At 48.2% G+C, this 72,089-nt stretch overlaps 1 protein-coding gene and 2 pseudogenes across 1 annotated transcript; 1 reads left to right on the top strand and 2 right to left on the bottom strand.

The window, feature by feature from the left end:
* Positions 1-14,224: 14,224 nt before the first annotated feature.
* Positions 14,225-15,255, bottom strand: LOC123081836 (cytochrome b561 domain-containing protein At2g30890-like; annotated as a pseudogene).
* Positions 15,256-39,559: 24,304 nt separating this feature from the next.
* LOC123146098 (uncharacterized) lies at positions 39,560-41,386 on the top strand (annotated as a pseudogene).
* A 397-nt stretch (positions 41,387-41,783) lies between these two features.
* LOC123146110 (cytochrome b561 domain-containing protein At2g30890) lies at positions 41,784-43,756 on the bottom strand. The gene is made up of 3 exons (XM_044565695.1): positions 42,878-43,756; positions 42,451-42,761; positions 41,784-42,342 (listed from the first exon to the last, which is right to left on the bottom strand). The coding sequence occupies exons 1-3, from the start codon at positions 43,013-43,015 to the stop codon at positions 42,021-42,023; spliced, it is 771 nt and encodes a 256-aa protein (XP_044421630.1). The 5' UTR covers positions 43,016-43,756; the 3' UTR covers positions 41,784-42,020.
* Between the last annotated feature and the right edge of the window lie 28,333 nt (positions 43,757-72,089).

Genomic DNA, 72,089 nt, shown 5'->3' with positions numbered 1-72,089 from the left:
CTACACAAAAGGAGATCGAGATTTGTTTCCAGTGTTCCTGTCGAGTTGTTTCAAATCTTGATCTCTACCACATGACATCTATTCAACTTGTTGCTATTGCGACATTTTGCTTCGCTACGTGAAACATTTTGCTTGATTTCAGTGCATTGTTTTAGGAATGGTACTTTTCTGCTTTGTCGTTCTTTATACATGTTGAACCAAGGCATTGTTAAGATAATGTCTCAGTCAATATGAATGAATCACACTGATGGAGAATTGCTCCTCTCCTGCTTTGTTTCCCATTAAGACAAGTCATCAACCGTTATTTATCAGTAATTATTTCCCTTATACCTATTCTTGCTGTTTCCCTTATACCTATTCTTGCTTACAGGGATATCAAAATTAAAGCTCGGTTTTATTCCGACTTCGATTTTAGTTGAACTGCACAAAAGGAGCCAATGTGTCCAAGGCAAACTGCTGCGTTACTGGGTCTAGTTGGTCGTTCCACTTTGCAGAAAGAAGCAGTCACTGGATGCGGTACATTACAGAAGGAATGACCGAGAAGCTTTATAGAGTATTATTAGACACCGGTGACATGACTAGTCTGCAGAGACCATTGGCAATTTAACAACACGTGGAGTGCCCTGGGCAAAAAGTGCCCAAACAAGTACAAGAAGCTAAGACAGGACACGATCATAGGCATTACATATTTTGAAGGGGAGGAGCTTGTCAAAGTTTAATCATTGATGTTAGCAAGAAGACGTTAGTTTAATATATTGGAATTGGAAAACCTTGTCAAAATTTGCTCATTGATGTTAGCAAGAAGACGTTAGTTTAATATATTGGAATTGGAAAACCTTGTCAAAATTTGCTCATTGATGTTAGCCAGAAGACATGCATTTGATATTTTTGAGTGGGACGCCCTTGCTGTGAGCAGCGTCGAGTGTTTTTTCCTATTCCTGTGTTCAGTTTAGAAGTAAATAGTTACTCTGCTGAGATATTCCTGTGTTAAGAGTTTGTTCTGAATATTGTCTATGTAATGTCAGGCCTTGTGTTTGATTGCAAAGTTGAGCTTGGAATGTTGTGGCATGCGGCATCACGAGCTATTCACCGTGCCTCCTGAGAATAATGCTTCGTATTGTTTTGCATGTCGATCTAATGCCAGTGATTTGCTTGTTAAGAAGATCATCCTCTTCTGTTGTTTCCGTGCGTAAGAAGTTCATCGTCTGATGTTTCATTCATAGCCTATACGACATGTCGGGTAGGTTAGACGTGAAACCATATGATCTTCCGACCAACTCATGATATTAGGCCGTGATTGGATCGTCGTTTTCCAACCAAAACCGCTTGTAAAACTGACGCTTGTAAATTAAAGCAGATGGTCTCGGGCGAAGCGCTTGGTTGGTCGATTTCGACTGGTAAAATATTGGAACTACTTCACACACGATAAAAACGCTGAACGACACTCGGACGATTGCTAATCCAGCCGTTAGCTGCTGTTTCAGCCTTGCCCATGGATGGCATGATACGCACGTCGTGCATGTATCATCTGGTAATGTCGTCCATATAGCAATGCTCGTAAAATATACACTGGTCTCTCAAATTACACGCGTAACCCGCCGGTTTTACTTACAGACCTCGGGCCTTCCGATGACGAGTAAATTACACTTGTATGTTAATACAGGTTTGAAATAAACCAGAGCTCCCAAGCGCGGCCTTACCGTTTCATGTCGTCTCAGTTTCTCGAAGGTGCTCATAGGTGTCCGATGATCCTGGCTTCCTGAATGAGCAGCGGGCGCTGTATCAGACCTCCGTAGGGCCCGCGAGGCCCTCTCCGTTGTCCTTCGAGTTGTTGCGCTCGCCGTGGCGCCGAGCATTGTTAACATGGTCAACGAACATGAGGATTCAGGAGATGACTTTATTTTGACTGGATGACACTAGGGACCCACTAGGGCCATAGCCGTACGTACGCAAGTGCCTCCTTATTATGTACAACTATATTTTTTTTGCTTTCTCCTGGTTTCCTGACATCACGGTCCCACACCATTGTCAACCTATGTAGTCAATATAAACGAGAGAATTGCACAAGGTGCGGCCGACAGCTGGGACCAAGCAGCTCGAGCAGTATTTGTGTTTTTGAGGCGTGAGCACTGCAGAGTTTTTCTTGGCGATGATTTCGTTGTTGTTCAGAGGAGAGCAGGGTATTAACTGGGCGGGCTGTGGCCCGTCTAGCCCAGGCCAGATATCCAGCCCAGATACTACTTTTTTCAAGATGAAAATGGCTAGCCCAGCTATACGTCTTTTTGAGGAATACCCAGGCAAGGTCAACTTGTTATTCTCCGCCCCGCTGTGCTGCAAATCTTTCCTAGGAGGGATGCATTAGGCTTAACAGGAAAATGGGCTTTAAAAATAATAAATGGGATGTAATTATAAAAACTGGGCAGTAACTATAAAAAAATGCACCAAACACGAAATTAGTTTATAAAATATTATTTATGGATTTTGAAAATCTTAAATTTTCATTGTTGCGCGCGCAATGTTTCGTTGGATTTTTACGTAATACAAATTTATATTTAATCTGAATAGAAATTTCGGGATAAAAATATTTCGGATCCCATCAAAATGTGGGAAATTTTATTGAATTCTGTCTTCAACGGTTGGTTGAAATTATTAATCGTTGTCCTAGCTAGAAAATGGGCTGTACTTTTAACAAACTGTAAATGGGCTGTTGTAAATTCCATTAGAATTCAAAAATGGGTTGTACATTCTTACAAAACGCAAATGGGCTATAAGTTCTCTGCCACACACTTGTGGGCCTACTAAGTGACGCGTCCCCTAAAAAAATAAGTTGACGCGTATGCAAGGCTTTGTCAACTTATTATAGTCAACACACGGTTCTAGCAGCAGTGGCCGTTGGATGTCTATCCAACGGATGTCGTGCTTCTCTTCAATCTCGGATATTCTTAGCTTCGGCCGCCCAAAAAATGATTCCTCCCCCTGACATCTGGGGCGCACCGTTTCGGAGGCTGACCTGTGGGTCTACTAAGTTGGAGCGTACCAAGGGCTTTGTCAACTTAGTCAATATAAACGATTCTAGCTTCAGTGACCGTACGATGTCCATCCAACGGCCGTAGTGCTTCTTCAACCTCTGGTCTTCTTGGTCCAGCCGCCCAAAGCAGCGCCGGTCGTGCCGCCTGCTCCTGCCTCCCGTGGCCGGCTGTGCTGCCGCGGAGGCCCACCGCCCCCATACTACTCCCACCGCTGGCCAGGCCATCCCTCCACTCACCCACACCCCCTGTTATTCTGCGGCGACGGCAGCCTCACACCGCAGCCGAACCAGTGAACCCTCGTACTCCTCTTCGCACGGGCTTCCACTGCTGCGTCTTCCCCAGCTCTGTGTCGTCCCCTTCCTAGGCGTCGCCGTCGTCCATCGCCCTGGTGCTCTCGGCGCGGCGTGGTCAACGTGGTCAATGACCGACTTCCATCGGAAGAGTACTGTACGTGGAGAGGCTGACAGCTGGGTCCACGGCGGCCGCAAGGAAGTGCCTCCTTATTACGCGCAAAATAATTATTCCTCCACCTGACAGCAGGGACCCACCGGACGGGCCACCTTATTTCGCGAAAAAAACGTTTCCCCCCTGACTGCTGGTACCCACCGGACGGGCCACCGTATTTCGCGAAAAAAACGTTCCCCCCGCTGTCAGCTCGGACCCACCGGAAGTGCCTCTTTATTACGCACAAAAAAATGAATACTCCCCCTGCTAGCTGGGACTCACCTTGGTGGGAAGCTGACTTGTGGGCCTACTAAGTTGACGGGGACGGAGGGCTTTGTCAACTTAGTCAATATGAACGATTCTAGCTCTAGTGACCGTACGATGTCCATCCAACGGCCATAGTGCTTCTTCAACCTCTGGTCTTCTTGCTCCAGCCGCCCAAAGCAGCGCCGGTCGTGCCGCCTGCTCCTGCCTCCCGTGGCCGGCTGTGCTGCCGCGGAGGCCTCACCGCCTCCATACTACTCCCACCATTGGCCAGGCCATCCCTCCACTCCACTCACCCACACCCCCTGTTATTCTGCAGCGACGGTAGCGCAGCCGAACCAGTGAACCCTCGTACTCCTCTCCGCGTGGGCATCCACTGCCGCATCTTCCCCGGCTCCGCGTTGTCCCCTTCCTAGGCCTTGCCGTTGTCCACCGCCGTGGTGCTCTCGGCGCGGCGTGGTCAATGTGGTCAACGACCGAATTCCATCGGAAGAATACTGTACATGAAGAGGCTGACAGCTGGGTCCACGGCAGCCGCAAGGAAGTGCCTCCTTATTATGCAAAAAATAATTATTCCTCCACCTGACAGCAGGGACCCACCGGACGGACCACCAGTATTTAGCGAAAAAAACGTTCCCCCCGTTGTCAGCTCGGACCCACCAGAAGTGCCTCCTTATTACGCACAAAAAAATGAATACTCCCCCGCTAGCTGGGACCCACCTTGGTGGGAGGTTGTCTTGTGGGCCTACTAAGTTGACGGGGCCGAAGGGCTTTGTCAACTTAGTCAATATGAACGATTCTAGCTCCAGTGACCATACGATGTCCATCCAACGGTCATAGTGCTCTTCTTCAACCTCTGGTCTTCTTGCTCCAGCCGCCCAAAGCAGCGCCGGTCGCGCCGCATGCTCCTGCCTCTCGTGGCCGGTTGTGCTGCCGCGGAGGCCTCACCGCCCCCCTACTATTCCCACCGCTGGCCAGGCCCTGCGGCGACGGCAGCCTCACACCGCAGCCGAACCAGTGAACCCTCGTACTCCTCTCCGCGCGGGCTTCCACTGTCGCGTCTTCCCCGGCTCCGCGTCGTCCCCTTCCTAGGCCTCGTCGGCGTCCACCGCCGTGGTGCTCTCCACGCGGCGTGGTCAACGTGGTCAAGGAACGACTTCCATCGGAAGAGTACTGTACGTGGAGAGGCTGACAGCTGGGTCCACGTCCATAGCCCAGTTTTTTTGTGATTTGCCAATTAAGTCGCTTTGTCAGGCCTGTTGGGCTGCAAATCTTTCAAGATGAGGAGAGCTTTCATTCGGCTGGCCGAGAAAATGGCCCATCAGTAATGAGAAATGAGTTGTACATTTTTAAAACACATCCAATCGGCAATTAGTTTCAAATATATTTTTTTCAGTTCAAGATTTTAAATTACATTAATTTTTATGCGTGGAGAATTTGTTGCATTTTATGTTGATATACATTTATTTTTAAAATCAGTTTGAATGTGAATCGAAATTTCAGGATTAAAAATAGTTCGGACCGCACTGAAATATGCAAAATTTCGTATAATTTTTTATCCGTGGCCACAATATGGGCTGTAATGCTAACAAAAAGAATATGGGCTCCAAAGAAAACCTTAAGAATTAGCAAATGGGCTATAAATTATTAGAAATAATGGCAGATGGGTTGTATGCTGTTTTCCACAGATTTGAGGCTTTTCTAAAAAAAAGGTTGACGTCACAAGCAGTGACGGTTGGATATCCATCCAACGGCCGTCGTGCTTCTTCAATTTCTGCTCTTCCTGCTTCAGCCGCTCAAACAAGCGCCGGCGGGACTGCCTGCTCCCTCCTCCCGCGGCCGGCTGTGCTGCCGCGCAGGCCTCACCGCCCCACCGTACTCCCATCGCTGGCCTAGCCATCCCTCTACTCACCCACACCTGCTGTTATTCTCCGGCGACGGCAGACGAACCAGTAAACCCTCGTTCAGTCATACTCCCCTCCGCGTGGGAAACAACTGCTGAGTCTTCCCTGCCTCCGTGTCGTTCCCTTCCTAGGCCTCGCCGTCGTCCACCGCCCTGGTGCTCTCGGCGCGGCCTGGTCAACGTGGTCAACGACCGACATGCATCTGAAGTGGACTGTACGTGGAGAGGCCGACAGCTGGGTCCACGGCCGCACGCAAGGAAATGCCTCCTTATTACGCGCAAAATAATGATTCGTCCACCTGACATCAGGGACCCACCGACAGGGCCTCAGTATTTCGCGAAAAAAATGTTACCGCCGCTGACAGCTCGGACCCACCAGCTATATCTTCGCACGCAAGGAAGTGCCTCCTTATTACGCACAAAAAAAATGAATACTCCCCCTGTTAGCTGGGACCCAGTATAGTGGCAGGCTGACTTGTGGGCCTACTAAGTTGAGGGGGACGGAGGGCTTTGTCAACTTAGTCAATATGCACGATCCTAGATCCATTGACCGTACGATGTCCATCCAACGGCCGTAGTGCTTCTTCAACCTCTGGTCTTCTTGCTCCAGCCGCCCAAACCAGCCCCGATCGTGCCTCGTGCTCCTGCCTCCCGTGGCCGGCTGCGATGCGGCGGAGGCCTCACCGCCCCCTACTACTCCCACCGCTGGCCAGGCCATCCCTTTACTCACCCACACCCCCTGTTATTTTGCAGCAACGGTAGCCTCACACCGCAGTGAACCAGTGAACCCTCGTACTCCTCTACGCGTGGGCATCCACTGCCGCGTCTTCCCCGGCTCCGCGTCGTCCCCTTCCTAGGCCTCGCCGTCGTCCACCGCCCTGGTGCTCTCGGCACGGCGTGGTCAACGTGGTCAAGGAATGGCTTCCATCGGACGTGGACTGTACATGGAGAGGCTGACAACTGGGTCCACGGGCGCAGCAAGGAAGTGCCTCCTTATTACGCGCAAAATAATTATTTCTCCACCTAACAGCGGGGACACACCGGACGGGCCATCATATTTCGCGAAAAAAACGTTTCCCCTCTGACTGCTGGGACCCATCAACTACACCTTCGCACGCAAGGAAGTGCTTCCGGGCAAAAAAAAATGATTCGCCCCCCTGACTGCTGGGACCCACCAGCTACATCTTCGCACGCAAGGAAGTGCGTCTGGGCAAAAAAAACAAAAGATTCGCCCCCCTGACTGCTGGGACCCACCAGCTACATCTTCACACGCAAGGAAGTGCCTGACAGTTGGGACCCACCTGGTCGAAGCGTACGTAGCATTGTCATTCTGGTCGCGAACGTGTACGTACATACTGGTCGATGTAGAGGCGCGCACGTATCGTAGATGTAGAGGCACGCAGGTGTCATAGTAGAGGCGCGCACGTAGCATGTACACATACGTACAGCGGCGAGGGTGCAAGAAAGAAAATACGGCCACGTACGTACATACGGGCAGGGTCTCTAACGCCTATCGTGCAAACGTACATGCCTGGGTCGGAACGGAGAAACAGCGTCGTCGTCGTGTTCATGGGGAGCCAACCGGCTGGGTCGGAACGGAATGCATGGTCGTGTTCATCGGGGGGGCTTGGACGGAACAGGCAATGGAAACGAGGCCTGGCGTACCGCACAACGGAGGAAACGGCCTTGTGTTCGACCGGCCACGTTCGAAACGGGTCATGTTGATTGGGAGGGCTCTGGTATACCGCAAAACGGAGGAAACGGACCTCCTATGGTCGAAACGGGGGTCCTGTTGATCGGCGGGGGTGTGGCATACCACAAAACGGAGGAAACGGACCTCCTACGATCGAAACGGGGGTCCTGTTCATCAGGAGGGGTGTGGCGTACCGCAAAACGGACGAAACGGACTTGTGTTGGAGTGCTACGGTCGAAACGGGAGGGGGGGGGTGGCGTACCGCAAAACGGGACTCCACGGGATACTGTTCATCTCCACCGTCGACCTCCTCCAGCCTCCATGGGCTACCGTCGACCTCCTCCAGCCTCCACGGGCTCTTGTTCATCCAGCCTCCATCGCGCGCTACTCCATCGGCTACTGTTCAACCACCCCTCCACGGGCACCCCTCCACCGTCTACTATTCATCCAGCCCTCCACACCACGGGGTCCTGTTCAACCACCCCTCCACGGCCACCGCTTCACTGTCTACTGTTCATCCAGCCCTCCACACCACGGGGTCCTGTTCAACCACCCCTCCATGGCCACCCCTCCACCGTCTACTGTTCATCCTGCCCTCCACACCACGGGTTCCTGTTCATCCAGAGGCAACGCCGCCGCTCACTGTTCATCCAACCCCCCCCCCCCCCGCAACGCTCACTGTTCATCCAATTGATCGGCTTCAGTTAGCAGCAGTAGCGAAGGAATCGTTCCATTGGGTTCAGTTAACAGCCATCGATCGATCCCTCGGGTTCAGTAACGCGTAGCCTGCAGTGCAATCGCTCGGGTTCAGTTAGAGCCCAACGCCTCACTCGGCTTCAGTTAGAGCCAATGCCTCGCACACACGCGCGTACGTATGAGAGAAATGCGCATCGCTCTCCCACCGTAACCGGCAACTCCCCGAAATTTTCCTCCCCCTCGCTTCTACCACGGTTTTTTCCGTCATGAACGGCCCAAAGAATGTCATGCAGCTGCGTCTCCGGCCCGCCCAGGACGAAAAGCCCATTTTCTGTCATGATTTTTTGTCATAGAAGTAGGAGCCCACCACATCTATGATGATACCGGATTTTGTCACAATTATCGTCATAGAAGTGTCATATGTATGACAGAAAAAAAATTCGTTCGGCCCAAAATGTCACGGATGTGTCTTTTTTTGTAGTGTATGGGATTGACTAGTTTTTACATTGGCTCACCAAGCCTATCACAACCCTCCTTCTTTACCCGGGCTTGGGACCGGCTATGCCTAGAAGACATAGGCGGAGTTATATCCATTCCAAATTAAGAAGAAATGTAAAATGGCAACCCTTGCTTATGTATAATGCTTTCTAAAATTTCATATAGAATCCTTTCTTTGTGTTCTTGCTCAAGTAAAAGGAGCTAGTATCCGTATAAACATAACTGATTTGGTTCAGCTAGAAACACAATAGGGAACATACAAGAAAGACATATATTGGTGAAATTCATATCTTAGACAGAATATTTGACACAAATAAGAGGAGCAACTCGTGCAGGAAACACCTAAGCAAGAGAATCCTACTGCCTCAAAACCAATATCTCAACAACAACAGCGAACATTGTAAATTCGTATCAATAAAGCTTACAAACTAACTTCGGTGGAATTAAAATAGGCCATGTGTGCTTACTTTCGCTTGCTAAATGTCGACAAGGTTGAAGATACTCCATATTGCGAGCTTTTATCAGTTTGATGGCTGGGATGATAGGAATATGCATCACCACATGATCCATTGACAGGGACTCAAGACAATCATGAGTGATTTTCAAAGTATACCTATATCGGATCTTACCTGCTTCAAACATACAACAAAAAACTTCATAAAACTTCTTGTAGCAATTCATGACAATCGTGTAGTCTTTTGCGCTTTGGCAATGTAGTTCTCTTTACTCGAGTTTCTGGATCTATGCCATAAGAAGGACAAGTGAGAAATATGTGATGCCACACCCACACGATCATAAAAATGTGATGCCACTAGAACATGGGAGCTCGCTCGTTCGCGTCCGGCTATTGCGTTCTGTGGTTTTGCTCTGTTTTTTTTTCTATGCCTTTTCTTTTCATAGGTTTCTTTATATTTTTTCCTTCGTTATAACGTCTGTTTCTTTGTTTTCACTTTTTTTAGTTGTTTTCCCTTGGTTTTCACTATTTTTTTCATTTTCTTTGGTTTTCACAATTTATTTATCTTCTTTCTTTGTTTCTTCAGTTTTTTGGTTTTCTTTCTTTCTTTGCTTTCATTGATTTTGTTCGGTTTTCTTCATTACTCTTTCTTTTTCACAGTTTTCTTCGCGTTTTTCTTTCTTTCCTTTTATGTGTTTTTCTTTATGGTTCTCATTGGTTTTAGAACCTTATTCTTATTGTTTCTTTGTTTTTTGCGTGTTGTTCGTATCGCTTTCCTTGGTTTTCTATGTATAGTTTTTAATACATGATTTGCATTATTAAATACAACGATTAACATTTCCTTCAAAGACACATTGAATGTCTACTTTTTTGACAAGAATTTTAATTTTTTCATATACAACTGAAACATTTATTTGATATACGTTTGACATTTTCCATAGAAATGATTAAAAATGTATAAATTCAAATAATTTTTTGTAAACGCGGGGATATTTTTAAAATGTCACAAACATTTTTCTACATTATGAACATTTATCATATACATTTGAAACATTTATTTTATATACATTTCATATTTTGTTTCAGCTATTTTGTAATGTCACCTACATTTTTTGAAACACGTGATTTTTTTTAATGTCACAAAGATATTTTTTTAATATGGTATCAACATTTTGTTTTTATCAATCTAACAATTGGTTAACACTGTGTTAGCATTTTTTTTTCAAATTCACAATTTATTTAAAGTTTTCAAGTATTTACTTTTACAACATTTTCGAAGATAAGAATAAAAGAAAAAAATTAGGAGAAAAAAGGAACTTACCTGGAACCTATACATGAGACGCCCTGACGCGAGGTGTCGCTCCAAGTCACGTTAGGCGCGCACCCGAAACGTTGGCGGGAGAACATCTCCAATTGCGTGCGCGAAATTTCCCTGGGCCGCGCCCCTTTTTCTACTAGCTGCTCTGCTCGCCACTCCCCATTCCCCAACCCCAAATCCCTAGTCTCACGCCTCCCGTGCCGCCGCGTCGGTTTGTAGCTACTATGTAGTGCTACTCTGGAAGTTTTGGTTGTTTCATTGTGTGATCAACCCAGGAAAATGAAATATCAGGGAAAAAATGTTATGCAGTTCTGAGCTAGTTGCCCCACAAATTCGGCCCAGCTAGCTCCACTGCAAAGCTCCCGCCATTTGAGCTCGGCGAGAGAAAGGCTTAGCCGGTCGCTATTTACGCTGGCCTGTAATGCTGAAAACTAGCGAGGTGGGACCAAATAGAATAAGTCCCTTTTCGCATACAAAATCTCAAGACCTCCTATGCGCCGCTCGCTGCGGCAAATTGTCGAGCGGACGCACAGGCGCGTCTCCAGCTGGGCCGGCCCATTCGCGCAACGCATTGTAAAAATCCCAAAAAATCCCAAAAACTCTGCTCGAGAGAGGGATCAAGCCAGGGACCTCCATCTTTGTATGCACGAGCATAGCCATCGCGATAGACAAGCTTTCTTGGTTTGCTTCGGCGGGCGGAGCTAAATGTAATGGAGACCCGAACATTTTCTCAAATTCCTAACACGAAAATTATTTTGAAAAGGTGTTTCTTAAAAAGAGAACATTTTCCAAATTTTAGAAGAAAAACTAAAAGGCTTGAACAAATTTTTGATAAACTGAACACTTTTTAAAATGCCGAACATTTCTTGAATTTAGAGAACAAAATTTTGAAATCGAGAAGAAAATTTGAACATTTTTTTAAAACATGAACATTTTTTTAATCTTGAGAACAAATTTTGAAACAGAGAACAAATTTGTAAGCGCGGAAGTTTGAGAGCAAAATTTGAACATGATCATTTTTTAAAGCACGAACATTTTTTTAATCTTGAGAAAATTTTTTTGAAACAGAGAACAAATTTGGAAGCGCGGATTTTTTTTAAAAGCATGAACATTTTTTTTAATCTTGATAACAAATTTTGAAACGTAGAACAAATTTGAAAGCGCGAACAATTTCTTAAAGCACGAAATTTTTTTGAATATTGAGAACAAATTTTGAAACAGAGACCAAATTTGAAAAATCCCGAATATATTTGGAAGCGCAAACATTTTTTGAAAACCTGAACAAAAAAGTTCAAGTTTGATACATTATATTAAGTTCGAAAGTTTTGCACTTTTTTGTGTAACGACAACAATTATTGAATTTTGAGAACAAATTTTTAAAAAACTGAACATTTTATGGAAAGGCAAACAAAATTTGAATATTTTGAAAAAAGAGAAAAGAAAAAGGAAATGAAATAAGAAACCAAAGGAAGAAAACAAACAGAAAAAACGAAAAAGAAGAAAAGAAAAAGGAAACAGAAAGGAATTTGAAAATCTGAAGAACAAAAAGGAAATAGAAAGAGAAGAAAAGGAATTGAAAAAATGAAATAAAGAAACAAAAAAACAAAGAAAGAAGAAAAAAAGAAGAAGAAGAAAAGAAACAGAAAAAGAAAAAGAAAAAAACGGAAAAACCAATGAAAGCAACGAAAACCCGGTTCAGGGAACCTTCTAGAAGGTTCACAAAACCGGATTGGGCAGTTGGTAACGTATCTAAGTGAGCCGGCCCAGGCAACGTCGCTCGGTTGTTCCCCCTGTGCGAAGCGCCCGTATTTTGCCGCATTGAGCGGCCAATAGGAAATTCCCAAAATCTCAGCAGCACCAGCAGCTCCGCAGTAGATGGGCCGAGCCGGTTTCTTTGTTTTTCACCGGTTTCTTTGTTTCTTCCTTCGGTATAACTTATGTTTCTTTGTTTTTCCCCTCGGTTTTCACTGGGTTTTTCTTTATTTTCTTTGGTTTTCACTAGTTTTTGTTCGTTTGTTCATTTTTTGGTTTTCTTTCTTACTTTCATTTGTTTCGTTGATTTTGTTCGGTTTCCTTCATTAATCTTTCTTTTTTTACGGTTTTCTTTGGGGTTATTTCTTTCTTTCCTTTTATGTCTTTTTCTTTATGGTTTTCATCGGTGTTAGAACCTTTTTTTATTGATCTTTCTATTTTCTATGTGTTGTTTTTGTCGCCTTCCTCGGTTTTCTATGTACAATTTCTAATACATGATTTGCATTTTAAAATACAATGATTAAAATTTCCTTCAAATACATATTGGATGTCTACTTTTTTCACAAACATTGTAAATGCGGGAATTTTTGTAAATTTTCAGAAACAATTTTTTTACATGTTATGAACCTTTATCATATACATTTGAAACATTTATTTTATATACGTTTCATATTTTGTTTCAAATAATTTTTTAATGTCACCTACATTTTTTGAAACACATGATTTTTTTAATGTCACAAAGATAATTTTTTAATATGGTATCAACGATGTTTTTAATCAATCTACCAATTGTTTAACACTGTGTTAGCATTTTTTTTTCAAATTCACAATTTTTTAAAAGTTTTGAAGTATTTACTTTCACAACATTTTTGAAGATAAAAATAAAAGGAAAAAAAACAGGAGAAAAAAGGAACTTACCTGGAACCTATACATGAGACGCCCTGACGCGAGCGGTCGCTCCAAGTCAAGTTAGGCGCGCACCCGAAACGTTGGCGGGAGAACATCTCCAATTGCGCGCGAAATTTCCCTGGGCCAGTGGGCCTGCTAGCTGCTCTGCTTGCCACTCCCCATTCCCCAACCCCAAATCCCTAGTCTCACACCTCCCGCGCCGCCGCCGTAGACCACTCCCTTCACAGCTTCCACCTCGCCGTCGACCGCTCCCTTGCCCAGCTCTCCCCAGCGCCACCCTCTCCTTCCCACGTTCTCCCCTCGCGCAGTGACCCCTGCTGCTCCACTCCACATCGCCCACAAGATCGCAGGAATAATCATGTCCTTCGCCGGTGTATCCGTAGTTGCTGCCGGCACGCTGCGCGCAGCCGTCAGCCAAGATCTACGCCGGCTCCAGCGCAGCCGGCAGCGGCAGCTGGTATCACCTGCTTGTGGTGGATGGTTTCTCCCGCATCAAACACCTGCCCAACGGACAGTGCATCAAGGGTTGCTCCTTCACAGCTGGAGGCTATCAATGGGCTCTCGAGCTCTATCACAATGGTGATTACCCAGATGATGCCGGTTTCGTGTCCGTTTGCACTGAGCATGGCGAAAAGCGCCTGTCTGGGCGCATAGATCTGAGCTGGGTGCTTTCTATCATCAATCTAGCAGCACAGCACCATTGCCGTGGACTCAAGGAGGCCTGCCTGGAGTTCCTCAAAGTCCAGTCCGCTCAAGACTTGCGAGGAATCATGGAGACCAGTGAGTGGAAGCACATAGGTGCAACTGATATCTCCATCGTGAACGAGCTCATCACCAAGCTCGCTTCCAAAGCGTAGTTTGTTGTTTGTTATGCTGTGTTTTCACTTAGACTAAAATGCGTCGTTAGGTAGCTGAACTTGTGCAAGGAAATCACTTTGGGCACTTTGTCATTGTATTTTGGAAAGTGCAGACGTACTGTCATTGTGGTTCCTGGAATTGTCTCACTGTATGGGTACCGCGCGCCAGCTGAATGCTTGTCTAGTTGGCATATATAAGAAGTTAACCAGAGTGTAGTGTTGTATGATATAAATCTCTTGTCGATCATGCATTCTGCGTAGTGTTTTAGTGTTGATCTACGCTTGAAAAGCTATATCTAGTATGCAGCTTCAGTTAACCAGAGTCTCTTACTATTTTTATTCGAGCTCACGAACTGTGCAGATCGGTGTTGCATTTGCCCAAGCGAGCTCCCATCGATAATCATGCTTCAACATGACGTCTCCATCTCCGACTGTCGCTCATCACCGGCGGCCACTTCTTGCGGCATGACGTGGTTCCACCTGCCCTGGAGGAGGTTGACGAGCGCCACTGCGGAGACCTTGGTAGCGAGGAGCGACGTCCAGAGCCCAATGCTCCTGCTGGTCCTCTCCCGGTACTTGTGGATGCCACACCGCCATCCCCGGCAGCCAGTGCACCAGCTACCACACGCTCCTCGCCTTCATCACATACTTTCATCTCAAGAACAAGAGATCACAAACCATCACACACTTTCATCAAGAACATTTACAGGAAATCAATGTATTTGTTGATGTGTCTAACTAACCTGTCAGGTCTAAGGAATCCGATGAGCGGCTGGAGCCAGACAAGCCATAGAGGGCGAGCCCGATCTGCTGGTGGGTGTTGTTGAACGTGTTCTCAAAGTTGGTGATCGACAGCGCCGCCGCGACCGACCTGTGGCGACGTGGCAGTAGAAGAGGACCCTGACGGCCTTGGCGATCTTCAGTTGCTCGAGAACCTGATCAACAGCACGCCAGCTGGCATCAGGAAGCCGACCGACGACCAGAGGAGGAAGGTGTGGAGCTTTAGCTGCAGCGACAGCTTGGGCGTCAGCTGCAAAAATAACAGTTCCAATGTTCAACCGAGTATCAATGATAGCAGTTCTGCAGTGACACATTCAGATTCTTGCATCCAAAGTTGGATAGGGACATGGAAAGAATCTCTGAAACTTATTTATAGGTGAGAAAAGGAAAACTTCACAACCATTTTACCTCCAATGGCTGAACGCTCTCGAAGCTTTGGTTCGATCTTTCCAGGCTATCTGAAGAACCATGGATTGAGCTTGCGAGCGAGAGAATCGCACACCCTGACACTGCAGGGAGCAGTCCTTTTCTTACAAACAGTAGCATTGATGCTACCGATTCAGTCTCATTCGGACCTCGCTCGGCAGGAACAAACACCTCCAAAAGATAGTCAAGATCAACGCCTCTTAATAGGCAGCCCAAACAGCTGGAAGACCTGCGGGAGTGCAAGCGGTAAGTTTGGCCAAACATTGCCAAGTGATCTGATAATGCACGGTGTTGTTTCTACTTGAACATGCAGTTTCAGATCTTCAGTGTGTGGCATGATGAATATTTGGTATTTGCAACCTGTCTACCTGGATAATGTGGCAATACTGTATTCTTATATGATATCTTAAATAATTTGTTGAGGATTCTTGCATTTTTTTATTTTTTATTTTTTTTGCGGGTGAAAAATGTATTACTCAACTTGAGAAGTTCATACAGTCAATCGTAGCTAATTCCGTAGCAACCAAAGGCCCAGAACCAATCCAAGTCATGGTTCTACCTTCTAAACGAGCAAACTTAGCTAAACTATCACTAACCTTATTTTGGCTACGAACGATATGAGTAATACATGAATCTGGTCATGTAGTCAAAGATGATGAATTAAAAAAGAACGCTTTTGTGATCAACAAGCAGCTAAAAGCAGGAAGCAATTTATCGTTGGTATTTAATTTTATTGTTGTACTCTGTTAGGACATGGATAGTCAACCTCTCCACAAAACACATGCACCCCGAACATACTGTGAGTTTTTTTCCCCCAGTTTTGTTGTGTTGCCTTAGACACTAATCCCAACCTTTTTTCTTCTTTTACATATTCTTTGACTTTGGGGCTGCAATTGAGGATACAATTCTGTTTTCCTCAACTTAATTAAATATATCTGCACTGTTAAACATCATGTCACGATGGCATAGGTCACGTAGGCTTCGACAGAAGATTGTTAGGAGATAGTTTAGATTCTCTCTAAACCGAATGTATTAATCTCTATCTCTTATTCTTTCCTTGCCTTCCAAGATGTAATCTCTCCAACTACTTGTATGCATATCCAGGGATAAGCCCCTGCTATATAACACGAAGGCGCAGCCCCGAACAGGGTACGACGCTTCCAGCCTATCGCACATGGTATACAGAGCCCCTCTTTTCCATTACATCTAGTTCGCTAGGTTGTTCCTTCCACCAAAGCTCGCCGCCATGTCCTCCTCTGCCGCAGCCAACTCCAACCTCTCGGGCCAGGTCACCGAGAGGCTATACCGCACAAACTACGTCCTCTAGCGCATCCAAATCACCCCGCAGATCAGAGGAGCCGGCTTCTTCGGATACGTGGATGGAACCACGCCAGAGCCGGCCAAGCACGTCGTCACCAAGGACAAGGATGGGAAAGAAGAAACAATTCCCAATCCTCTCCACTCGGTTTGGATCCGAGAAGATCAACAGGTATTGGGCTATCTGTTGAACAATCTGACCAAAGAAGCACTAGTGCAGGTCACCTCCATTGATCATGCGCATGAGCTCTGGGCAGCACTAGCAGGGATGTTTTCCTCACAGTCGCTGTCTAGGGTAAACAATATCCGCATCGCGCTCTCTCATGCACATAAGGGAACGCAGTCCGTGGCGACGTACTTTGCATACATGCGGTCGCTTGCGGATGAGCTTGCTGCTGCGGGCAAGCCTCTTCAAGACGGCGAGCTGGTCTCCTACATCCTTGCCGGCCTCGACATGGAGTACCAGCCCCTCGTCTCCGCCCTCGATGCACGCACACAGCCGGTCACCATCGACGAACTCTTCTCCCAGATGAGCAACTTCGACCAGCGTGTTGCACTCTTCCAGGGGAACGGCGGCTTCAAGTCGTCGGCCAATGCCGCCACTCCCGGCCGTGGTGGTGGCGGCGGCGGATCACGCTACCGCGGGCCACCGCGGAAGAGAAGACCGGCAACAGCGCCAACGCCAACAACAGCAACTTCCGCGGTCCCGGCAACAACAACGGCAGCGGGCGGCCCTCCTACACCAACTCCAAGGGCCGTCGCAACTCCCCCAAGACACTCCCTGATACCATCCGGTGCCAAATTTGTGGCAAACCGGGGCACTCAGCGAAGGATTGCTGGTATCGCTTCGAAGAGGATGACGACTCCTCTCAAGATGAAAAAGTTGCTGGCGGGGCAGAGGCCTCGTATGGAGTCGACACCAACTGGTATGTTGACAGTGGTGCTACAAACCACATCACCGGCGAGTTAGAGAAGGTCACCATGAGGGAGAAATACCGCGGCCCGGAGCAAGTCCATGTCGCAAACGGAGAAGGTATGAGAATAAGTCATATTGGTCACTCAATTATTAAAACCCCTCATCGAAAAATTCATCTTAGAAAAATATTGCATGTCCCTAGAGCTTCCATGAATCTCCTTTCAGTTCATCGCATTGCCATTGATAACCATGTCTTCTTGAGTTTCACCCCTATTTCTTTTTGATTCGAGATCAGGTCACGAAGAAAATCCTCTATCGAGGTAGATGCGTTCGAGGGCTATATCCGTTGATTCCCGTGCTTAGGAGATTCAATAAAACAGCATGTGCGGTCACCAAGTTATCTTCAACCATGAAACAGCATTGTGGCATGATCGTCTAGGGCATGCATCTTTTTCTTTAGTAGAACGAGTGCTTAGGAAAAATAAGCTCCCATATGTTGGAGAGCGTAATGTTGAAACAGTTTGTGATTCTTGCCAAAGAGCTAAAAGTCATCAGTTGCCATATCCTATTTCTATGAGTGTTTCTACTAAACCACTTCAACTTATTTTCTCTGATGTTTGGGGTCCTGCCCCCTCCTCCGTGGGTAGACACACTTATTACGTAAGTTTCATTGATGACTATAGCAAATTCTCTTGGATCTATCTTCTTAAAAAGCGATCCGACGTTTTTCAAGTATTTCAAAATTTCCAAGCACTCGTTGAAAGAAAATTTGATAGCAAGATCATTGTTGTCCAATCCGACTGGGGAGGGGAATACGAAAAGTTGAATTCCTTCTTCCAAAAACTTGGTATTTCTCACCACGTGTCATGCCCTCATGCTCATCAACAGAACGGGTCTGCCGAACGCAAACACCGTCATATAGTAGAGGTTGGTCTCTCTCTTTTAGCCGGCGCATCTATGCCCTTGAAATTCTGGGATGAGGCTTTTCTCACAGCCATGCATATCATAAACATGTTACCTAGTCGTGTCATTAATAATGAAACGCCTATGGAACGTCTCCTTCACACCAAACCTGACTATACCATGCTTCGTGTGTTTGGTTGTGCCTGTTGGCCAAATTTGCGCCCATACAACAAGCATAAACTCATGTTTCGGTCCAAACAGTGTGTGTTCATAGGGTATAGTGCTTAACACAAAGGTGTCAAATGCCTTGATGTCTCTACTGGTCGAGTATATATTTCTCGCGATGTAGTTTTTGATGAGACAAATTCCCCTTCTCTGATCTACATCCAAACGACGGCGCCATCCTACGTCAAGAAATTCTTCTTCTCCCATCTCATCTAACCGGCACTGATCAATGGGGAAATAATTGTGATGATGCAATATTGACTAACCCTCATAACAATAGTTTGGCTGAGCTTTGTGGTGAAACAGGGCAAGAAAACAGTGAAGAAATCATGCAAAATGGTGAAGAAATCACCCTCAATGCGCGACATTTTATGTGTCCAGCTCCAGGGAGCATATCCTCCTCGGGATCATCACCGCCACAGTCTGCCCGCCATCTTCTACGGGATCCGTGCAGCAGCAGGGAACCTGCGCCTCGGGTCCAACGCCAGGAGACAGCAGCGACCGCGCGGGCGCGCCAGGCGACAACCGCGCCTGCAGCGGCGGCAGCCCCGCCTCTGCCACGCGGCCCCCTCCCATTTGCCACCCAGTGGACTCCGACCCGCGCCAATCAGTGCCTGCCGCTGGGCCGCCCCCGAGCCGGTGGCCCACGGGAGTGGACCGCTGCTACGCGCGCCGTTCCACGAATGAGCCGACCGGTCGGTCTGCTACCGGCTCGGGATCCAGCGCAGATCCGTGTCGGCCGGCGCCATCACCACGTCGTGACGAACCGCTGGCAGGGACTGGGTCCAGATTGTGTGCGCCGCCTCACGTCTCTTCTTCATCAGCTGAAGCCACAGAAGATCCCGAGTTGCCATCATCTCCTGCAGGAAGATCTAGCGTAGGATCCCAGGCAGCTGATGGATCTTCTGTGCATTCGGCGGCTGTACCTGTTGCACAAACACGTACACATCTTCAAAAAGGGGTAATTAAACCTGTCAATTACAAGAATATTACCAAGTTTGGCATGGCATGTACCACAGGTGAACCGACCTCCCTGCAAGAAGCATTTGGTGATTTGAAGTGGAGAAGGGCTATGGAAGAAGAATACATGGCTCTTCAGAAGAACAAAACATGGCATCTGGTTCCCCCAAAGCAAGGTAAAAATTTGATAGATTGCAAATGGGTATTCAAAATCAAGAGGAAATCTGATGGAACAATAGATCGCTATAAAGCCAGATTGGTTGCAAAAGGCTTTAAACAAAGGTATGGCATAGACTATGAGGATACCTTTAGTCCAGTTGTAAAATTGCTACCATTCGTCTTGTTCTGTCTATTGTTGTTTCAAGGGGATGGAGTCTCAGACAACTAGATGTACATAACGCGTTTCTTCATGGTGTTCTGGAAGAAGAGGTTTACATGAAACAACCTCCTGGGTTTGAAAACAGAAAATTTCCATCTCATGTCTGCAAGCTTGATAAGGCCATCTATGGGTTGAAGCAAGCCCCTAGAGCATGGTATTCCAGACTCAGTCACAAGCTACAAGCTCTTGGTTTCATTCCTTCCAAGTCTGACACTTCCTTGTTTATATACAATAAGTCAAATACATATATATTTGTACTTATTTATGTGGATGATATAATTGTTACAAGCTCATCTGATCAGGCAGTGACAGGACTATTAAAGGATTTGAGTGCTGAGTTTGCTTTGGAGGATCTTGGAGACTTGCACTTCTTCTTAGGGATCGAGGTAAAGAAACATGGTAATGATCTTCATCTCTCTCAAGAAAAGTATGCTACTGACTTAGTCAAACGAGTAGGGTTGCAAGGTTGTAAACCATCACCTACTCCTTTATCTAGTTCAGAAAAGTTGTCACTTATTGAAGGAGATCCCTTGAATCAAGAGGATAGCACAAACTACAGAAGTCTGGTAGGTGCACTTCAATATTTGATGCTTACAAGACCAGATATTTCATTTGCTGTTAATAAAGTATGCCAGTTCCTTCATGCTCCTACAATAGTTCATTGGACTGCAGCTAAACGCATAGTCAGATATATCAAAAACACTCTGAACACTGGTCTTACTTTCAGCAAGTCTCCATCAACTCTGGTTAGTGCTTTTTCTGACTCTGACTGGGCAGGATGTCTGGATGATAGACGGTCTACAGGTGGGTTTGCAATCTTCTTTGGACCCAATCTCATATCTTGGTGTGCCAAGAAACAAGCCACAGTATCCAGATCCAGTACAGAAGCAGAGTATAAAGCATTAGCAAATGCAACTGCAGAAATCATATGGGTTCAGTCTTTGCTCAAAGAGCTTGGTATAAGAAGAATCCCAGCACCATGCTTCTGGTGTGACAATCTTGGTGCCACGTATCTTTCTGCGAATCCAGTCTTTCATGCTAGAACAAAACATATTGAGATTGATTTCCACTTTTTCAGAGAACGTGTTGCTAATAAGTAGTTGGAAATTCGGTTTATTCATTCAAGCGATCAGCTTGCAGATGGCTTTACCAAGGCGTTACCTACACGGAGTTTTGAAGAGTTTAAGCGTAATCTCAACTTGTCCAAGTTGTGATTAAGGGAGGGTGTTAAACATCATGTCACGATGGCATAGGTCACGTAGGCTTCGACAGAAGATAGTTAGGAGATAGTTTAGATTCTCTCTAAACCGAATGTATTTATCTCTATCTCTTATTCTTTCCTTGCCTTCCAAGATGTAATCTCTCCAACTACTTGTATGCATATCCAGGGATAAGCCCCTGCTATATAACACGAAGGCGCAGCCCCGAACAGGGTACGACGCTTCCAGCCTATCGCACATGCACATCAATGAGGTGGGTGCAGCTAGCAATTAAATATGTACAATGTTCTCTTGTGAGGTACTCCTCTGTATCAAAATGTAAGGCGTTTTTCCAATTCGAATTGAACTGCAAAAATGTCTTATGTTTTGGTACAGAGGTAGTAATAGATATTGATACTGCAGCTGAGTTTTATTATGCAAATTGTTGCACCATGCTTTTATAGCAAATTCTAACATAACCACCCATAGAATGATACAGACGTTATCCGCAAGCACTAGACTGAATTTCAGCTTTACTACTTCTATCATATTTTTCACATTTGTTCCTCTTGTATTCAACTGCAACAAAATAACCGACACTTCTTTGAGGTCGTGTTTTAATCCTCAAAAGGAATTCACGGTCATGGTATTTTCTGTTTTTTTTTCCTCACTGAATCACCTTGAGCATTGAAAGGGCATGCAAAGAAGCTGGTGTCGATATAACTCTGACATGGTGCCATGTTGAGGTTGCAGATCTAGCTTTTCAGGAAAATTTATTCTCACAAATATTGACTTTCCACAACCAGATTATTCTTACCAAGTTAAAAACAATTTGATTTTTTTTACTATAAGTTAAGGTGCAAAATGAAGATGTGTATTGTCCTGAACTTAACATGATATTATTCTTCAGCTTCCACTGCTCTCTCATGCATATGCCTTCCCATCAGATTACTATGATGGGAATCAAAACAATTTCATAAGCTTTTGATTATTCTTTCTTTTTGAACTGTTACAAGTGAGTTGTGGGGTCATTTGTATCTTTTTGGTTCAATATAAGGCGCACTCCAGATTTCTGGTTATGCCAATTCTTACTCTTTTCTTTTCACCTCTCTTCTTATATTTCCTGTTACTATATTGCTTACGGTGTAAACTGTAATTGCGCTTCAACATGATCTATATATTGAATCATGTTATTAGATTTGCAATTCTCTCTTTTTTAAGCAAGCCCCCCCCCCCCCCCCTCCTCCTATTTTGCCATATTTTTGTACTCATCAGATATTTCTTATACTTTTGTCATTTTATTACTTTCTATTTAATATTTCCTATACTTTTTTCATTGGTTATATATTATTACTGTGATTTATATATTGAACTATTACTTTTTTCATTTTATTTTTATTCATTTTTACTTTCTTTTTAATATTTTCTTATACTTTTGTATTTTGTATGTTCTTTATGTTTCTTATTGGATAGTCCTCTAGTCTTTGTTTTATTTTCCTTTATGTTTTTGTTAAGATTAAGACATACAATTGTTTGAAAATATATTAATAAAATATGAATAAATTATTTACTTATAAATATTTTTATTTTCATAGTATTTATTTATTATTTTATATGGATGTGAAATAGGTTTTTTACATGTTGAATATTTTTATTTGTGTACTTTTTACTAGCAGAATAATGCATTTGTTCATGTATGCCAAACAAACTATTCACATAACTCCTATAAATGTTTCCAATAGATAAAACATGGTTCGTACAATTTTTAAAATGTGTTCCATAATCCATGATACTAGTTCATTATGTAATGAAAATGTTCATGTAACTCGTTAAAAAAATAATTCTTCATTCCATGGTTTATTGTTCATTCTTTTTATTTTAATTTATTGTCTTCATGAGACCAAACGACACTGAGATATGATCTCGAGCTTACACCAGTATAATTGGTATTGGAATCTAAACAAAAAAAATTGAAAATAATCTTTGCTTCTTTTGCTCGGTTGAAGATGGCCACGTAAAAACTTTGAATCAAATTGGATATAAATAAACGCATTATTTTGAATTGTTTGCTAACTTTTGTTAGGGCGAAGACGTCCATGCCTAGTATAGATTTTGAATCAAATTAATTTGAATTATTCTTTCACTTTTTGAAGTATACCAAGTTCGAACTTAGTCACACCAAACTGCAACTATGCTCTCTATTTGCGAAAAGGACCCAACTCTGCTATAAAGATTCGCCATAAGTACAAAGCACCTCAAACATAATAAAAATTACATTGATGTCTATGGACCATCGCCGCAACACGAACGAGGAGCCAACGCGTCGATGTCGCTGCTCCCATACTGGAGTCGGCCTGACCTGGTCACTACTAGGAAAAGGCCTACTAATGGCGTACTAGTTTTGCCTACTAATGGCGCATTACCAGTGCGCCATTAGTATCACGCCACTAGAGTTTTTTTACTAATGGCGCATCACTGGTGCGTCATTAGTATATGGTATACTAATGGCGCACCTGGCAGTGCGCCATTAGTTTTGCCCACAGTGCGCCATTAGTGTCTTATATACTAATGGCGCATGACATGGTAGTGCGCCATTAGTAACAATTTTTTTATTTTTTTTCCTTAATCTCAAGTCACTATTTCACCTATGAGATATCCAACACATATATATACAACAAGCATTCATATAACAATCATAGCCAACACACAAGTTCCATCATATATACATACATAGCCAACACACAATTTCCATCATATATACATACATAGCCAACACACAAGTTCCATCATATATACATACATAGCCAACACATAGTTCCATCGTTACATATTACAAAAGTTTCACATTGTTCATCCAACACCGTTATCCATCAAATCACAAAAGTTTCACATTGATACAAAATAAAAACACAAATGGAAAAGAAGCACTCCATCCACGCAAGCTTCCGTCAATTAAATCAAATCTGCAAAATGATAAACAAGAAGTTAGAAGAAGAAAAAGAAGAAGACTAGAAGAATACTAGAAGAAGAACACTAGAAGAAGAATAAGAAGAGTTTTGGAAAAGAAGAAGAATAAGAAGAAGACTATAAGCTTATTATGTAAACTTGATCATTTTGTGCTAACATAAGTTATTTTGGAGCTAACCTATAGGAAACTAAGCATATAAGCTCTAAGTTAGTATATTAGAGCCAACTTAGGTAAAATGAAGCTAACCTATGTCATTTTGGAAAAGAAGAAGAATAAGAAAAAGACTATAAGCTTATTATGTAAACTTGATCATTTTGTGCTAACATAAGTTATTTTGGAGCTAACCTATAGGAAACTAAGCATATAAGCTCTAAGTTAGTATATTAGAGCCAACTTAGGTAAAAATGAAGCTAACCTATAGGAAACTAAGCATATTAGAGATAACATAGGTAACTAAGTATATATATATCATTTTGGATAACTAACCTATTGGAGACCTGACATACCTGACAAAGTTCAGTTCTCATGCATTGTTTTTCTCCTTCTTCTCCTTCCTCTCCCTGATGCGCTTAGAGCGGCGAGGCGGTGGAGGCAGTGGAGGCAGTGGGATGTAGTCTTCTACCACAATTGGCATGGTCATGTCGCCCAGCTGTGGGATCGCCGGCGCCACCACCGGTGCGTGGTCATTGCCAGGCACCACCACCATCGCGAGGCCACCTTCAGGCACGACTATCGCTAGGTCATCCTCAGCCACCTCCATCTCTTGCCCATGGTCAGCCACCACCATCTCTTGCCCTTGGTCAGCCACCATCAGCGCTGGGTCATCCTCAGCCTGATGCCCATCGTCATCCTGCAGCTCCTCATCCTCACTCTGCTCCTCTTCTCCCACACTCCAGTCCGGATCATCCTTCTTGTTGTCTATGCTGCTGCCAGAATCGTTGCTGCTTTCGCTACAGCCATAGTCGCTGCTGCTTTGGCTGTAGCCAGTGTCGTTGCTGCTGCTCCCATTACCTGTCCAAAATGCAACAATGACCGTTAACAATCGATGTCAGACAAAGCCAAATGTAGAGGAATAAGAAGAGGCAGAACATACCGGCATCATCATCGGCAGCGTAGCGCATGCGACACATAGTCGTGTTGAACACCTTCACGATGAGCATGTTGGCGTCATCGTCGTACCTGAAGAGAAGGAAGTACCCCAGCCGCAGGTCGTAGGCACGGTAGAACTTCTCCCACCCACGAGACAAGTACATGTGGCCCTTCTTGATCACCAACTGCACATCCCACTGCCTGCGAAACCCGTTGCTGGCCTGTCGCAGCTTCACATTATTTGGCGGATCTTCACCCATCAGCATGTTCATAAAACTATCAGGCAGCCTGAGTGATGTAGCAAACAACAGATATCATAATGAGATGGGTGAAGGGGAGATCTCTCGTTTTATATACCTGCGTCATGGATGATACTGAAGCCTCAAGTATGATAGTGAAGAACTCGGAAGCATCCAACTCGTACTACGGTGTCGCAGATCGGCGGTGGCTGCTTCCCGCCATCTCTGATAAGCAGCAGAAGAGACCAATTAGTACCCTTACAACAGATCATAAAACATGCATGATAACAGGCATTAGTCGCAAGTACCCCATATGTCCTATTTTTAGCAAAGTAATGCTAAAATTCACGAAAAATTTCAGCATTACCTTTGCTGAAAATAGGACATATGGAGTACCCGAATTTGCCGGAACGGAAGTTAATCGACATTCCGGCAAACTCAAGGGCCTCTCGGGGTACCTACAACATCATCACAAGTACAGCAGCAGCAGCAGTGAATACAGGCATAACAGCAGCAAAACTATATATTTTTATGCAGTAAACAAACGAACACTAAGAGTAGAATGTTCTTGCAACAAACATTATTGTGTGACATCGAAAGGCATCACTCTGCTTAAAGGGAAGGATGACTTAAGTGGCAGATGTATATGATTGCACCACTTGATCTGCACTTCTCTATATTATATGATGTACTGAAGAACTTGAGCAAAAAAAGATAAATAGGAACATATTTCTCACCTTGGAGGTGTTGCTGCTGCTGCACTGTCTGCTGTAGCCAGCGAATTAAGTTAGCTTGTATTTGGGCTTGCTTTTCCTTCTAAGCTCTCTGCATCTATAACACAGAATAAGAGGGGAACTTGACAACTAGCTGGAGCATATATTTCAGGATCTTCTAATGGGGGGTTGTTTAGTTTCCTAGTTCCATGCTTTTGTTGGACAAGTTAGAAATGAAGGTCCCCTAAAATGGTATTTGATTAGTGGGCAAGCCCACAGATTTACAAATCCACTGAAACACTAAGAACATTTGGTTCAATAATAAACAATTTTTATTGGTTCACTTTCCTACATCATGCACAACAAGTTGAATTAGCCTAGAAAATTAAACCAAGGCTTTATGCAGACAAACAAGTTGAAATACTTCATGTACATGAAACAAAGAGGATCCAGTTACATTCAATTGTTGTGAGCATGGAATCAAATGAAACTCATTACTCTACATGGCATAGTCTATCATGTACATGAAAGAATGATGATCCAATTGCAGTTTATATTTGTAATTGACTAAAATAAGTACTGTAGGAGTATCTTTTTTATACCTGTTGTAGGAGTATCTATATATACAAAAGTTAATCATTATGCTTGCGAGATCAGAGTAACCAAATTTATTCAGCTGACCTCTCTACAAATTCATGGCGGGTGGACACAAAAGCCCACTTCTAAAGAACTATAATGATCTGTTTGAATTACTAATTAATAATATAAACTGGAACAGGAGCTCAAGTTTCTTGGACACAAGTTGACCATGCAGCAACTACATGAGCAAAGCATTACTATCTGTGACAAAACCTAGAAGCTTGATACAAAACGTTTTGAACTGCAGAGACAACAAATCAACTTTGAATATTTTCTAAGTACAAACCAGCAATATCTAGGAACTAACAAAATTGTAACATCAAAACAAGAAATCATAAAAACACTAAATACAGGCCAAAGCAAATGATATGGCAGCTAACATGTACATTCACTAGAAATATAAGACATTTCCTACTATAGTAATACAGTAAAACTACTGTATCTGCAACATAAAACTACTGTATCTGCAACATAAAACTACAACAACATAAAACTACTGTATCTACAATAGTAGAAAGATTAATACAGTAATACACAAGAGATTAGTCAGTTTTACCTGGCTGTTTACTGCTGCTGCCGCGCTGCAGGGGCGGAGGAAGGGGCGCCGCCGGTGGAAAGGGCGAGGCCGAGGACGGCGTGGGGCTTGAGGGCCTGCGGCCTGGTGAGGCCGACGAGGTGGTCGTCCCCGACGCCGGCGGAGCTAGGGTTCAGGGAGATGGCGGGCGGCGCTGAGGGGACGGGGCGGTGGAGAGGGGGTAGGGGGAGGTCGCGGGAGAAGAGAGGAGGAGGCGGGCGGGGGCGCAGCTTCGGGGCTGGAGGGGCCTGTACCGGAGGCGGGGCAGCGGAGGGTTCGGCTGGCTGGGCGCGCCCGCGGCGGCGGGCCGGTAGCGGTGGCGGTGGCTAGGAACCCTAGCTGTCGCGCTCGGGAGGGAGGGGGCGCAGGCGGGGCCGTGGGTGGAGGGGGACGGCGAGGGCGCGGGCGCGGACGAAGGGGGGACGGTGAGGGAGGTGGTCGGCGGCGAAGGGTGGTCGGGTGCACGGCTGGGGACGGCGGGTGAGATGAGGCGGGGAGGGATTAGAGTGTGGATTGGGGACTGAGGATTTTACTGTGGGGGAGGCTTAGCAATGGCGCACCACCCGGGGGTGCGCCATAAGTACATCCATATCAATGGCGCACCACAGAAGGGTGCGCCATAAGTAATTTAATCTAGCCTGACTTGTCTTATATACCACCTAACCCTATCTACAATAGAACCCTCCCACTAGCTCGACTGGTCAGTACGCAGCACACACATCAGGGGGTCCTGGGTTCGATTCCCAGGCTCCCCAATACTTTTTTATGCATTTTAAATCCTGTTTGATATTTATTTGTGTTTAAATATGTTCGAACTTGTTTAAATCATAACAGTAATATTTTTTTATAAAAATAGTAATAATTTTTTAAAAAAATATCATTGGCGGCGGTGGTGGACCGGGGGGAAGGTGCGAGGGTGCCCATTGGCGGCGGTGGAGTGGGGGAGGGTGCGGGGGCCGGGTGCTCGTCAGCGGTGGTGGAGCGGGGGAGGGTTGTGGTGGGTCGTCGGCGGCGGTGGAGCTAGCGGGGGAGGGTGCGGGTGGGATCGAGATCGAGATCAAAAAGAACCCGCCCACTAGCCCGACTGGTCAGTACGCAGCACACACACCAGGAGGTCCTGGGTTCGATTCCCAGGCTCCCCAATATTTTTTTTATGCATTTTAAATCCTGTTTGATATTTATTTGTGTTTAAATATGTTCAAACTTGTTTAAATCATAACAGTAATATTTTTTTATAAAAACAGTAATAATTTTTTAAAAAATATGTTCAAATTTGTTACTTGGAAATATCATCGGCAGCGGCGGTGGAGCGGGGGGAGGGTGCGGGGGGTGCCCGTTGGCGGCGGTGGAGCGGGGGAGGGTGCGGGGGACCGAGTGCTCGTCGGCGGCGGTGGAGCGGGGGAGGGTTGCGGTGGGTCGTCGGCGGCGGTGGAGCTAGCGAGGGAGGGTGTGGGGGGTGCTCGTTGGCGGCGGTGGAGCGGGGAAGGGTGCGGGGGGGGGGTGCTCGTCGGCGGCGGTGGAGCGGGGGAGAGTTGCGGTGGGTCGTCGGCGGCGATGGAGCTAGCGGGGGAGGGTGCGGTTGGGATCGAGATCGAGATCAAAAAGTGTCCATGAAAATATACACGGTGCGTCATTAGCAGTTTTGCAAAAAAGTAAAAAAAAAATATACTAATGGCGCACTGCTTACAAGGTGCGCCATTACTTGTTAGAACTAGTAATGGCGCACTTTGGCGTCATGCGCCATTAGAATGTATGGAAAAATAAAAAAAATTCAATACTAGTGGCGCACCGTGTGCCTGGTGCGCCATTAGTGTCTTCCTTACTAACGGCGCACCTCCAACCGGTGCGCCATTAGTATATAGTAGTGGCGCACTGCTTACCTGGTGCGCCATTAGTATCAATCCTATCTATAGCCCTTTTCCTAGTAGTGGGTCGAGGAAAGGTGTCGGTGTCAAAACCGGCGGATCTCGGGTAGGGGGTCCCAAACTGTGCGTCTAGGCGGATGGTAACAGGAGACAAGGGACATGATGTTTTACTCAGGTTCGGGCCCTCTTGATGGAGGTAAAACCCTACGTCCTGCTTGATTAATATTGATGATGTGTGTTACAAGAGTAGATCTACCACGAGATCAAGGAGGCTAAACCCTAGAAGCTAGCCTATGGTATGATTGTTATTCGTCCTATGGACTAAAGCCATCCGGTTTATATAGACACCGGAGAGGGCTAGGGTTACACAGAGTCGGTTACAATGGTAGGAGATCTACATATCCGTATCGCCAGGCTTGCCTTCCACGCCAAGGAAAGTCCCATCCGGACACGGGACGAAGTCTTCAATCTTGTATCTTCATAGTCTTGGAGTTCGGCCGATCACGATAGTCCGGCTATCCGGACACCCCCTAGTCCGGAACTCCCTCAGTAGCCCCTGAACCAGGCTTCAATGACGACGAGTCCGGCGCGCATGTTGTTTTCGGCATTGCAAGGCAGGTTCTTCCTCCAAATAATTTATAGAAGATTGTGAACATCAGGATAGTGTCCGACTCTGCAAAAATAAATTCCACGTACCACCGTAGAGAGAATAATATTACACAAGTTCAACCTGCTGATGTATTTTGTGGCGTGACATCACACCACTACCAAGCCTTTACTCAAATCATTTTTGTTGTTCCGCCTCAGCGCGTTTAGCGAAGCGGTTTCCTTGGCACGTCTTGTCGAAGCAGAGATCGTGTTCCCCTTATTCCGGGATTCCCATCAATACGGACGTGGGTAACCCAACCGCGCCATTGATTGTGACGCTTGGGAGATAAGCGAGTTTTACCAGGCCGGTGGGGACACATGTTTTTGTCCGCCCATATAAGGGGATAAAGATCCAACCCTTTTACCTGCGCCTTCTTCCTCCTTGGCTTATCCATCTCCGCGAACTCGAGCTCCAGCGCCCAAGTCCGCACTTCTCACCTCAACCTTCTCCAACTATGTCCGGAGTGGGAGGCAAGTGGATGGCCTCCTCCGTCACGGAGGGGCAGATCCAGAAGCTGCGCGACGCCGGATATTTGTCAAGTGACGTCGCGCATCGGCTCCCCGACGAGGGAGATCCCTTTGTCCGGGGGCTCATGTTCTACTACGGCCTAGATTTCCATGATCTGGCCCTGAATTTCATCCTCAACATCTCGGCGTTTATCGTCGTGTGCGAGGCCTTCCTCTGCATCCAGCCCCACTTCGGCTTGTGGCTCAAGACCTTCAGTGTCAAGCCGAAGGTTGTGAAGGGCAGCCAAGCGGAGTGCGGAGGCGCCATGGTGGGCAGGATGTCCCACGTAACGTGGCTGGAGGGCACTTTCATGGAAACCATTAAGGGGTGGCAATCGGGGTGGTTCTACATCACCGAGCCGCGTGACCCTGATTGGGCAGCGGCCCCCGAATTCAGATCCGGCATCCCTACACGGCTCACCTCCTAGAAAGAGAGTGGCCGGATCTAGGGGGATTCGGAGGAGCTGACCGGACTCCAAGCCTGTATCCAGAAGCTGGTGGACAAGAAGCTCAAGCTTGTCAACGTAGTCCAGGTCATGCTCATCCGCCGGATTCTCCCGTGCCAACGACGGGGCTTCAACATGTGGGAGTTCGATCTGGCGCAGCACCAGACTCTGAGCGGGCTCTTCGACTCTACGTACGAAGATGTCTGGAAGGTGCTGTTCAAGGGCACCGAGGCTCCCGCATCCGCTACCGAAGATCGCGGATTCCGCTTGCAGCGTCCAGCTGACGAGGTAAGCGATTTTGCCACTTGTTTTCCATAGTTTGACTCTATGCGGGATCTAAACTCCCTTTACCTTTGACAGGACTGGCTGGCGAAGGCCGAACGGACTATCTGTCCGGCCCCATTGCCAGAGAACCCAGCGGACGCCCGCCTAACGGGGCTGCTGGCTCCGGCACCCCACGTGGTGCCGGAGAAGAAGGCCACGGGGACTCGGAAGAGTTCCCGTTTTCAGGTGCTATCAGATGATGAATCCGAGGCCGACTCCTCCCACCAAGGCGAGGAGGAGAAGAAAGGCTCTCCCCCAGCGGGGGGGAGGGAAGAAAAGGAGGGCCTCCCCAACAAGGGAGGCCGAAGGGTCCAAGAAGGGAAAAACTCTTCCCCCGGACTGCCCTGCCAACGCCAGTGACGACGACGAGGACTGGCCTCCAAGGGCCAAGCCCCTGGCGAGATCGTAAGTATCCGGACTCCCGAATAACTTCAAGGTTTTTCCTTTTCGCCACATAATGTCTTTCTAAGCCGCATACAACCCTGCAGTCCACCCAAGGATGATCTTCCCGCTTCGTCGAGCGGGTCCTTAGGTGCGTCGGATATGGATTCTCTTTCGACTGCCTCCACCCCCCGTGACGCGGACGATGCCGAGGTGGGATCCCAGGAAGGGACCCACCAGGAGGAGGAGGCCCCGGAGGTGTCGCAGGACAACCTCCCGGACTTTGCACCGGACTCGGCCCCGGAACCCACAGTGGCTCCGGAGTCCGGCGGGCGACCCCTTCGTAAGAAGGGCAAGACCGTGACGCCGGCAGCCTCCGTCCAACCGGAGGCGCCGGATAGCTTGCTGGAGGCGCTCAATGGCGCCTCCATCAAAGAGGAACACCGCACTGTTATGAGTGCGGTGATTCAGAAGGTGCAGCTCGCCAAGAGCGGGCTGACCGAAGCCTGCAGCAGCCTTCTAACAGGCTTTGAGGTGAGAATTTCGATATGTATAAAATGGTACCGCATAGACAGTAGCCCCTGATGCTCGGTTCGGTGTTCAGAAAGAAAAGCCGGACTGAGGATCTAAAAAGATATATGCATGAGTCATAAAAAATATGTCAATATGGGATTGCAGGCTGCGCTACTGACCTCTGCCGCACTGACTGCGGAGGTCAATACTTTGAAGGAAAACCTCGAGCGGTCCGAGAACGAGCTCGGCCGTGCCAAGAAGTAGCTCGAGGACAAGGAAGGTGAGTAACACCTTATTAAAATTGTACCTTACAGAAAAGGATTTTGGTTGCAAAAAGAATGACAAGGATAACGTGGATATTGCAGGGGCCACTAACGAGGTGGCGACCCTGAAATAGGCGGTGGCCGCGGCCGAACGCAATGCGGTCGCGGAGCGCACCGAGCGAGAGAAGCAGAAGGCGCGGGTGGCGGAGGTACAGCAAGAGCTCCAGGATCTCGTGAAAAAACATGAGAGCCTGGAGCATGACTCAAAGACTCGAGAGTCTGAGCTTGCAACGGCTCTTGAGAGTGCCAAAGCCGCTAAGGCCGAAGCCTACAAGGCCCTCCAGGAGATTGAGGCGGTGAAGAAAATAGTAGCGGGTAAGGCATTTTTCATGCAAAGTAAGCATGTGAGTGTTAATTACCTGTTGCTTACCCGAATTCGGAGCTCTCCAGGAGCATTCGCAGATCTTCCTTGCAGCGTGTCCGATGCTGCCGCATTCTACCGGGCCGAGGAGGGGAGCTCGACGGAGAAGGTCTTCTGGTCTCAGTATGCTGAGGCCGGACATCCGGTGCCCCTTAGCGACCAGCTGAAGCAGTTGGTCGAGCTCCACAAGGCGGCCGAACAGGCCATGAAGGGCCTCATAGTTCGGCTGTGGCCTAAGGAGGCCATGCCTGGGAGCTACTTCGGCCTGGTGCGGCGGCTGGTGGATATGCGTGCCTGTGGGTTGAAGTCATCAAGCACTCCGCCTATATTGAGGGTGCCCGTCGGGCCCTTGCCCGCGCAAAGGTGCACTGGGGCAAGATGGATGCCCAGAAGCTTGTGACGGACCCGCCACCAGAGGGCAAGGAGCATCGCACGCCCGAGATGTATTATAAGAGTGTGCTGAAGGGCGCCCGCACTATTGCGGGGGAGTGCTCCAAAGATGTAATTTTTGAGTAGACTCGCATTTTGTTATCCTATGCGCTGAAGACTTAGTTCATATGCGCTAAGCAACGCTTGTTAATTTAAAATATTACCTTATGTGCGGCTGTTTATCAAATCTGAGAGATGGCAAGTCGTCGGCTTCAGCCCCCATGCCACGAGTGCTGGGGTGTTCGGGATAAACTTGAGCACTCTTGTTCCCATTTTTGGGTCCATCTAGGGAGGCGCTCAACACAGCGAACAAGGCAACCGGACTTATAATGCTTGAACACTCTCACTTAGCCATAGAATTCTATAATTTTAAATTTCGGCGAAGCCCCTAGTCTTCGGAAGGCCGAATTTGGGGCGCTATCCACGCCTGGGCCGGACAAGATCCGGCTCCTCGCTCTAAGCGGCATAAGTCTTTAAGGACTCGCAAAAAACCTCTCGAACAGCGACCGGCTCTCGCCTCATCATGACGGTCAGTTTTAGCTTTCTCCACTGAGGCATTAACCCAGCTCAACTGGGGCGCAATCGCAGTGGTTCTCCCAGTGCTACCTTAGCTGATACAACGGAACATAAGGTACCAAAACATAGGAGCCGGGCAAACCCAACTATTGACCCAAGACATGATTCGGAGCCGATGCATATAGTGCTATAAGTTCGGGGTGCCGCACTTGTGAAAGTGTTCGGACTTATCACACCATGATGCGGGAAACATAAGCCCCTGGTGTATTTTAGCCGTACCAAAGTGTACGGATGCAACATGCCGTAAATGAACATATGTATAAAAAGGAAATGCAATTATAAGCAAAAAGGTGCTGCATTGTTTATTCAAGAAAGACTGATGTAAGTGCAGAACGATACAAATGGTGCGATAAGCAAGGGATGGGACTGTTAAACATGTCCCCCTCCAGGGGTAGGCTGCCGAATGGTGCGTAAAACAGATTTAATGCTCGTAATGGAGACCACCTGGATATTTGTTGTAGCCTTTATCCTTCCCTGGCTATTGCATCGTGAGTTTGGCAGGTTTGCTGCTGGACAGGGCCTCAGACAAACGGAGTCCTGTGGGTTAAAATAAAAAGGAAAAAAAAGAACGGCACACTTGAGAGCCCCTGGTGTGGTTGAGCCGCAGTCTGGGCTTATCGTGGTCGTGCCCCTCTCCCCATGCCCATGGTATCTTCAGAGCGTAATGGTGTACGCGAAGGACCTGTTTTGATGTTTTACAGGGGCTGAGGTTGGGGCCGCACTGCTACGCGTGCTCGGAATGTGCCAGGTGGTCTTGTTGTAGGTTACTCCGGGCGCGCTTAGCTATGTCCGGCCGCTTAATGGCCGGACTCGAGAATTGCCTTAAGAGGCTGCATTGTACTTCTGCCGCGAGAGCCGCTGTATGTTCCTTCGTTCGGAGAGAACGTTCAGTGTTTCCGTTGACCGTGATGACTCCTCGAGGGCCTGGCATCTTGAGCTTGAGGTATGCGTAGTGCGGCACCGCGTTGAACTTTGCAAACGCGGTACATCCGAGGAGGGCATGATAGCCGCTGCGGAACGGAACTATGTCGAAGATTAACTCCTCGCTCCGGAAGTTATCCGGGGATCCGAAGACCACTTCCAGTGTAACTGAGCCTGTACAATTGGCTTCTACACCTGGTATGACGCCTTTAAAGGTCGTCTTGGTAGGTTTAATCCTTGAGGGGTCTATGCCCATTTTGCGCACTGTATCCTGATAAAGCAGGTTCAGGCTGTTGCCGCCGTCCATCAGGACTCTGGTGAGGTGAAATCCGTCGACGATTGGATCTAGGACCAATGCGGCGAATCCACCGTGGCGGATGCTGGTGGGGTGGTCCCTTCAGTCAAAAGTGATCGGGCAGGAGGACCATGGATTGAACTTCGGGGCAACTGGCTCCATCGCGTATACATCCCTTAGCGCACGCTTCCGCTCCCTTTTGGGTATGTGCATTGCGTATATCATGTTCACCGTCCGCACCTGTGGGGGGAAACCCTTCTGTCCTCTATTGTTCGGCGATCGGGTCTCTTCCTTGTCATCGCTATGCAGCCCCTTGTCATTGTTTTCGGCAATTAACTTGCCTGCCGCTTGAATACCGAACAGTCCCTGTTGGTGTGGTTAGCTGGCTTTTCGGGGGTGCCGTGTATCTGGCACAAGCGGTCGAGTATTCGGTCCAAATTGGACGGACCCGGAGCAGTTCTTTTGAATGGCTTTTTCCGCTGACCGGGTTTAGAGCCTCTGAATCCAGCATTGACTGTCGTATCCTCACTATTGTTGCCGTTAATGTGGCATTTGTTTTTGTTATGACGCGACCTGCCACTATGGTCCTTGATGCCCGGACTGCCAGAATTTTTGCTGAGGTTATTGCTGCATGCTAGCCAGCTGTCCTCACCCGCGCAGAAGCGGGTCATGAGTGATGTGAGGGCTGCCATGGATTTCGGCTTTTCCTGTCCCAGGTACCGGGCAAGCCACTCGTCGCGGATATTATGCTTGAAGGCCGCGAGGGCCTCCGCATCCGGACAGTCGACGATTTGGTTTTTCTTGGTTAAGAACCGTGTCCAGAATTGTCTGGCCGATTCGTCTGGCTGCTGAATTATGTGGCTTAGGTCATCAGCGTCTGGTGGTCGCACATACGTGCCTTGGAAGTTATCGAGGAATGCGGCTTCCAGGTCTTCCCAACTCCCAATTGACTCTGCTGGCAAGCTGTTAAGCCAATGCCGGGCTGGTCCTTTAAGCTTGAGGGGGAGATATTTGATGGCGTGAAGATCGTCACCGCGGGCCATGTGGATGTGAAGAAGATAGTCTTCGATCCAAACCGCGGGGTCTGTTGTGCCATCGTAAGATTCGATATTCACGGGTTTAAACCCTTCGGGGATTTGATGATCCATTACTTCATCTGTGAAGCATAGTGGGTGTGCGGCGCCTCTGTACTGGGCGATATCACGACGGAGCTCAAAAGAGCTTTGTCTGTTTTGTTCGGCCCGGCCGGACTTACTGTGTCCGGCGCGACGGTTGTCGTCACGTACCGTGGGGCGCCCACGCGATCCATAGATCGATCTTGATTGTCTTGCCTTATCCTCCAATATATCTCGCAAGTCCGGAGCGTTCCCCTGTGGCCTTGTGCTTTTCGAGCGATGCCGGGGTACGGGTCTAGTGAAGGGCCTAGAGGCCTCTCTGTCGCGACCACGGGGTGGTCGGTCAGCCGTATTGTCTCCTGGTGATGCGGGTTCATACGCTTCCTCCTCTAATCGGGGGAGCAGCTTGCGTTTAGGGTAGCTTTTGGAGGGGCGTTCGAGCTCATGCTCTTCGGCCGCGAGGACTTCAGTCCATCTGTCGGCTAGCAGATCTTGATCAGCTCTAAGCTGTTGCTGCTTTTTCTTGAGGCTGTTCGCCGTGGCCATAAGCCTGCGTTTAAAACGCTCTTGTTCGACGGGATCCTCAGGCACGACGAATTCATCGTCGTCGAGGCTTGCCTCGTCTCCGGAGGGAGGCATATAATCCTCTACCTCTTCTTCTGCCGCTCTCTCATGAGGGCTGGCGTCTCCGTCCTCCTGCGCTGGATCTTGCTGGAGTGGGTTGTCTTCGGCACTGTCCGGTGTATTATTATCTCCGGTGCCGGAATCTTCATTCTTGCTGTGGCGGGATTTAGAGCGGCGCCGCTGACGCCGGCGCTTGGGCTGTTTCTTGGAGGGGTCATCCTCCGCTGTTCCTTCGCCATTCCCATCCTTTGGGATATCCACCATGTATATGTCATATGATGAGGTGGCTTTCCAGTGCCCGGTGGGCGCTGGTTCTTGGTCGTCTCCGGCATCGTCGTCCATACCGTCGATGTCTTCGGAGTCGTAGTCTAGCATGTCGGTTAGATCGTCGACAGCGGCTACCAAGTGGGTGGTGGGTGGGCTTTGAATTTCTTCGTCGTCCGCATCCCAACCGTCCTGACCGCAGTCCGGCCAGGGCTCTCCTGATAACGAGAGATACTTTAGCGAACTCAAGATGTCGCCGAAAGGTGAGTGTTGAAAGATGTCCGCTGCGGTGAACTCCATGATCGGCGCCCAATCGGATTCGATCGGAGGGGGCGCGGGAGGTTCGGAGTCCGGCGAGGAGTCCGGCACCTCGGAGTCACGAGCTTTATGAGGGACAAGGTCAGTGTTCGGCTCTATCGCCGTAGAGGTTGCAGCCCCCGAGGCGGTGTCTAGCCATCCGTCCTCGATCTGCGCAGCCGGCTCCGAATTGAAGATCGGAGCGGGTTCGAGTGCGGCCTCCAGGGTACTGTCCGGCTGCAGAGCTAAATCATGCTCGCCGTGACAGTGCGGCACGCTCGGCTGTGGCTCGAATCCATCGAGGATCAAGTCCCCGCGGATGTCAGCCGTGAAGTTCAAACTTCCAAATCTGACCTGACGGCCAGGGGCGTAGCTTTCGATCTGCTCCAGTTGGCCAAGCGAATTGGCCCGCAGTGCAAAGCCGCCGAATACGAAGATCTGTCCGGGGAGAAAGGTCTCACCCTGGACTGCGTCGTTGATGGTGATCGAAGAAGCCATCGAGCCTATCGGTGACGACACAGAGGTACTCTCAATGAAAGCACCAATATCGGTGTCAAAACCGGCGGATCTCGGGTAGGGGGTCCCGAACTGTGCGTCTAGGCGGATGGTAACAGGAGACAAGGGACACGATGTTTTACCCAGGTTCGGGCCCTCTTGATGGAGGTAAAACCATACGTCCTGCTTGATTAATATTGATGATGTGCGTTACAAGAGTAGATCTACCACGAGATCAAGGAGGCTAAACCCTAGAAGCTAGCCTATGGTATGATTGTTATTCGTCCTATGGACTAAAGTCATCCGGTTTATATAGACACCGGAGAGGGCTAGGGTTACACAGAGTCGGTTACAATGGTAGGAGATCTACATATCCGTATCGCCAAGCTTGCCTTCCACGCCAAGGAAAGTCCCATCCGGACACGGGACGAAGTCTTCAATCTTGTATCTTCATAGTCTTGGAGTCCGGCCGATCACGATAGTCCGGCTATCCGGACACCCCCTAGTCCGGAACTCCCTCAAAAGGCGTGAAGTCTTCACACACATGCCCGTAATGACTAGCACTCTTGGGCCACAGTCATTGTGCGTTGAACCCTTGAATCGATTTGAAAAACCTGATACCACATCTTGTTGTCCTGTACGCACGAAGAGAAATTCTAACTTCGTCGCCCCGACGAGCTGACAGAAATCTTTGTCGGGGCTCTATCTAAACCATCATGGCGGAACATGAGGAGGATCGGGGGCCAGAAGATTGAATCGAAGAAAAAACGTCGATATCCGTTCGAGGATCGTTTCTGCAAGGAGTAAAACAACTTATCTACTGCCCGGAGTCGAGGCACCAGGATTCCCTCTATGACACCGGTAGTTGGAGAGGCGGGCAGAGGGAAGGTGAATCCACGGGTTCGCCGGCGAAGATCGAGGGGAACAACTACCACTCATGGATGGTTCTAGATGATTTGGTGTGGTTATCATCTCCAACGGGATTAAGCATGTCCCCTCACCTCCGACCATTGCTCTAGTGTTGTTGGCAAAGCTTCCTACTTTCGCTTGTGGTCGTTTTTTTTTGTACTTATTCTCTCTGTTTAGGTGTCCTACTAGCGACATCATGGAGACGTAGTCATATGGAAATGAGCCCTCGGGGCCTCCTTGTCGCAGCGACGTCTTCTTCAGTGTGAGGCGTGCCCCCTGTGAGTGTGTTCTCATGGGTCTCGTTTACTTGATATCGCGGGTTATAACATCTAAAATCTCGCCATCTGATTGTTTGATATTATTCTCCTTTCTTATTAATTTTAGATACATTTTTAAAACAATTTTGTTTGTTTGTCAAAAGCATGTTCTTTTGCGGGAAAAACCTCATTTGAAGATTGCTTTTGGCATATATAAATATCTTTTGGTATTTTACCTGGCAAAATGTTTGAATTGAGCGAATATCCATTTCTGAGCCAAGGCTCATCTGCACTCGGGGAAGAGAAAATTCACAAAAAATACCAAACAAATCCAATTTTTTTTTGCAAGGAAGATAATTGGTGTGTGAGGTGCACTCCAAATTCCAGTTCATTTGGACATATGAGTAGCTCTTAGAAAAAAAAAAGACAAATTGGGTCAGAACAATACATAAACAGTAAGCTTTTCCACATGCCCTAAATTTGTCTTTTTTGCTGAGAGCTACTCAGATGTTTGAATGATCTGAATTTTCGAGGGCACCTCATGCACCAAATTATCTTCCATGCAAAAAAAATCATTTTTTGTGAATTTTTCTAGTATTTCTTTCGAATTTTCTGTTCATCGCGGGTGCAGCTGAGCCTGGGCACCGAATCGCGTCGTCCTGAATTGAGATCCTTACTAATTTTTCAGATTATTAGTTCCTCACTCTGATTTTTATTTACCGAGTTCCCTTGCTTCTTCAAGGTATTGGGTCATGTTTGGAGATTTGGATTTAAAGAAAAATCAGCGAAGAAGCAGGCGGACACTACTGACTGAGTGTGTGGCTGGGCCTGGGCTCAGTAGCGCTCACTTGGTCACACGGTCCAGTTCGGGCAAGCCACTCCACGCTCCAGGCTCCACTCCCGCCCGCACGACAGCAGCAGCAGCAGGAGCGGCGGCCTACTCACCGGCGCGGCGCGGCGCGGACGCCGGACGGAAAATCGACCATCGCCCCCGGCGCGGTCTCTCTGGTACCTTCCTCTTCCTCCCCCCGTCCGTTTTTGCTCGCTCAGGCCATCTCCTCCCCTGCTCCCGCCGTGTCCGCTGGCTATGCACGCTAAGTGTTCGACGCAATGCTTGCCGCGTTTGGGGTTGGTTGCGATGTTCGAGGAACGAGAGCATTCGATGATGATTTTGCTTCTCTGCAGGACTGATGGCAGAAGAGAAGAAACCACACTCCCAGCCACCGCCGTCGTGGTCAGGCCTCCCGCTGGACCTAGCAGGCTTGGTGCTCAGCCTGCTCCCCGTGTACGCCGACCGCGCCTGCTTTGCCGCGGTGTGCCCACAGTGGCGTGCCGCCGCGAGGCAGCTCCAGCCGCCACCGCTGCCACTGCTGGCACTCCCCGACGGCACCTTCTACAGCCTCATGTACGACAAGCCCTTCCGCTTCCCTGGTTGTGGCTTCGCTGGGTACGAGAATGTCTGTGGCAGCTGGCTCGTCTTCTCACGCGATGACGGATGCTTCATGGTCAACCCCTTCTCCCGGGCCACCGTGAGGCTCCCTGCTCTCTCAAGTGTACGACTCCGGCCTCCAAATGCGTCTGCTAAATCTAAATGGGCAGAGGGCGGAAGTGTAGAATCTGCTAACCTCTACATCACATGGATGCGTATCAATAAAGCAGACAACCTGCGCATAAGTAAGCTAATCCTGTGCTCGCCAAATCTCGTTGCTGCACTAGTTGGCATTGGACCCATCAGTCAGATTCTAATGTGCCAGCCAGGGGCCTTGTCGTGGTCAGTGCGTGCGTATGATCGGATCGAGGATTTCCAAGACATGTCATTCTACCAGGGCAAGCTGTACGCCATTGCCAAGGACGAGAACCTCCTTGTGGTGAACATCAGCCAGGACCAGAGCACCGGCGATCCACAGGTTTGTCGGATTGGACGAGTCATCGAGGGTGATTGTCCTACATGGTATGATGCTGTATTCGAGGACAACAGTTCGGCCTGCAAGAAGCTCTACCTGGTTGAATCGCGTGGGATGTTGCTGATGGTACGCAGGACGATTTGGTGTCAGTTTCCTGAACCTGGAGGGGACGGTAAAATTATGGGTGGACAGAATGAGTTCGAGGTTTTCGAGGCTGACTTTGAGCATTCACGGTGAGTCAAGGTGTCGACCGTGGGGGATGACCAAGTGCTGTTTCTGGGGCGAAGGTGCTCGAGGTCCATGTCGGTGTCGCAGTACGGGTTGCCGGGCGATCGCATCTTCTTCTTGGATGATGATGAGGATAATCGCCTAGACTATGCCTATGATGAGGAGAGCGCTTCTTTCGGCGTCTATTCCATGAGATTCCGCAGCATCGGTTCCGGTGATCCAAACATTTCCTGGAAGCGGTGCGCTGAGATGTATCTGGCAGCATGGCTCTTCCCTCAGGACCGTTGAGAGGTTGTTATACTGTTAGCCGGCCCGTTATCGCTATGCAAGCTGCTCCCTGCGGGTTATCTGACCATGCTATGGATGTTGTTGTTCGTGGTTTGGTTGTCTTACCATGCTATAGATGTTGTCGTTCTGTGGTTATCCTGCAAGCCGGGAATGCTTTGGTATAAATTATGTGAACTTGGTTACTCTGTGTAAGTGGAGTGCATCAGTACCTGTATGAACTTATTGTGGTCGTCACTACTACTACTATGGAAGCTAGCTGTTATCTGCACAAAGAGGTTTGCTGCTACTGTGGATGAATGAGTGATCTTAAAATCGTGTTGCTGCTTATCTCTGGCATGGTGGTCTCTTTCTTGGTCTTTATTGTCACCCTGTAGCTAGCAAGTTAGTTGCTCATCTTCATTCTTCAACGTCAGGTAGTTTCATGCTCAAGTTGCCAACTTGCGATGAACCTCCCTCTTTGGTCCCATGAAGGAGGGGATTGCTACAGCCAAGTGCCATACAGATACAAGACATGGCGCCGAATGTGTTCAAGGCCTTGCTGAATTTCGTCTACACCGACTCGATGCCCAAGATGGGAGGTGGAAGGGGAAGCAGGGGAAGTCGGCGCTGAGGTTACGTGGCTGCGACACTTGCTTGCCGCGGCGGATAGGCTTGATACTGTGACTCTTGTTCCTGGAATGTCTCACTATATTGGTACCGTGTGTAAATCTCATGTTCATTGATCAAGCAATCCCCGGCCAGGGAAAATGCAGAACCGAGGGTTGTTTTCTATCTACTCTCACTGTAAGCTGTTCAATCTGCAGCTTCGGCTAACGAGTTACCAAGACACAATCCCATTCCCAAGCACACATGAACTGTACAGATAGGTGTTGCATTTGCCCAAGCGAGCTCCCATATATCGTCATGCTACGGCATCACGGCCACCTCCTTGTGGTCGTTGGCCGGGTACGACGGAGACTCCTCGGACGTCTCCGTCTCCGACCGCCGCTCGTCGCCAGCGGCCGCCTCTTCTTGCCGGACGACGTGGTTCCACCTGTCCTGGAGGAGGTAGACGAGCGCCACGGCGGAGACCTCGGCGGTGAGGAGCGCCGTCCAGAGCCCGACGCTCCTGCCGGTCCTCTCCCGGTACGTGTGGAGGCCGATGTAGACGTTGGCCACCCCGACCACGCACACCGCCAACCCCAGCAGCCAGTGCGCCAGGTACCACACGCTCCTCGCCTTCACGCCCCTGAAAAGAAGACATCACAAACCTCCATTCAGTCAGGGAGCACACAAATTTCAGTCAGGACTCAGGACTGAACTTTGGTCGAATGTATGCGTCAGTCAAGCTAACCACCTGTCGGGCCTGAGGAAGCCGATGAGCGGCTGGAGCCAGACGAGGCCGTAGAGGGCGACCCCGATCCTCTGGTGGGTGTTGTTGAACGCGTTCTCGAAGTTGGTGATCGACAGCGCCGCCGCAGCGGTGGCCAGGGCCACGCCGGCGACCTGCGCGGCGACGTGGCAGTAGAAGAGGACCCTGACGGCCTTGGCGCTCTTCACGTTGCTCGAGAACCTGATCAGCAGCACGCCGATCGGCATCAGGAAGCCGACGGACGACCAGAGCAGGAAGGCGTGGAGCTTGAGCTGCAGCGACAGCTTGGGCGTCAGCTGCAAAAAAAGAGCAGTTCATCCAAGTGTAAGTTTGCAGTCAGCCAGATTCTTGCAGAAAGAATCTCTGAAACTTACTGACAGGGGAGAAAAGGAGAACTTCACAATCATTTTACCTCCAATGGCTGAACGATCTTGTAGCTTTGGTTCAGACCCTCGAGGCTATCTGAAGCGCCATGGATTGAGCTTGCAAGCAAGAGAATCACAAATCCTGACACTGCAGGAAGCAGTCTTTGTCTTCCAAACAGTAGCATTGATGCTGCTGATTCAGTCTCACTCGGACCTCGGCAAGAACAAACACCTCCAAGAAGATCGAAAAGAGCAAGCAACTGGACCTCTTGAGCAGCAAAAGATGAAACCGAAAAAAGATCGATCGATGCCAGCAATGGAAGAAGGAACAAGCAACTGAACTGAACCTTTGAACAGAAAAAACAAGACGCGCGTACGTACGCCAGCAATGGCAGAAGGAGAAGAAGATGAATGAACAGGACAAGCTTCAAGTCTCTGCTCTCTCTCCCGCTACCACCTCATGCTACTAAACCCATCCAAGCCATTCCTTTCTTGCAAAGCTCCCCCTCACCTTAAATACCAGGGCATTTGAACAAGAGAAAAAGAAACCAAGACTGAACTAAACAATGCGCGCAGAGACCAATCGACGCCGGCGAACCGCCAACCCTCGGCGTGATGCGACGACCGACCGAAGAAACTTGCGGGGGAATGCAAGAATCTGACTTGCAAGTTCAGGAACGCAAGATTTAGCCGGTCCAAGAGGATAACTTGGGAGGGGCGTCCTATGCTAGCTACCACCTATCTCTCCTTTAGCAAGCCGGATGAAATGATTTGGGCATCAGAGGCCGCTTTTGCCGCCTAGCAGCAACCGTGGTGTAGCACGGTGGACTTCTGGGGAATTGGGATGGAATAAGATGGGATATGAGCAGGGCTGGGCGTGCTTTTGAGCACATTTTTTGGCCTTTTACAGCTCTGAGGGTATGATATGATGGAGTGGAAGGGTGGCTTTTGTGGTGGTGGTGGTGGTGGAGCTGCAGGAAGCACCCAAACAGCGAGATATTGTTGGATGCTGCATCGGCATCTAGTGAGGAATTTTTCTTTGCAGAAAGCAAATTTGGAAAAAAGCTGGGTGTTGTTCAACTGCGCCATTGAGTTTGTTTGGCAAAGTTGATCGTGTCTTTTGATCAAGATCAGCGCAACTCGGCGCAAAGGCATCTGCTGCTTTTGTTTTTGTCATGGCATTTTTTGCTTTAGTTTTGTGTTCCTTTTATGTTTTCTGATGAATAGCAGAATAGGCGACGTCATGGCTTTGCTTATTGACACCATTCACACACATGTGTACACTCTACACAATCGACAACAAAATACGTGCATCTCCTACTGTTTGTGTTGTTCCTACAAAAATTTAAGTTCACTGATTCTGTTGACATGACCCTGCAGATACAACCATTTCATCGGATTAAGAGCGCACGCCACCGTGAAGTTTGATCTCCCCGATTGTACTGTCGGAATTTGAACTGGAGAGGACAAGTGCATTCAAGATCATCTGCTGCCCATTTGCTTCCGACGTCGCGACAAAAAGGCCGGATCGAGATCTTGGCATCGGAGCAGTTCTTCAGGTTGCTTAAACAGCGGGCTAATGCTGAAAAGACCACCATCAGCGCCGCAAACCGAACCGTTGCCTGGCAGGAGCTAGTGAGTTCTAGGTCCAGCCATCCCCTCCCTTTGTCGTGTCAGCTGGTCTCCCAACGACTCCATTGCTAGCTAACCTACCTAGCTCCTTCTCCACATCCGTCCATGGCGATCCATTCGTGCGAGATGCCTGGCTGTCTGATGAGGAGGAGCCATCGTGCGTACGTGGATCACCTTTGGCTTTAGGCAGGTCGATCATGTGACCGGTTTTGCATGGAGATTAGATTAAAGAAGGATTAAAGCAAAAGCTTTGATCAGGAGGGGTTGAAAAGGATTCGCTGACAATGGAAGCTGCTGCATGGCCAAAAGGCTCGTGCTAGTTGCTAATGGAAGGGTCTGTTAGTGAGTCCCTGTCAGTCACAGACAAAGCGTATATACGCGGTCCTGCTTGACGGAGAATTTCGCTGCCCTAACCAAGCGGAAAGCGGCGACGTACGTACTCTTGCACCATCCTAATCCTATCGGTATCGGATATCAGATCCACTGATAGCCGGATGATGGGGCTCGGTTTACGTACGCTCGAGATATAGCAGGAGCACTCGATGTTTTATTAACAAAAAATGACACTGTGAGCAAATTTATACTCGCTCCTCCGTCTCATAATATAGTATCTTATATATACTCCCTCGGTTCACTTTTATAAGTCGTTTGTTTCAGACAACTCAAAATGGGCTGCTTTGCACATTGTCTGGAATGTCTTCAACGTCTCATAAAAATGAAGAGAGTGAGTAGATTAAGATAGAATGATGGCTTGTCTTGATCTCTTGTGTACTGAAATGAATAATGAGCAACCGACCGACCATCTTGGCCTTCTTTTCAGCCTTTTCTCCAAAGTAGAAGCACATCATTACATTAGTCCTCTCCTCTCAAAGCAAATGATACCTTAGCTAGATAGCTTAGGCTGCTAAGAATCCAGCAGGCAACCAACGGTGCACGTAACCTGCCACGGTTCGTTCAGGCTGATGAGAAGAAAATTTCAGACAGGACAGGCACATGATGGAGAGGCTATGTACGAGTTCCATTGTTTTTCTGCGAGTGCACTCATTACGCCATGGGCCAGCGCGCGCACACACACGAAGTCCATGGCACAAAAACTGGTGTTGAATAAAGCATGGCGGCTTGGGCCCTGGGGAGCAGCCTTGCATCCTCCATGCCACACTGAGCTTTCTAAAATTCTAGTAACAAATACTCGAGCTTCATCAGCTTACCATGCGTGATTTGAAGGCACTGTTACACGGGCGCGAGGCTGGTTATTTGGAAGAACTGTGCCCCGCCGAAATGCAAAAAATAAAAAATTGCTTGGTTTCTTTTTCCGTATAGAGTTTGGGCGGTGGATCGACTCCAAAGAATTGATTGGCCAAATTGTGGCCATTGTCATCTACTCCCTTCGTCTCATAATGGAAGACTTTTTTGACACTGCACTAGTGCCAGAAAACGTTTTACATCATTGGACAGAGGGAGTATGTAGGAGGGAGCTAGAGGCCGCCGCCCACATTCTCTTCAAGTGTCGCCTCTCCATCGGTCCATCCGTACATGGTCTATGATTTGAGATTGGCTAGGCCTCACAAGCTTGAGCATTCACACTTGGGCAAACCACAACTCTGTCTTGGAATTGTGTTGTTTCGTGACTTACCCCCTAGGCCACCTGGGCAAAAGCCATGGCATATTTAGTCATGCTAGTCTCTTGGGAGATTTGGAACCAAAGATATGTCTAGGTGTTCCAGAATAACTCTACAAATCCACCGCCTACTATTATTTGCCAAGATAAACGAAGCCAGAGAAAAACTTCCCCCCCCTCACCGAGTCGTTCCGAGCAAGAGGCCCGGGGGCGTCCCATCGAGCCCTTGTCCTCCCCGTCGTCACCTCCCCCTCTGCTGTGGCCGGCGGCTGAGCCCTTCCCTCCCAAAGCGTTGGGTGGCTCATTATTTTCTTTCTCCCTAGGGGATGTGATATTCCTGCATTGGCGACGTGGTGCAGTGACAGGCAGGCTCCACTCGCTTTTCTCCTACAATGCTCGACGACAGAGTTAGAGGTGACTAGTCGCCGACGCAGGTGGTTGATTGGCATAGGCCGACATGGGTCTTGGCGCCTAATGCTGCGAAAGCTCCTTTGGTCGTCATCGATGGTGGAGTCAGAGTCGTTGCCTCACAGAAGAGTGACTACGATTACACCAGATGACAATCTCGATGACGGGTTTCTCCTACACTACGCGTCTTTGAGGGCCTGCTGTTACGGTTTTTGATTGTTTTTTCGCTAATTAACCTGACAACTCTCTTCTTCCTCTTTAATTGAATGAAGGCCCTCCATGAGCCCGGGGCCGACTTCATCAAAAAAGAAAATAAGGTCGGAGAGTGGTCCACTGCTGGGGCCAAGCACTTGAGTTGCATCATGCCGTGAGAGTAAGCACTTGCTGTTTACACCGCCTTTGGGTTTTGTTACTTTCATGTCTAAACTTCTTTCTTAATCGATGAAAAAAGTGGCAAAGCTTTTGCCCTTGTTCTTTTTCACTATCATCTGAATTTTTCATGTTTAAGACAGAGAGAACAAGTACATTTGCAGCCCATTTGCATGCGATGTCGGTTGCGACGAAAACCTACCTGAGATCCAGATCTTGGCAGTGGAGCGGCTCAAATTACTTAAACAGCGGGCTAAGAGCAACTCTAACAGACCCCGCAGAAGTGGCAAACCCGCAAAATTCGGGCGTGTATACGGGCTCGGCCCAATTTTCTGGCCAGAACAGAGTCCGTATACTCGCCCGGCCCGTAAATTTTTTTTACTGCGGCCCACAACCCCCCCCCCCCGGGGGACTAGTATATCTACGGGTTCGCGGCGCATTTGCGGGTCGAAACCCTATTCCCCCTCCGCCGCGTCTCTCCGCAATTCCCCACTCCACTCCTCACATTTCTCGCCGCCGGTGAGCCGCATTCCACCTCCAGCCGCCATGTGGGGCCGCATGTGGAGCTCCGGCAGCAGCTCCGGGAGTAGATTCAGCGGCGGCGACCCCGAGCGCGAGCGGTGTGTCCGCTCGGACGGACGAGGAAGCGCGGGGCAAGGAAGTGGACGAACCGGGGCCTCTCACCGCCGGCGAGCTTCTGTGTCCGCGAGACAGAGGTATACGACCGTAGGCACGGGCGTACGCCCTCCTCCACCGCGGGCTCGTCCTCCAGCGTGAGATCTTCCCACACTGCGAGATCTTCCTCTTCCGGCACGAGCCTTCTCCTCGTGAAGAGAGAGTGGTCGGAGGAGCCGAAGGAGATCGAGGTCGTCGCCGTCAAGCAGGAGCCCGAGGAGATTGTGCACTGCGGTGTCGTCGGGTCCGACGACTTCGTCGCCGATGACGACGCGGTCGCGGCCGTCATTGCCGAACGCAGCTTGCGCGAGGAGGCGGAGCATCGGCGCCACCAGGAGGAGCTCGACGACCTCGTGTTCTAGCAGGCGGTCGTGGCGAACCTTCTCGCCAAGGAAAAGGACGACGAGTGGCGGCGCATCCGCGAGGAGCAGAAGCAGAAGTACATCGACCTCGGCAGCTCCGACGAGGAGGATTGAGCTCCTCCACCGCGTCGTCCATGGCTGCGAGCTCACCGCCGTGAGATCCCCACCCCCTCTAGTACTAGTAGTGAATGTAGTATGTCGTATGAATTAAAGTTTGTAATGAATTAGTGCTTGAGCATGTAGTACATGTATGTGATGAACTACTACGGTTGCAATTTCTCCCTGTTAAACATTGTAGCCACGGTGTTGTATAAACCGTGCGTGCGTGCGTGTTGTAATCTTGGGGAATAGGTTAGGTATTGAGATAAGATCCTGGTAGTTAGTTTAAGCGATCTATCTCTACCTAACCTAAACCCTAACTTGTTCTGTACTCCTGTTGTCGCGCCGTCTTGGCTATATTAACACGCAGCGCGCCCCTGCAGATGCATGCGCTTCAGCACCGCGTTTACATGGTATACAGAGCCTAATTCTTCCATACGTCTAGATCATGTCGTCTTCCTCTTCCTCCCACGCCATGGCCATGCCTTCCCTCGCCTCCCTCGGCCACACCATCACCGAAAAGCTTACCCGCGAAAATTTTCTGGTGTGGAAGACTCAAGTGCTCCCGCACATTAGGGCCGCGGCGATGACGGGCTATCTTGACGGCTCGATCAAGGAGCCCGCCGCTGTCATCGTCATCGAGAAGGATAATGCTGGGAAGAAGGAGATCACCAAGACGCCCAACCTAGAACACGCGATCTGGGTCACCCAAGATCAGCAGGTGCTTACTTTTTTGCTAGCCTCTCTATCCCGCGAGGTTCTGATGCAGGTTTCCAACCACACCACCGCCGCGGGAGTCTGGCATGCCCTGGTGGAGAGCTTCTCTGCCCAGTCTCGGGCGCGCCAGATACAGCTTCATTCCACGATCGGGAACGCACGCAAGGGCGACCTCTTCGCTGCCGCCTACTTCACCAAGATGAAGGGGCTCGCCGACGAGCTAGCTGCTGCAGGAAACCCGCTTGATGAAGACGACGTCGTCTCGCACATCCTGGAGGGGCTCATGCACGAGCCTGACTACAACGGCTTCGTCACCGCCATCTCCACGCGCGCCATCACTGATCATCCGATCGGCCTCAGCGAGCTCTTCTCGCTACTGCTCGCCGCTGAGTCCCGGATCGCCGCCCAGCAAGCCGCCTACACCACCCATCACTCTGTCAACCTCGCCACAAAGGGTGGTCGAGGTGGCTATGGCGGCGGACGCGGCGGTCAGGGTGGCGGACGCGGAGGCTACAACGGGGGCAACTACAACGACAACTTGGGTGGCGGTGCGCCGCGCCAGCAAAGTGGTGACCGCGGTGAGCGTGGTGACCGCGAGCGCTGCCAAATCTGCAAGGAGGAACGCCACGGTGCGTGGCGCTGCAGGAAAAGCTACGATAAAGGCTACAACAACAATGTGCGCAACCCCGCAGGTGGTGGTGGTGGCGGCGGACGCGGCGGCGGTGGGCGTGGCGGCGGTGGGCGTGGCGGCGGCGGCGGTGGCAACCCTCGCTCCGCCAATTCTGCCCACTCGTACGGTGTAGATACTAATTGGTATCTTGACACCGGCGCTACTGATCATGTCATCGGAGAGTTGGAAAAGCTAGCTGTTCGCGATCGCTACACCGGCACCGATCAAATCCACACCGCAAGTGGGCAAGGTATGGACATAGAACACATTGGTCATTCGGTATTATCTACTCCCTCCGGTTCTCTTCAGTTAAACAACATACTCCATGCTCCTAGTGCTGACCAGAGCCTTCTTTCAGCTTATAATCTTATGAGAGATAATGATGTTTTCATTGAACTTCACCCTGATTTCTTTCTTGTCAAGGATCAGGCTACCCGGAGAACAATCCTCCAAAACAAGAGTAGGTGGGGACTGTTCCCCATGACCGGACGGCAGAGTGCTCCCCAACGCCAAGCCCTTGCTGCCATCAAACCATCCACGTCTCGATGGCACAAACGCCTAGGGCACCCAGCCTTTCCGGTAGTTCAAAAGATTCTTCGCGACTTCGATCTTCCTATTTCAAATAAACAAGATCACCTCCTAGTGTGTGATGCATGTCAGATGGCCAAGAGCCATCAGTTGCCTTATTCTCGTTCAACTAGTGAGTTCACAGCTCCTTTAGAGCTTATTTTTTCAGATGTTTGGGGTCCTGGACCCGTCTCTGTAGGAAGACAGAAATACTATGTCAGTTTTATTGATGATTTCAGCAAGTTTAGTTGGATATATTTGCTCAAGAATAAATCTGATGTCTTTGAAAAATTTCGTCTTTTCTAAGCTCATGTTGAACGTCTCTTTGATCGTAAGATCATTGCCATGCAAACCGATTGGGGTGAGGAGTACCAACGGTTGAATTCTTTTTTTGAACGCATTGGCATCACACACCACGTTTCTTGCCCACATGCTCATCAACAGAACGGCTCTGCCGAGCGGAAACATAGACACATAGTAGAAGTTGGCCTTTCTCTACTCGCCCATGCATTCATGCCACTCAAGTTCTGGGATGAAGCGTTCCTCACTGCGGTCTATCTTATAAATCGCATCCCAAATAGAGTTATCAAGAACCAAACCCCTCTAGAACGACTCTTCGGCACCAAGCCCAACTACTCCTTTCTTCGTATCTTTGGGTGTGCCGTTTGGCCAAACTTGCGCCCGTTCAATAAGCACAAACTTGAGTTTAGATCCAAACAATGTGCCTTCCTAGGGTACAGTACTCTCCATAAGGGCTACAAGTGTCTTGATATCTCCTCTGGTCGTGTCTATGTCTCCCGTGACATTGTCTTTGATGAGCAAAATTTTCCCTTTGCAAGCCTTCACTCCAACGCCGGTGCCCAACTCCGCAAAGAACTGCTTCTCCTACCTTCTCATCTCCTGCCATCTCCTATCTTTGCTCACGGGGGAGCTGATTTTGCTGCTGACAATGTGTCCGTGTCTAATGCTAATGCCCATGCTGAAAGTGTGCAGGAAACGGAGCAGCCAAATACTGAGAATTTTGGTGAAAATTCCTATGATTTTATGCAGGAAAATAGCAACTTGCATGCAGCAGCCGCAGAAGATCCTCATGTGGCCTCGGGATTTGCCGCGCCAGGCGAATCGGCCACGGGATCGGTGCCCGCAGCAGCCACAGGCGAATCCACCGCGGGATCCGCACCCGCAGCGCCAGGCGAATCTACACCGGGCTCCGCATCCACTGGCGGGCGCCCTGATTGGCTGCCTCCGCGTGGGCCTGCGTCGGGTGGTGTGCGGTCCCCGAGCGGACCGACCGGGCATGGCCCCAGTGTCGCCCACGAGGCGGGGCGTGTGGCTCCTGGCGCGGCACGCATCCCCTCCACACCTGTGCCCAACCCGGAACTGCCAAGTGGCAGCGTCTCCTTGGCTGCCACACCAGATCCTCCAGATTCGCTGCAGACAGAGGATTTGGGATCTTCTGAATCTGATTCTGCTGTTTCCTCCACACATAATCATCTTCAAATACAGCAAGCTCGACCAGCTCCTCCTCCTCCTGCCCGATCACATACTCGATCCTAGAGTGGTATTGCAAAACCCAAGGTATATAATGATGGTTGTGTTCGTTGGGGCTCTTTCTGTGCCACAGGTGAACCGAAGAACCTCCATGATGCTCTTGATGATCCCAAGTGGAGGCATGCTATGGATGAAGAATTTTCAGCGCTTATAGCAAACAAGACATGGCACTTGGTGGCGCCGGTCTGAGGGAGAAACGTGATTGACTGCAAATGGGTGTATAAGGTAAAACGCAAATCTGATGGAACGATAGACCGATATAAGGCACGTCTTGTGGCCAAAGGCTTTAAGCAAAGGTATGGAATTGATTATGAGGATACCTTTAGCCCTGTGGTAAAAGCTGCTACTATTCGCTTGATCCTTTCTGTTGCAATATCTAGCAATTGGTGCATACGACAACTAGATGTAAAGAACGCGTTTTTGCATGGTGTTCTGGAAGAAGAAGTGTATATGAAGCAGCCTCCTGGGTATGAAAGTTCAGCTTTGCCACAGCATGTTTGCAAACTTGATAAAGCAATCTATGGTTTGAAACAAGCACCTAGAGCGTGGTATTATCGTTTGTACTCCAAGTTACAGTCCCTTGGTTTTGCTGCATCTAAAGGAGATACCTCACTGTTCTTTTATCATCGACATGGCATCACTATTTTCATGCTTATTTACGTTGATGATATCATTGTCACCAGCTCTTCCTCTCGAGCAGTTGAAGCTCTCCTTCAGGATCTCCGCATGGACTTTGCGCTCAAGGATTTGGGTGGTGGCATTCTTTTATCTCAGGAAAAATATGTGCATGACATCCTTGAGCGAGTGGGCATGAAAGGATGTAAACCTTCTTCAACTCCATTGTCTACGTCAGAGAAGCTGTCTCTTCATGATGGAGAGATGCTTGGAGCCGCGGACTCAACCAGATACAGAAGTGTTGTAGGAGCATTGCAGTATTTGACTTTGACCAGACCAGATATCTGTTTTTCAGTAAGCAAAGTTTGCCAGTTTTTGCATGCACCTACCAGTACTCATTGGACAGCAGTCAAACGAATACTTCGTTATCTCCAAGCAACCAAGAGTCATGGTCTTAAACTTGCTAAGTCAGATTCTACACTCGTCAGTGCTTTTTCAGATGCAGACTGGGCAGGCTGTCCTGGCGATCGGCGATCCATTGGAGGCTTTGCGGTTTTCTTTGGAAGTAACCTAATTTCTTGGAGTGCACGCAAGCAAGCTACTGTGTCTCGGTCAAGTACAGAAGCTGAGTATAAAGCCCTAGCTAATGCCACTGCTGAAATTATTTGGGTACATAATTTACTGACAGAGTTGGGTATTCGTCATTCGCCTGCAGCTTCTCTTTGGTGTGACAACCTTGGAGCTACTTATCTCTCTGCCAATCCTGTTTTTCATGCAAGGACAAAGCATATTGAGATTGATTATCACTTTGTTCGTGAAAGAGTTGCAAACAAGCTTTTAAACATTCGGTTTGTGCCTACTGGTGATCAAGTGGCAGATGGCTTTACCAAGCCATTATCATTGCGGCAGCTGGAGGCCTTTCGACACAATCTCAATTTGGATAGTTGTGATTGAGGGGGAGTGTTAAACATTGTAGCCACGGTGTTGTATAAACCGTGCGTGCGTGTGTGTTGTAATCTTGAGGAATAGGTTAGGTATTGAGATAAGATTCTGGTAGTTAGTTTAAGCGATCTATCTCTACCTAACCTAAACCCTAACTTGTTCAGTACTCCTGTTGCCGCGCCGTCTTGGCTATATTAACACGCAGCGCGCCCCTGCAGATGCATGCGCTTTAGCACCGCGTTTACACTCCCACGAAACTTTTTTTCAAATTATGCAGTTTCATATATGGTTTCTATTCGGCTGCACATGTTTTTGACCCGCAAACGAGATCTACGTCGAACTGCAAATGCGTTTTGCGGGTCAAGATTCGGGTCTGCTAGAGTTGCTCTGATGATGAAAAATCACCATCTCCGCCGCAAACCGAACCCCTTGCCTGGCAAGAGCTAGTGAGTTATAGGTCCAGCCATCCTCTCTCGTCCTGGCTGTCTGATGAAGAGGAGCCATCGTACGTGGATCACCTTTGGCTTTAGGCAGGTCGATCATGTGACCGATTTTGCATGGAGATTAGATTAAAGAAGGATTAAAGCAAAAGCTCTGCTCAGGAGGGGTTGAAAAGGGTTTGCTGCATGGCCAAAAGGTTCGTAGTAGTTGCTAATGGAAGGATCTGTTAGTGAGTCGTTGTCAGACATAGACAAGCGTATATACGTGGTCCTGCTAAATCAGTGTGGTCAAGACAGAGAATTTCGCTGCGCTAACCAAGCGGAAAGCGGCGAAGTACGTATCCACTGATAGCCGAATGATGGGGTTTACGTACACCTTGTGTGGAGATAACAGGAGCACTCGGTGTTTTTTGGAAACAGACGCAAAAAATATTTGCCTTATCAATTAATTAAGAAGAAGAGAGTTGCCCGGTTAATTTATGAAAAACCGGACGAACACCGATACAGGCTCCCAAATGCGAACTACTCGCAAAGTATATATGAAACACCAAAACCACTCAATCAGCCCTCTAAACAAGCAACAACCGCAACCTCGACACTTGCAAAACACAATGAAACTCCTAACGAGCGCACCAACGAAAAATGACGATCCGCCATCATGAAACCACACGCCTTTCGGATGGCGCCACACTTCTTGTTTTTCTTCTTCTTTGGTTTCTCCTTAATTGGCTTCTTCTTTAGAGGGCCAGCCAGATGCCGGCCGATGAGCCACCCATTTGTCAAGAAAATCGTAAAACTCGTTGAATTTCTTGGTGTTGCTATCATCAACCAAGACACCGCCAGGAGCAGGCATCAACACACTGACCACATCGACATCCTCAACCAAAGGAATCACTGACACAACTTCATCGACCACAGGAACCGACAACACGATGGACTCAGCCACCTCCAGTTGCTCACATGGCCTTGGCAGCACATGCCCCTCACACGAGGACGCCGGTGAGACCACCTCCAAATGCTCTATAGAGAGAGGCGAACTAGGGCTAAGACATAACTCTCGTAGCTCGGGCATGACCTGCAGCACTAGAGCCTCGAGCATGACGATGGACTCGCCTAAGAGTGATGATGAACTGTTCCCAACACGAGGGGAGAAACATCCATATAACTATTGCCTCCCTTCCTCCATGGAGCCAACATCTTCCACACCAGAAGGGCATGACATTGGAGTGGTCTGCGACCTAGCCGGTGCAAGGAAGAGCCTGCTAAGAGCAGCCTCTGCCCGCCCCAGAAAGCTCTGAACCCGTGCCAGACAACTCTGCAGCAATGTTGTCTGATCATCTAGAGCGGACCGCAACATCATATCAGGCGGGGTTGCCGAGCCAACAGAAGCAGAGACGACAGACGCCCAAGACCCATGGTGAAGCGCCTTGGAGGGGGGCACAGATTTCATTGCACCCTTACATGAAGCTAGAGCAGGACGAAGCATCGAATCGAGGACTGGCGGCATGGCAAGGCATGCCAAAAAACTTAGAGGACGCCAAGGATTGTGGCATCCGCGTGCACGGTGACTGTTCTCCAAGCAACGGGAGGACTGAAGCGGATCTCTGCAGTCAACCGCACGATGCCCAGGAGCGAAGCATCTGCAACATCTACCGTGCAGCCAAGCAGGGATTGGACGGGTAGCCATTGCAGGGGCTAGCGACGTCGGGCGACGCGGACCACACCGGGGCAACACCTCCTGCCATATCCCTCGCTCGCCTTCGCAACACACTCCACGTCAGGCAGAGCAGCGGCCGGGGCCAAGGCCTTGGCAGCAGGCAGTGTCATAGGGGCCAACTCCTCATCGTCATCGTCGCCGTCAGCCGCGAGAGAGGCCCATGACTCGGGCTCTGGCCGACCCGAGCCGAGATACGGGGGCACGGTGACAGGAGAGCACATCCCCTCCAGGCCCTCCACTACACGGATCGGCGCAGCAGAGGCCTGCACAGGCGCAACCAACTTGCGCGGGGACACCACCGGCACGTTCCCCGACCCGCCATCAACTTGGACGGAGCGGCTGGCGCCGACTGCGGCGGCGGGGCTTGATCCAGATGGGATCGAGCAGCGGACGAGGCTGGCTGAGGGACGACGCGCGGCGCGCAGCCAGCAGACATCTCAGCGGGAGGCGGCGACGGTGTGCTCGCCGGGGTGCAGAGCGACGTTGGGGTGGCCGACGGGCAGCTGCCGGTGAAGATGGGAGGGACGACGCGAGGTCGCCAGGGCGCAGCTCCCACACCCGATTCCTGGCAGGGGGAAGTGGGGAGCAGACGACGTGGAGGCCGGATCTGGGAGTGGCAGACGCGGGGGTGGCCGGAGCAGGGAGATCCAGCCGGCGGCGGCCGCACGCGCACGCGGCGACGACCGCGGTCGCGAGAGCCATTCTCTCAGTTTTTTGAAACCAAGGACTTTTGTCACCGGGAGCACTCGGTGTTATGTGCGTGTATGTGGACATCTGCGATTGTACTGTGTTTAAAAAGGATTGCTCGATGTTTTATTAGTAACATAACAGTGTGAGCAAATTAATGGACTAAGATAGAATGATGGCTTGTCTTGATCTCTTGTGTACTGATGGTGAATGATGAGCAACCGACCGACCATCTTGGCCTTCTTTTCAGCCTTTTCTCCAAAGTAGAAGCACGTCATTACATTAGTCCTCTCAAAGCAATGGTACCTTAGCTAGATACCTTAGCTTAGGCTGCGAAGAATCCAGCAGGCAACCAACGGTGCACGCAACCTGCCACGGCACGTTCAGGCAGATGAGAAGAAAATTTTCAGAAAGGACAGGAACATCATGGAGAGGCCATGTACGAGTTCGATGTTTTTTCTGTAAGCGCACTCATGAGACCATGGGCCAGCGCCCGCACACACACAAAGTCCATGCCACACACACTGTTGTGACAAAAGCGTGGTGGCTTGGGCCCTGGGGAGCAGCCTTGCATCCTCCATGCCACCGAGCTTACTGCTTCCTCCGTCTCATAATGTAAGAGCATCTCCACTCCCCTCCCCCCCCCCCCCCCCCCTCTCCCAATATGCCCCAAGTCTCTTTTTTTAGCATCGGCGCCGAACAATCAGCTCAGTCTCGCCCCCAGGACCTTGTTTATCGTTGGTTTGGACCGAAATAACAGTCGACGATCCCGAGCCGAACCCAAGCCCCTGGGGGCCGCCTGAGGGTGCCGGCCGAAGCCAAAAGGCGCGTGCGTCCGCTCTGTCGGCGAGAGACAGGCCTTTTTCCGCCGATCCCCCACTTTTCCTTTCATTTCCCATTGCTTCCCCCTTCTGCCCATCTTCTCCCGCCATTCTCCTCCCTCTCCCCGGCATCCGGCCGCCATCTCGCCATGCTGCCGAAGAAAAATTCAGGAAGGACAGGCACATGATGGAGAGGCCATGTACGAGTTCCATGTTTTTTCTGCAAGCGCACTCATGAGACCATGGGCCAGCGCCCGCACACACACAGTCCATGCCACACACACTGTTGTTGAAAAAAGCGTGGTGGCTTGGGCCATGGGGAGCAGCTTTGCATCCTCCATGCCACTAAGCTTACAAGATTTCAAGGAGAGAATTCCTTATTTGGCCCTTTCTTAAAATTGGCTTTCCTTTTTGGCCCTTTAAATTATTTTCGTTCCTTTTTGATAATTAAACTTCATTTTGTGCCCTTTGTGACCATTTTGTCCATTTTTTCATCCAATGGTGTTAACTGGCACATGCAATGACAATTTTGCTCTTGATGGTAGTATGTCCCGAAAAGAGAAGAGAAGAGGCATGAACGAACAAAAAAAAGGGGGGGGAGGGGGGGGCGGGATCTGTGTTGGGAGGTTTTTCTTAAAAAGTTTTTTTAGAAAAAATCCGTGTTGGGAGTTAAAACACAACATAACCTTCTGTACGTGTGCGTATAGGTTTTTTGCTCTTCCATGTATCCGTGTAGAGGCCGAGGTTCCCCGTGCCGGACAAGCGGCCGGCCGGCCGTATCCTCCCCCGGTGCGTGGGTGCGTCGAGGCCGCTGCCACCTCCCATGCACGGCGGCTCCAAGGCTGTCGGCCGTGTTTGTACATCGTATTACAACTATATATTGCTCGTATCCTCCGGAAACAATACAATACGTACGTGCAAGCTAGCACACGCAAGCAGCTTCTTGATTTTCAATGTAGCAGCAGTGTACGTGCAAGCTAGCAGGCTGGCAACTTAACTGATTCTGGCCTAACTCTTGCGTAGACGTACGTAGCCGCCTAGCTTCTGCTCGATCGATCTGATCGTCTCTCGGAACGTAGCGACTTCTCTCGTTCGAACGAACGCGAAACAAATACTCCCCCATTCCCTTATACAACAGGAGGAGATGGATTGCAACAGGCTATATTGCATACGTGCACGGCTATAGTGCATAGCTAGGTACTGTAGATCAATTAAGCTGCTTTGTTGATGCTAGCTTGCAGGTATGTGTTCAGCTCCAACCCATCGAGGTGATCAGATGCATGTGTGCATGTAAATAATTTGGTCGCATACAACACTAGAGGTAAAACAGTCTTTTCGGATTAAACTTAACACCATTATAGGTCAAAATTGACGGAAGTGTCATATAGAAAACAAAATGAAGTTTCTGTGTAAAAAAAGAAAAAATACAAAAAATTGGGCCAAAAAGGGAAGCAAATTTTAAGAAATGGTCAAATGAGGAATTCTCTTGATTTTAGGACAGTAACAAATACTCGACCTTCATCGGCTTACCATGCATGATTTGAAGCCACTGTTCCACGGTCGCGAGGCCGGTTATTTGGAAGAATTGGGCTCTGCCGAAATGCAAAAAAAAAAATTGCTTGGCTTCTTTTTTCAGTATAGAGTTTGGACGGTGGATCGACTCCAAAGAAGAGATTGGTCAAATTGTGGCCATTGTCATCTACTCTATGTAGGAGGAGCGGGAGGCCCCGCTTGCATTCATCCACCCACCTGGTCTATGATTTGAGATTGACTAGGTCTCACAAGCTTGTGTATTCACACTTGGGCAAACCACAACTCCGTCTCAAAATGATGGTTTTCCGTGACTTACCCCCTCGGCCACCAGGGCAAAGCCATGACATATTTGGTCATGCTAGTCTCTTGGAAGATTTGGAACGAAAGATATGTCTAGGTATTCCAGAATAACTACAACTCCGCCGCCTATTATTATTGCCAGGTTCAATAAAGAAGCCAGAGAACCCCCTCCCCCCCAAAGTCGTTCCGAGCAAGAGGCCCGGGAGCGACCCACCGAGCCCTTGTCCTCCCCGTTGTCACCTCCCCTCTGTTGCGCCCGATGGCCAAGCCCTTCCCTCCCAAAGTGTTGGGTGCCTCGTTCTTTTCTTTCTCGGGGGGGGGGGGGGGGGGGGTCGTGCATTGGCGGGGTGGTGCAGTGGCAGGCGAGCTCCACTCGCTTTTCTCCTACAGTGCTCGACGACAGAGTTGGAGCTGACTAGTCGCCGACGCGGGTGGTCGACTATTTGGCATAGGATGACATGGGTCTCGGCGCCTATTGCGGCGAGAGCTTCTTTGGTCGTCATCGATGGTGGAGTGGAGTCGCTGACTCGCGAAGGAGTGATTACGATGGCACCGGATGACAACCTCGACGGCACTTTTCTCCTACACTTGGCGTGTGTATTTGTGTGGGTAGCTAGGTGAGCTTGTCTTTGAGGGCCTGTTGTTATGGTTGTTCATTGGTTTTTTGCTAATTAACCTGACAACTCTCTTCCTCCTTTTTTTAATGAATCAAGATCCTCCATGAGCCCCGCGCCGACTTCATCAAAAGAGAAAAGAAGATCGAAGAGTGGACCACTATCGGAGCCAAGCATGCACTTGAGTTACATCATGCCGCGAGAGTAAGCTCTTGCTGTTTACACCGCCTTAGGGTATTTTTTTTTCTTTCATGTCTAAACTTCTTTCTTAACTAATGAAAAAGGTGGCAAAGCTTTTGTCCTTGTTTTTCAAAAGAAAAAAAAACATCTGAAGTTTTCATGTTTAAGACAGAGAGAACAAGTACATTTGCAGCCCACTTGCTTGCGATTTCAGTTGCGACGAAAACCTACCTGAGATCCAGATCTTTGCAATGGAGCAGCTCTTCAGGTTGCTTAAACGGCGGGCTAATGATCGACGCAGACACCACCACCACCACCATCTCGGCCGCAAACCGAACCGTTGCATGGCAGGAGCTAGTGAGCTCTAGGTCCAGCCTCTCTCCTCCCGGTCTCCCAACGACTCCATGCTAGCCACATGCAAGATGGCGATGGTGCCATCGTGGATCACCTTTCAGGCAGGTGGATCATGTGACTGATTTTGCATGGAGATTAGATTAGATCGAAAGAAGAATAAAGCAAAAGCTCTCTTCAGCGGGAGTTGAAAAGGATTTGCTGACAATGGAAGCTGCATGGCCCAAAGGCTTGTAGTAGTTGCTAATGGAAGGATCTGTTAGTGAGTCCCTGTCAGACACAGACAAGCGCATATACGTGGTCCTGCTTAGTGTGTGTGGTCAAGACAGAGAATTTCGCTGCGCTAACCAAGCGGAAAAGCGACGAGCTCGATCGATCGGCAGCCATGATGATGATGGCGTCTCACCTCACGCACACTCTTGTAGCACCCTGTCGTCTCTCGTGCAGAATTATCGTATGCACGTTTGCCTGATATGTTGTCCTGATGTGGTGATGTGGATATCAGATACACTGATAGCCGAATGATGGGGTTTACGTGCGCTTGAGAGGTCACAAGAGCACTAGATGTTTTATTAACAGTGTATGATCGAATTAATACTACTAATAGATTAAGATAGGATTATGACATCTACTGTAGTACCTTGATCTCTTGTACTGATGACAGGAGCACTATACCTTGGGCTTCTTTTTAGCCTCTTGTCCAAAGTAGGAGAAAACCATTACATTAGTCCGCTCTCAAGGCGATGCTACCTTAGCTAGGCTAGGTTACGAAGAATCCAGCAGGCAACGGTGCACGTAACCTGCCGCGCGGTCACCGGCGATGCTATGTGATTGCCAGCCACGGTTCGTTCATCTAGAGAGGAGGAGGAAAAATTCAGAAAAGATGCTGACATGATGGAGTGACTGTGCATGAGTTCGATTGTTTTTCTGCAAGTGCACTCATCAGTCATCACGCCATGGGCCGGCACACGCACAATTGCGAAGTCCATGACACACAAACTGTTGTTGCAAAAAAGCATGCATGGTGGCTTGGGCCCTGGGGAGCAGCCACTATCATCACCATGGCCGCGACTGTACTACCATATTTCAATCCGAACAAACTTCGAACTAGAGAACAAGAGCATTAATCCAACTATCCAAGTAGATTTGCTTGCAATGTCGTCGCGACGAAAACCTGGGATCCAGATCTTGGCTATGGAGCAGTTCGTCAACGTTGCTTAAACGGCGGGCTAATGATCGGCCACCATCACCATTGGGCGCCGCAAAGCCTCGCTTGGCAGGAGCTAGTGAGTTCTAGGGTCCAGCGTCATGCATGGTCTCCCAACAACTTAATGCCCCTGACTCCATGCTATCTACCCTACCTTCCCCCTCTCTGCACCCATCCATGGCATTCTCCATGCAAGATGCTGGTCCGATCAAGAGGAGCCATCGCGGATCCTGTGAATTATTATTTTATTTTATTTTTGCGGTAAGATCATGTGAATTAAACTAGTATATCCTTTGTGAAGAATAGCCATTTCAGAAGGAGGCTAATCCCCCCATGATGAATCAGCTGAGAGCTGAGAAGGCTCATGACATTGTGCCGTTGGTACTTCTACTTCGATCGCCGCCCTTTACTTTTAGGATTTAGGAAAGCTCGGGGACGGGGGTTGGAAAGTATTTGCTGACGCAGCTGCATGCATTTTTGTCAATCAAACAGAAGGTTTGTCGCAGCAGTAGTTGCTGCTAATGGGAGGATCTGTTAGCGAGTCCCTGTCGATGACGACAGAGGAACATATCCACATGGTCCTGCTTGATCAGTGTGGTCAAGTCAGAGTCAGAGAATTTCGCTGCGCTAAACAAGCGGAAAGCGATGAGCTCGATCGATCAGCAACCATGATGACATCTATCACTCTTGTAGCATCCTCCTGCTGTCCGTTTGCTACTGAATACATTGTTGCTCGTGCAGGATTTTTATACACGTTCGTCTGAAGATACGCTGTCCTGATCGAGTCCTGAGGGGTATCATTATCAAATAGATCCACTGATGGCCGGATGATGGGGGATTAGACTTGCGATATAACAGAAGCACTAGATCGTGTCTGAAATTAGTTATGCAGAGATTAGTTAGCTACTCCCTCCGTCCCATAATATAAGAGCGTTTTTTACACGAAAATGATTGCATGCGTATCTCCATTGTATACATATAATGAACGGCCAACCGACCATGCATCTGGACCTTCTTTTTAGCCTTTTCTCCAAAGGAAGAGCAATCATTCCTCTCTTCTTTTTTAGAGCAAATCATTAGTCCTCTCTCAAAGCAACCCTACTTTAGCTAAATACTACTACTCCCTCCGTCCCAAAATAAGTGTCTCAACTTTGTGAGTTAATTGTAAAAAACCACCACATTTGGGGCTTCTTCTGCAGAAAACAACCTGGTCTATAATCATTTGCAAAAAACACCGCGCATTCGGTAAACCTTTTGCAAAAAGCACTGTTCGCTTGATTTGGAGCCTCTGAGGGCGTTTCCGACAGGTGGGACCCAAAATAGGTGACGTGGCGTAACGGCGAGGCGGACGGCGCCGTTACTCACTACCTGGTCAAACCGACGCGGTCGGCTCGCCCGACCGCACCAGCTCTCTCACAAATCTCCCCCGCACTCTCTCGCTCCCTCGTGCTCCTCTTCCTCTCCGGCAGTCGCGGGCCGCCATGGTGTCCTGGAGCGAGAGCGAAAGCACTGATGGCTCCGCCGCGCAGTACAACCTCACTCCCGACTCCCCTCTGAAGGTCAGTTGTTCCTCTGGTTCTCTGTTTGTTTTGGCCGCCGCTCATTTGTGTTCTAGGGAGTTCGTGTTCTAGGGTTCTACTAGTAGTTCTGCTCGATTTGAACAAGTTTGTGTTGGATTGCCCAGATCCCAGCCACGATTGATGACCCGTTGTTCGAGGGTGCTGCTGACGATTTGATGGTGATGTGCGAGCATGGGAATCCAGGGAGGAAATGTGTTGCATTCGAGGGGATAAGCACTGGGAGGAGGTTCATTGCCTGTGCCACTGAAGTAAGTATTTAGTCCTAGCTTTGCAACGGTCCAATTCATCATCTAGGGTTCATATTTACTGTTCATGTTCTAGGGTTCATAGGTACTGTTCATGTTCTGTTCTAGGGTTCGCAGTAACTGTTCTATGGTTGATAGTAACTCTTTATTAACCGAATCCGGTAGATAAACTTAACTGAATATGGTAGATTGACTTAACTGAATATGGTAGATTAACTTAACTGAATATGGTCAGTTAACTTAACTGAATCTGATCAGTTAACTTAACTGAATCCGATCAATTAACTTAATTGAATCTTCTACTTTAACCTAACTGAATGTGGTACATTAACTTAACTGATTTTTTTGTCACTAATTTAATTTGTAACTTCTTTTGAGGGTGCTAATAATTGTGGATTAGTGCAGTGGGTAGATGAGGAGTGGCCAGATCATCTGCAGAATGCTCTTCACAAGCTGTGGCTTATGTATGAGCGTAGCCAGCATGACAATAGGATGGCATGCCTGGATCATTCATCTACTGTACACATACTCACACAGCAAAAAAAGATCTGCAGGAGACATATGAGAAGCTTGTTGAAGATGTTAACAACCTCCTAGATTCACAGGATAACCTGCCTGAGGTAAATTAGATGAATGATGCTGTTGAGAACATTACAATCAGTGTGGACAGCAACTTTGCAAAGGATGAGGAGATCAAAAAATGGAAGGTTGCTCATGACCAGTTAAAGTTAATTCATGTAGCTCAAGCCACTGTCATTAGGAATTTGAAGTTCAAGCATCTCAAAGAGAAGGAAAAGATGAGCTCTGATAAGAGGACTTTGGAGATTTGCTATGCTGACCTGAAGAAAGAGAAGGATGACCTGAAGAAAGAGAAGGATGACCTGAAGAAAGAGAAGGATCAGGTGGATAGTTGCATTGCTGAGCTGATGAAAGAGAAGGAGAAGTTGACCATGGAGAAGAGTACTCTTGCTTCCTGCATTGTTGAGCTCAAGACAGCAGGTGATAGTAACAAGAGGAAGCTTCACCAGATTAAGACTATTTGTGATGAAGACTAAGTTGAGTTGTAGTCTGACCATGTGGGTCATTGTCTTTTGTAATCGCTTTGGACTAAAGCTTGTAATGTGTTAACTTTGGCTGTGTTGAACTCTATTAATTCTGTAGTTGGGTTATTTGTGATGAAGACTAAGTTATGTCCTGGAACTATGAATCTTAAGTACTAAGTTGGGTCATTTGATGTGTTCTTTCATTTTATGTTATGGTTTGTGATGAAGACTACTTTAACCTAGCATCATAGTCTTCAACATAACTATAAACAGTACTCATGCAAAAAATCTTGAACATAACTAGCATCATAAGAACAATCATGCATCATAGTCTTCAACACAACCATAGTCTTCAACACAACCATAAATAGTTCAACACAACCATACATAGTTCACCACAACCATTAATAGTTCAACACAACCATAAATAGTTCAACACAACCATACATAGTTCAAGCATCACCAGTTCCAGAGTTCAACACAACCATAAATAGTACCGTGCCAACATAGGCAACATGCTTCATAATGTTTTTACCATCAGCAGGACACCACAAACTTACCTGCTTCCCTTAGAACAATTGAACCACTCAGCCATCTTAAAAGATGGTTTTCTGAATCTTCCAGTACCTGCTGGTCTTGGAGGGATGAAGTTTTTCTTTTGCCTAGCAGCAGAAGTAGTAGAGGTACTTGGCCCAGCAGCTGTAGAGGAACTGGGCCCAGCAGAAGATGCACTAGTAGTAGCTGCCCTTGGAGCTCTCCTGGATGCAGCTGGAGCTGATGGAGCTTTGTTTGCAGCTGGTGTAGCTCTTGTGGGTGCCCTTGGAGCAGGAGGAGCTGATGGAGCTGCCCTTGGTACTGCTGGTGTAGCTCTTGTGGGTGCCCTTGGAGCAGGAGGAGCTGATGGAGCTTTGCTTGCTGTTGCTGTGGCTCTTGTTGGTGCCCTTGGAGCTGTCCCAGCTTCAACTCTTCTATTTTCCTGGAATTACAACATAGACAAATTATATAAGATAGGAAACTTGCATAAACATAGACAGTTTACAAGATAGTCACAAAGTTACCTCATGCTGGTTCCTTCTCATTGCCAGAGCTGGCTTAAGAGTCTTGTGGCAGCTAGTGTACCTATGCCCAGCCAGGTTACAATTGCTACAAGTGATTGTACCCATCCTAGAAGTATCCTTGGGAGCTGGCTTCTTAAACCTACTCTTCCTCCTCTTAGTTTGTTTTTTTCCTGGCTTTTCTTTGAAAACTGGTGGCTCTATGTCAGGGGTACCAGTCTTTGGCCATAGATCAGGCCCAGGTACAGGGTAAACTATTGCACTGTAGGCTGCTTGATACATGGGTTTCTTGAAGAAATCATTGACAAAATCTTCTGGGTGTAATTTTGCCTTGTTGATTGCAGAAACTGAATGATTGCAAGGAACCCCTATCATGTCCCATTTCCTACAACCACATGTGTATGCTTGCAAATTAACTGCATATGCACTTTCTCCACTTGTAACACTACAAGAATTTTGTTAGTCCATGACAGTCCTGGTCCGTCACAAATCGGTAAAAAACCATCACGGAAGATCATCCATGACGGACATGAAGTCCGTCATGTATATCGCGTCATAATTCGATTATCATGGATCCATGACGGCTCTTGACCGTCATTGATGCCACTTAACAGACGTGCTAACAACGGCATTAGCGCGCATGCCACGTCATCATCTGACATGGCAGCCAACGTGAATCAGACATGATGGCCCATTAGGATTTTGTTCCACTTTCTAGTTTTGGCCCATGTTATTATCAGTCCAAATAGAATCTCGGCCCATTGATTATAGTTGTGGCCCAATTAGAGTTTTGCCATCTAGTTTCCACTAGAAGCATCTTTAGACAAGATACGTTATTTTTTGTCTGTTGAGATTTCTAGCAGAAATATGTCAAAAAAAAGATTTTTGCTCATATCATTAAATAAAAATATTACACAACGCACACAAAGAAAAATAACAGCCAGAAATAAAATGAAAATGAAGCACACAAACACATTTACAGCAGCTCCCTATTGCAGAGAAACTAGTAAAAAACAAAAAACTGCTCCCTCAAAATCTCTCTACAGCAACTAGTCTGCTGATTTGTCCATCCATCTCGTCGCCGTTGAGCCATCAGAAAACCATAGGAGAACGGAGCCCATGAGAGAAGCTGTTGATTTGTCCGCCCAGATCTCTTGAAGACCGAAGTAGCATCCCAACTCAAATCAAGCCATCTAAGTCTCTAGTTTGCGAACCTAACACAGCCAAACAAATCTCACAACAAAGAATTGGCATGCAGATATGAACTAATAATGAATCTCAGAAATAGGGGACTGGATGCTCTCCTGATGAACGCAGAATCACATGCCCACCGGAGCCAGCGCCTAGGTTCAGTAGATCCGAGTTGGGCGCCAGTGTTGGCTATCGGAGTGGCACCACGGTGAGGCGATGCCCGCCGACGTCGCGCACGGCAGCACCACACGGCGTTGGGTCGCACCTAACGCATTCCTCTGGCTGGAGCAGTTAGCCAGTCAAGCGCGGCCTGCACGTTTAGGCTGCTTGCCGTCGATGAAGGAGAAGGCAGGGAGGACCAAAAGCTCGGGATCCCGGCGCGACCTCGACGGATCCGGTCGCTGCCTCCACCAACAGACGATGCGGCGTCGAGATTAGGAAGTCAATAGCGGCTGGAAGTGGACATCTCGCTGGTTCTGGTCATGGATGGGGCGGCGGCTGGGTGGAGCAGAGGGTCGCGCGCTCAAATTGATGTGGTGGGGTGGTCGTAGTCGGAGAGGAGGTAGCAGCCGACGTTGCTAGTATGGTGGATTCACCTGCTAGATCACCGGATCTGGCCGTACACGGGCCCTAGATGGTGTGGGTTACCCGGACGGTGCGCCCACGCGGCCTGGACGGCACACCGGTGGTGCGGTCTCTGAGCGCCTTGACTGGAAGAATCCGACGAGAGAGGAGCTGGGAGGGGAAGCATGGCGGAGATCGGGGAAGTCAACGGCTGGAGGAGATGCGAGGAAGGCACTAGAGAAGTGGTAGGGGAGGCGGCCGGCGGCTGTGGGGTAGGGGAGAGAGAAGAAAGGATATGTATTGTGTAACAACCGTTGGATGTTGGGGAATCGAACGGCTGGGAGCTCGATCCGTGGGCGGGTTGAATTGACCAATCAAAACGCATGCTTTGACTCACGCAGGATCGTTCTCTACTCCACCCAACATGCCACGTCGGCACTTGATGGTCCAACTGGTTGATCCATGATGGATTCCGTGACGGATCCTCTGTGGCCGTCATAAAGGGGCTACCGTTCCACAGGCCAGTCTTATCTTGATGAATCATGACGATTTCTATGACGAACTAAGGAACGTCACCAGAAATCCGTCATGAATTAACATGTTTCTTGTAGTGTAACTTGGTATAGATCAGGTCCAGCTTTGATAGATTGACAGTATCTTGAATGATGTTTTGCTTCTTCCAGCTTTTCAGCATATGTTGGGCATATCTGCCACTTGGCTGTCTCAGTCTTAGTTCTATTTGTGTTGAACTTAACTAGCAACTTAGTTCTGATCCCATCAACCATAGTTTTAATTGGCTTGCCTCTGACATCAAGTATCATGTTGTTAAACACTTCACTAATATTGTTGACAACCAAGTCAGTTTTACAATTATTGTCCATGGCATGTCTAGCCCATGTATGTTTGGGAATCTTACTAAGCCATTTCCAAGATGCCTCACACTCTCTTTTCATGCCATCCATTGCTACATCATATCCATGCTCAGTATATGAATAGCTAGCCTGATCCATGTATTTCTTTAACTCTTCACCTCTAAAGCCAGCAGTTTGAAAGTTCTGATAAATATGTCTAAGGCAGAATCTTTGTGGGCAGTTTGGAAAGACATTATTTATGGCTTTAAGAAGATCCTGTTTGAAACAACTAAAGTGTAACTAACAAGGCACTTGTTGACATATGATAGTGTATCAGATATGATAGTGTAGAGGAGCAGATTTTGGTTTTACCTTTTGTCTATCAGATATGATAGTGTAGTAGCCATACTTCCCAGACTCACCACCAATGGCATACTTGAGTTGTGTTAAAAACCAGGACCAGCTTGCGGTGTCTTCTTTGTCAACTATTGCAAATGCAATAGGGAAAATGTTGTTATTACCATCTCTTCCTGTTGCAGCCAAGATTTGCTGCCCTGTGGTAAGCTTTATAAAACACCATCAACACCTACAACAACACAGAGCACATTAGAAATAAAGTAGTGCACATGAACAAGCAATTAGCACAATAAGTACCTATGAACAAGCAATTAGCATAATAAGTACCTATGAAAGGTCTGCAGCCATTTAAGAAACCCTCTTTGCATGCACTTAGGCACATGAACAAGCCATGGAATCTAGGATTCTTGCTAGGATGTGCCCTCAAATGCTTTGTTATAACAATGCATCTACTTCCTGGATTGGTATCCAATACAGCTTGGAGGTAATCCCTTATCCTTGTATACTGTGCCCTTTGATCTCCTTGCACCACACTCTTAGCAACTTTCCTTGCTTTGTAGGTCATGTGAATGGACACTTCTATGCCATGTTTCTGCTTCAAATTCTCAATTATGGATTGGACTGGTGTGTTAATGTCTGTCCTCAACTGTTGCTCACACTCATGTGCCAACCATTTGGCAGTTACTTTGGTGCTCTCTCCTACTGCAGCACAATTATGGTACAAGTTCATTTTCTTTATGCAAAATGTCTTATCATGTGCTATCTGAGAGGCTGCAATGAAAAAAGGGCATTCTGCACTACTGCAAAATGCAATAACCCTATCATCCTCATGAACTCCCTCCTCCTCATCTGGTTCATATAGCTCTTCAACATCAGTGTCCCCTTCAAAGTGGTTGAGTGGATCATCTCTATGTTTCTTCATTGCCTATAGCCTAACAATTATGTCCTCATCTGCTAGAATCTCACTATCAGTATCACTGTCAGTGCAATCTTCAGCAAGCAACTGTGGAAGTTTCCTTTTAGCTGCTCTGTATTTCTCTTTTCTTTTCTTATTGCTCCCGAACTTCTCAATCTCTTTATTCCTATTCTCCTCCATTTGTTGCTCTATTTGCTCTTGCTCCTGATCAATGACCATGAAATACGCATGCCTCTCCTCACCATTGTGGACTACAAATTCTAGTTCAATGCTATCATGTGTGTGCATGACCTGGACTGGCTCTGGTTGTGGCTTCACTGGACTAGGGAAAAGTACTTCAGATGTATCTATCTGATACACAAGTGGCTCACCTATTTCAGACAAAGGAACTTGGTCTTCATACACAGTGCCTCTGTTCAAATCAGCTGGTGTTGGAGCATCACTTCTCATTACTGTAATATTAACCACAGTTTCTCCTTTACTAGCTAGCTCATCCAGCATCTCCTCCACCTTGTCATCATCTGTTAACTCTACCATTCCTGACACCCCAACACCTGGATCTCTGACATAATACATATAATCTCTACAAGAATAGCCTTCTATCTCTACAAGTGCAACTAGATTCTAGAAAGTTATGTCTGACAGGCTTATATTTCTTTCAAAGTTATCTCTGTCAAAGAAATGAAATCTGACTTCCCAGACTTCATCATCCAAACTACAAACAAAATTGTAGTAAAATATTCAGTACAAAGCTACTTTAAATGTTATATTCAAAGTTCAGTTAAAAGATTATTCAATTAACAGATAAGTTAACACTTCAGTAAAATTACAGTAAAATGTTCAGTTACAAGTTCAGTTAAATGCCAAAAAATTAACACTTCAGACAAATGTTAAGTTAACAGATAAGTTAACACTTCAGTAAAATGTTCAATTAACAAATGTTAAATTACTAATTCAACTAAAACAGTAAATGTAACACTTCAATTAACTAAATATTCAGACAGATGAGTAAACTTAACACTTTAGTTTGCTGAATATTCAGACAAATGTTCAATTAACATATAATGTAACACTTCAGTAAAATGTTCAATTAACTAGTGTTCAGTTACTAATTCAACTAAAACAGTAAATTTAACACTTCAATACCCTAAATATTCAGACAAATGTTCATTTAAATATTTGGACAAAATTTCAGTTAACCCTAGAACCCTAACGCAGGAACAGCAGCCCTAGAACACTAACCCTAGAAACCCAACTGGACGAACACCAGCCCTACAACCCTAACCCTAGAACCCTAACCATACAACCCTAAACCGAGAAGCCTAACCCTAGAAACCTAAACTACAAACCCAATCGGGGAAAAAGGGAGAACGCGGATGCATTACTTACCAGACGCCGCCGAACGAGGATGCCCAGTTTTGGCTGCCCGTCGGATCTTCCTTCACAGCTCGGGCGAACGCGGCCGCCGCCGCAGATTCAACTGATGGGTTTGCCGCGAGCAGTTGGGGAGGAAGCGGCGGCTGAGATGGATTTGAGCTACCACATAACTCCGGCGGATCTCCATCAGCGCCGCACCTAGCATCAGCAGCGCCTCCATCGCGGGATTTCGTCGTCGCCATGAGTGGGAGCACGAAGGAGGGAGAGAGAGTGCGGGCGAGATTTGTGAGAGAGCTGGTGCGGTCGGGCGAGCCGACCGCGTCGGTTTGACCAGGTAGTGAGTAACGGCGCCGTCCGCCTTGCCTTTACACCACGTCACCTATTTTGGGTCCCACCTGTCGGAAACGCCCTCAGAGGCTGCAAATCAAGCGATCAATGCTTTTTGCAAAAAGTTTACCGAATGTGCGGTGCTTTTTGCAAATAATTAGAGACCAGGTTGTTTTCTGCAGAAGAAGCCCCAAATGTGGTGGTTTTTTGCAATTAACTCCAACTTTATACTAGCTCTAGCATAAATTTGTACTAAGCTCAAGACACTTATTTTGAGACGGAAGGAGTACTGTATAGTAGGCTAGGCTGCGAAGGATCCAGCAGGCAAATGGCGCACTTAATCTGCCGCGGTCACATGCGAGATGCAACGTGATGCGATTGCCAGCCACGGTTCATTGAGGCAGATGAGAAGGAAAATTCAGAAAGGACAGGCACATGAGCCATGCATTAGTTCAATTGTTTTTTGTGCCAAAGGACAGGCAGATGACAATGGGGCTGCACTGTTTTTTCTGCCGCGAACGCACTCATCGCGCCATGGGCCAGCGCCGTCCCACGCAATTACAAAGTCCATGCACGGCACACAAACTGTCGTTGAAAGAAGCACGGTGGCTTGGGCCATGGGGAGTGAGCAGCCTCTTGCATCCTCCGTGCCACTACCATCTGCTTCCCCCGCCCTGTCCTGCTCCAGCCCATGCAGTGATGTGCGTGTGGTGGTGACAAATGTGCAGTCGCAAGCAACTCTGGCTTTGGAGCAGCTTGGTCCTTGGTGATGGGGAAGGCAAATCTGCACCGACCAGATTTTGTTCCATTCATGTGCGACTCTGGGGGTGCGGAGACCCCCAGCCCAGTGCTTCCCTGGGTGATGAAAAATCCTCGATGGAAGAAGTTGCGTGCCTGCATTTTTTATGGCGGGTGATTAGTGATTTTGTTCCTGCCCGTTGCTGACATGTATCGTCGGCACGTAGAGCTTCAGGATACAGGTCGATCGGGGCTTGGGGGGCGAAGGTGGACACTAAACTTCAATTCAATGCAATTCTATTCTGGTGTGGTAGCCAGGGATGGTCGTGCAGGGCTCGAAGCAGCAAAACCATCTGGTGTGCAGATTTTTTTTTAAAAAAAACAGCGGCAAAAGATTTGCATCGTTTGTTAATTAAGAGAAAAATAAAGTCTATTTGTATTACAACACACCCAAAGATTAAAAAAAAAGAGATGATTACTCTTGCGGCAACTCATTGACACCCATGGGCCATGGCCATCCAAAGGGCCTTCTTCTTCTTCTGGATATTAAGTAGAAGAACCGATGGTGGAGAAACATGTACTATTTCTTTCACTCCATATGGTCCAAGAGAGCATGGCGAACGACGCCATCGTCTCCCTGTTGGGGTTGATAGTGTCAGATAGGCCATCACCTTCTCACTACTAGGAAAAGAGCTATAGATAGGACTGATTCTAATGACGCACCAGGTAAGTAGTGCGCCACTACTATATACTAATGGCGCATGGATTGCTCGTGCGTCATTAGTGTGGAAGACACTAATGGCGCACCGTGCTCACGGTGCGCCATTACTATTGATTTTTTCCCCATTTTTCCATACAAACTAATGGCGCAGGGATGGCAAAGTGCGCCATTACTAGTTAGAACTAGTAATGGCGCACGACCGAGACAGTGCGCCATTAG

This window comes from Triticum aestivum, chromosome 1B, assembly GCF_018294505.1.
Source record: "Triticum aestivum cultivar Chinese Spring chromosome 1B, IWGSC CS RefSeq v2.1, whole genome shotgun sequence".
NCBI classification, from domain to species: Eukaryota; Viridiplantae; Streptophyta; class Magnoliopsida; order Poales; family Poaceae; genus Triticum; species Triticum aestivum.
Note: the sequence above shows the minus strand (reverse complement) of the source record. Positions and strands in the feature narration are given on the sequence as shown.

Excerpts from the sequence above, each read along its gene's own strand:
- LOC123146110 (XM_044565695.1), bottom strand. The coding sequence starts at position 43,015 with ATGCTACTGTTTGGAAGACAAAGACTGCTTCCTGCAGTGTCAGGATTT. Across the intron at positions 42,762-42,877 it reads AGATCGTTCAGCCATTGGAG|CTGACGCCCAAGCTGTCGCT; the intron begins GTAAAATGATTG and ends CTTTTTTTGCAG. Across the intron at positions 42,343-42,450 it reads GGCTTCCTCAGGCCCGACAG|GGGCGTGAAGGCGAGGAGCG; the intron begins GTGGTTAGCTTG and ends TCTTCTTTTCAG.